Here is a 71,416-nt window from a genome sequence, read left to right as displayed (position 1 = left end):
ACACACACACACACACACGGCATTAGCTCCTTCCTGTTTCAGCCAACCCCTTTCTGTTATGTCAGTAACAGTGGTTCATACCTTCTGTTTTTTTTTTTTTAACAGGGGCTTGATTAATTACTAAGTGCTAAGTACCTCTCAGCTTAGCAATACAAAAGGAATTTAAAATTTAAATTTCATTACTATTACATGTGGTCAAGAAATAGAATGCTGCATCTTTTCTCTGATCTTTGTGGACTTTCAAAACCCTACAAAATATGAATTATGAACATCAGGTAAAGTGATTGCTGATGTCTGCATGCCAAGCAACCAAAAAATCTAATGAAGTAAGGTGAATTAATAGCAGGAAGCCTAATGACTAATACCTAACAGGCTTCCTCAGCACCTCTCTCCCTGCTGGACCAATTTTCTTGCACTTGCTGAAGTCTCTGGCACCACATCCTTCACCTGTCCTCATGCCACCATTCCCAGGAACAAAAAATAGAACTCAGCTCTAGCCCCCAAAACCTAGATTGAGAGCAGGTAGAGGTATAGGAAAAGCAGAATTGTGCTCTGCTGGGGGAACCAGGATAGAGAGCTTCACCAGCTCTCAGTCAGAGATCAAAGGAACAGAGGTAATTGGAGCAGCATACCAGTGTTTTTATGTGTGGATGGGGGTGGAAGGGAGAATGGGGCAGGGCTAGGCCTGGACAGCAAAGGATAAGTATTCTCAAACTAAGGAAACTGAATCAACATCCTATGAAGCAGAGGACTCTGTGGGTTTCCAAGAAAGCATGGAGCCCAAGCAAAATTGTCCTGTGTGGTTTAAAAGAGTAAGAGAAAAATCAATGACCTACAGAGCAGAGATAATTGGCAGGATAGAAAAATCCACAATGATGAGTTTTTTCTAAGAAATCAAAGTGAGAACAACAGATTGGGAATAGAAATACATGAAAATGAATGACAATGTAGAAGAAGAGAATAAAAGTAATGATATTCAAAAGGCATATGATCGCTACACAAGCAAAACTTACTGGTCTCAAAGATTGTTTAGAGACAATCTAAAGGTCATAGGTTGCTTAGAAGACAAGTAAAAAACTTGAACACAGAATGCTGGAAGAAATCTGTTCAGAAGAGCTGAACACAGAAAACAAAGTGCTAATCAAAAGTATCCACAGTTTACCTCCAGAAGAAAAAAATCTCAAGCGAAAAACTCCAAGGCAACATAAGAGTCAATAGTCTCCCTTAAGAAGCCTGTAACTTATAGAATGTACTAATGGAATAATACTGACAATAACATGTTTTGAAGGTTAATACAACTGCTCCCCTCAAATAATATTTTATCTACCATCACCTTGTTTTTCTTCCTGATGACAACCAGTCCCCACAAATATTTTGCTCTGACCTCTGATACCAAATTCTGCCATGTCCAGAGAGACCATTTACAATGATGGCATAAAAACCTCCTTCTGAGAAGAGCACTTTGGGCATACTCTCCCCTCCAGCAGGGATGCCCCTTCTCCCCGAAGCACTCCCTTTTCACTGAATGGGTCAACATCTTTGTGTTCGCAACACAGCACTGTCCTTATGTGAGTTATACTTTATTGTAGTGCGTATATCTGAGTTGTGTTTTGGTTCCCCTCTTCTCACTTCCCTTTCCAGTTTCCCCATTGCTTGCAATAAAGTTTTGCATTGAACTGACTCTCATTGTTATTCAGCACTTAAACTAATTAAGAGAGTATTTTCCCCAACTTCTCTGGTGGTGTGGGCCTTTCATTACCCATAAAATTGGTACTTGGACAAGGATTTAACCTATTGAAAGTTTCATCTACAGTAAGGTAGGATGGCACTGTGGTCCCAGTTGTAGATAGTGAGGTTCAATAGGGGAACCCCATATTCTCCCAGGAGGGATTTCCTTATGCCAGAGGACTATCTCAAAGCAGAGGAATAAACTAACCCTCTTTAACCCTCGGGTACTACTGCACCAGAATATATACAATAAATATAGCACTTTGAAAAAGACTTCAACATACCTTATAGTATAGTAAGCATCAAGACCATCATGCCTTATCTTATGACAATAGTTTCCATGCATAGATTTTAAAAGGAATGTCCTCCCTCAGGAGGAAACTGTCATAGTGTTCTCAAGACCACCAGACCCAATCTTGTAATACCCTACCTTGTTCTCCATCTTCCACCATGGCCAAGGCCCCTAGTCCTAGAGCTCAATGCACAGAAGTCAGCCTCTCATCATAAGGAACCTACTTTGCCAGCCTAGACGCTATTGGTATTAAAAAAATGATTTTGTATACCCAAAAGGAAATCACATAAGGGAAAGGAATTATGTATTGCAAGGAGCCAAGAAGCTCAAGATGCAATCCAAGGTGATATACTCTGAAAACCCAATCATAATCATTGAGGAAAAAAGATGGATATTCAAGAAAAGAGAAAAGTCATTTTCTAGAAACTATGCTTAGCTCTGGGAGCCATGATGGCAGAGTAAGTAGCGAATCACTGTCACTCTCCCATAGTGACCTCTAAAAAACAAACAAACAAAATAGCCCTATGAAAAATACAGTAACAATGGAGCCTGTAGAAAGACAGGGTATAGCAATCTTTTATCCCAGGAAAACTGGAGACTCTTGGGTAAAAGGGGAGTATATTCCAGGATAGGAAGTGTCCCACTAAGCCAACAGCAAGCCACATGTCTTTGAACCAGTGGGAGACATCACATGAAGTAGTGCAAAGACCTTTTTTTTAATTAAAAAATTATTCATTTTTAGTTTTTCAATATTCATTTCCACAAGATTTTGAGCTACAAAATTTTCTCCCTGTCTCTCCCCTACCCCCACCCCAAAATAGTGAACCTACTGAATACCCTTTACCCCAAAGTTCTCTCTTGTATTCTCCCCATCCTCCCTAAATTTCTAGTAGGGCAAGATGGATTTCTATATCCCAGTGCCTGTATATCTTATTTCCCAGTTGCATATAACATGCATTAATATTTGCTTTATGAAACTTTGAGTTCCAATGTCTTTCCCTTCTTCCCTCCTCACCCACTCCCACTAGGAAGACAAGCAATTCAACATAGGTTGTACATGTGTAGTTATGCAACACATTTCCATAGTTGTTATATTGTGAAAGACTAACTATATTTCCCTCCATCCTATCCCATCCCCCATTTATTCTATTTTCTACTTTGACCCCGTCTCTTTTCAAAAGTGTTTGCTTCTAACTACCTCTCCCCCAATCTGCCCTCCCTTCTGTCACCCTGCCCCCTTATCCCTTTCCCCCCTGCTTTCCTGTAGGGTAAGATACCCAATTGAATGTGTATATTATTCCCTCCTTAAGCCAAATTCAATGACAATAAGGTTGACCCATTCCCTTTCACCTTTCTGCTCTTTCCCTCAATTGTAACAGTGTTCTCTTGCCTCTATTATATTAGATAATTCACTCTAATCTATTTCTCCCTTTCTCTTTCTCCTAATATATTCCTCTCTCACCTCTTAATTTTATTTTCAAGATATCATCCCTTCATATTCAATCCATCCTGTGCCCTCTGTCTATGTATACATGTACATACATATGCATACATTCACATTTATATTTATAAACACATACACCCTCCTATACATACACATATATGTATGTATGCATGTATACATATATATATATATATATGTATTCCCTTCAACTATCCTCATATTGAGAAAAGTCTCATGAGTTACAATTTTTCCTTTTCCATGTAGGAATGTAAATAGTTCAACTTTAATAAGTTCCTTATGATTTCTTTTTCCTGTTTACCTTCTCATGCTTTTCTTGCTTCTTGTATCTGAAAGTCAAATTTTCTGTTCAGCTCTGGTTTTTTCATCAAGAATGCCTGAAAGTCCTCTATTCCATTGAATGCCATCTTTTCCCCTGAAGCATTATACAGAGTTTTGCTGGGTAGGTGATTCTTGGTTTTAATTCTAGTTCCTTTGACTTCCAGAATATTATATTTCAAGCCCTTTGATCCCTTAATGTAGAAGCTGCTAGATCTTGTGTTATCCTGATTGTTTACACAACAGTAAAATTGTTCCTTCCTGGCTGCTTGTAATATTTTCTCCTTGACCTGGGAATTCTGGAATTTGACTACGATATTCCAGGGAGTTTTCTTTTTGGGATCTTTTTCAAGAGGTGATCAGTGAATTCTTTCAATTTCTATTTTGCCCTCTGGTTCTAGAATATCAGGGCAATTTTCCTGGAGAATTTCTTTGAGGATGGTTTCATGATTCTTTTTTTTTTTTTGCTTTTTGGAGGGCACTTGGGGTTAAGTAACTTGCCCAAGGTCACATAGCTAGGGTTTTTTTTTTTTTTTTGTGTGTGTGTTAACTGTCTGAGGCTGGATCTGAACTCAGGTCCTCCTGGCTCTGGGGCTGGCACTCTACTCACTGCACCACCTCGCCGCCCCTCATGATTCTTTTTTTTTTTTGATCATGGCTTTCAGGTAGTCTAATAATTTTTCAATTATCTCACCTGGATCTATTTTCCAGGTCAGTAGTTTTTCCAATGTGATATTTCACATTGCCTTCTATTTTTTTCATTTGTTTGGATTTGTTTTATAGTATCTTGATTTTTCATAAAGTCATTAACTTCCAATTGCTCCAATCGAATTCTGAAGGAATTATTCTCTTAAGTGAGTTTTTGAAATTCCTTTTCCATTTGGCAAATTTGGCTTTTTAAAGCATTCTTCTCCTTATTGGCATTTTGGGCCTCTTTTGCCATTTGAGTTAGTCTACTTTTTAAGGTGTTAATTTTCTTCAGAAAAATTTTGGGTCTCCTTTAGCAGGCTGTTGACTTGCTTTTCATGATTTTCTTGCATCATTCTCATTTCTCTTCCCAATTTTTCCTCCACTTTTCTTACTTGATTTTCAAAATCCTTCTTGAGTTCATCCATGGCCTGTGACTAGTTCACATTTTTCTTGGGACCTTTGGATGCAGGAGTTCTGACTTTATTGTCCTCCTCCAGTTCCATGCTTTGATCCTTTTTTCCCCAAAAAAGGATCTTATGGTCTGATTGTGATATGGTCCTCATCTTGCTAATTACTTGACTTTTGAGCTCTTTGCCATGATAGAACTCTGTTTACAGGATGGAGAGAGCTTTGTCCCAAATTGCTGGATTTTTTGCACTGCCAGAGCTATTAGTTGGGTACCCTCTCTACAGCCCCCCCCAACCTCTGGCTCACTGTCCACACACCCTAGGACCATCACCCAAGCCTGCAATTCGGATCCAGGCAGGTCAAAGCAAGAGCAATTACCCTCTGAATGATCTCTTGGTACCCCTATGATCTGCAGGCCAGGAGCTCTGAAAGCAGCCATGCAGCACCACTCTGCTTCCTGCCACTGCTTGCTCCAGGGGCAAGGGCTGGACCCTGCTGTTCCTTCACCCTTACAACAGAGTTCCTTACTGATCTTTCATTTTCTCTTTGGTGTTTATGTGTTAAGAAGTCTAGAAGCCACCACAGCTGTTGGTGATTCACTCTCCTGAAGTGTGCTATGGCTGGTCTGGGCAGTGTTCAGGGCTGCCCTGGGGCCAGAACCATGACTCACTGGGGACTGCACTTGGCTCCCAGCACACTGCAATAGACCTTTCTTTGTTGGCCTGCCAGGCTGCCTTCAGTGGGAGATTTTTTCTTTCTGTATTTTTGTGGGTTCTGTGGCTTTAAAATTTGTTTAGAGTCATTTCTTTTACAGGTTTTGGAGATAGTTGAAGCTGGAGCTCACACCAAGTTTGTGATATTACTCTACCATCTTGGCTCTGCCACAAAGACCTATTATAAGAGAGGGAAAGCAGGTAGAGAGTTAAGCATTGTTTGAACCTTATTCTCCCCAGATTTGGCTCAATGAGGGAATAACATACACACTCAATTGGGTATAGAAATCTATCTTACCCTATAGTAAGTAGGAAAGGAGAAGGAAAAGGAAGAAGGGTGCATAGAAGGGAGGGCATAAGAGAGGGAAGAAGTAGTAGAAGAAAGGGGAAAAAAAGGGGATGGTAGAAGGGAGGGCAGATTGAAGGAGGTGCTATTCAGAAGCAAGCTGCTGGTGAGGAGGGATAGGGAGAAAGGGGAGAGAAAAGCATAAAAAGGGGAAAAATAGGATGGAGAGAAAGACACAGTTAGCAATCATAATTGTGAATGTGAATTGAATGAACTCTCCTATTAAATGGAAGCAGATAGAAGAGTGGATTAAAACCATAATCCTACAATCTGTTGTTTACAAGAAACATATTTGAAGCAGAGAGTAAAGTACACAGTGTAAAGGTAAAAGGCTGGAGCAAAATATATTATACTTCAGCTAAAATAAAAAGAGCAAGGAGTAGCAATCCTGATCTCAGGCAAAGCAAAAGCAAAAATGGATATAATTAAATGAGATAAGGAAGGAAACTACATCCTGGTAAAAGGTATCATAGATAATGAAATAATATCATTACTTAACTTATATGTACCAAGGGGTATAACATCCATTATCCTTAGAGGAGAAATTAAGGGAGTTACAGGAAGAAAGAGACAGCAAACTGTACTAGTGGGGAACCTCAACCTCCCCCTTTCAGAACTAGATAAACCTAATGACAAAATAAACAATAAAGAAGCTAAGGAGGTGAATAGAATTTTAGAAAAGTTAGATATGGTTGACCTCTGGAGAAAATTGAATGGGAATAGAAAGGAATATACCTTTTTCTCAGTGGTACATGGTACCTACAAAAATTGACTATATACCAAGGCATAAAAATCTCACAATCCAATGCAAAAAGACATATATATCAAATGCATCCTTTTCAGATTATGATGTAATAAAATTAGATGTAATGAAGGGCCATGGAAAGATAGACTAAAAATTAATTGGAAACCATATAATCTAATTCAAAAGAATGAGTGAGCCAAATGACAAATCATAGAAACAATCAGTAACATTATCCAAGAGAATGAAAATAATGAGATGACATACCAAAACTTATGAAATGCTACCAAAGTGGTTTTTAGGGGAAATTTTATATCTTCAAATACTTGCATAAATATAATAGAGAAAAAGGATATCAATGAATTGGACATATAATTAAAAAAAAACTAGAAAAAGAACAAATTAAAAATCTCAATTAAATACCACATTAGAAGTTCTAAAAATCAATTGAGAGATCAATAAAATTAAAATTAAGAAAAGTATTGGACTAATAAATAAAACAAAGAGCTGGTTTAATTAAAAAAACCTCAATAAAATAGATAAACTTTTGGCTTATTTGATTAAAAGAAAGAAAACCAAATTACCAGTATCAAAAACAAAATGAGTGAATTCACCAACAATGAAGAGGAAATTAAAACAATAATTAGGAGCTATTTTGCCCAAATGTATGCCAATAAATTTGACAATCTAAGTGAAATGGATGAATATTTACAAAAACATAAATTTCCCAGATTAACAGGAAAGGAAATAAAATACTTAATTGACCCCATAAAAAAAAAAAGAAATTAAACAAGCCATCAAATGAACTCCCTAAGAAAAAATCTGGGCCAGGTAGATTTACAGGTGAATTCTATTAAACATTAAAAGAACAGTTAATGCCAATACTATATAAACCATTTGGGAAAGAGAGCAAAGAAGGAGTCCTACCAATTCTTTTTTCGATACATATATGGTGCTGATACATAAACTGGGAAGAGCCGAAACAGAAATAAAATTATAAACCAATTTCCCTAATGAATATCGATGCAAAAATTTTAAATTAAATGTTAGCCAAGATATTAAAGTAACTTTTCATGAAGATAATAGAAAGCAGGGCTGGTTCAATATTAGGAAAACTACCAGTATAATTGACTATATCAATGACATAATTAACAGAAATCATGATTATCTCAATAGATGCAGAAAAAGTTTTTGACAAAATACAACACCAATTCCTGTTAAAATACTAGAAAACATAGAAAATCATTCCAGTTTTCCTTAAAATGATAAATAGCATCTACCTAAAACCATCAGGAAGCATTATATGTAATGTAGATAAGCTAGAAGCATTTCCAATAAAATCAGCAGTGAAACAAGGATGTCCATTAACATCACTGTTATTTAATATTGTACTGGAAATATCAGGTTTAGCAATAAGAGAAGAAAAAGAAATTGAAGGAATTATAATAGGAATTGAAGAAACAAAGCTATCCCTCTTTGCAGATGATATGATGATATACTTAGAGAATCCTAGAGAATCAACTAAAAAACTACTTGACATAATTGATGACATTTGCAAAGTTGCAGGATTCAAAATGAACTACCACAAATCACCAGCATTTCTATATACTACCAACAAAGTCCAGCAGTAAGAGACAGAAAGATAAATTCCATTTAAAATAACTGCAGATGCTAAAAAATATTTTGGAGTCTATCTGCCAAGACAAACCCAGGAGCTATAAGAACACAATTACAAAACACTTTTCACACAAATATATTCTTATCTAAACAATTAGAAAAATATCAGTTGCTCCTGGAGGCCAAGCTAGCATAGTAAAAATGAGAGTTCTACCTAAATTATTTACTTATTCAGTGCCATACCAATCAAACTACCAAAAATTATTTTATAGAGCTAGAAAATACAATAACAAAATTCATCTGCAAGGACAAAAGATCCAGAATATCAAGGGAGTTAGTGAAAAGAAATGTAAGAGAAGGTGGCCTAGCCATATCTGATCTAAAACTGTATTATAAAGTAGCAATTATCAAAATTACTCAGTACTGCCTAAGAAAATAGAATGGTGGATCAGTGGAATAGGTGAGGCACACAAGACACAGTAGTCAATCTATATAGTAATCTACTCTTTGATAAACCAAAGGACTCCAGCTTCTGCCATAGGAACTGATTATTTGATGAAAACTGCTGGGAAAACTGGAAAATAGTATGGCAGAAACTAGGCATAGACCAACATTTTACACTATGTACCAAGGCAAAGTCAAAATGGGGACAAAATTTAGACATGAAAGGTGCTACTATAAGCAAATCAGGAGAGCAAGGATTAGTTTACCTGTCAGATCTATAGAGAATGGAGGAATGTATGACCAAACAAGAGACAGAGAACATTATGAAATGCAAAATGGATGATTTTGATTACAATAAATTGAAAAGTTTTTGTACAAACATAGCCAACACAACCAAGATTAGAAGGGAAGCAGAAAGCTAGGAAACATTTTTTACAGCCAATGTCTGATAAAGGCCTCATCTCTAAAATATATAGAGAACTGAGCCAAATTCATAAGAATACAGGTCATTCCCCAGTTGATAAATGGTTGAAAGATAAGAACAGGCAGTTTTCAGAGAAAGATATTAAACCTATATATGGTCATATAAAAATGCTCTAAATCACTTTTGATTAGAGAAATGCAAATCAAAACAACTCTGAGGTACCACTTCATACCTGTTAGATTGGCTAACATGACAAAATAGGAAAATGATAAATTTTGGAGAAGATATGGGAAAATTGGAATGCTAATTCATTGTTGGTGGAGTTGTGAACTAATTCAACCCGTTTTGGAGAGTAATTTTGAACTATGCCCAAAGGGCTATAAAACAGTGCATACTCTTTGATTCAACATTACCACTACTAGGTCAGTATCCCAAAGAGATCATAGAAAAGGGAAAAGAACCCACATATACAAAAATATTTATAGCAGCTCTTTTTGTGGTGGCAAAGAATTGGAAATTGAGATGTCTATTGACCGAGGAATGGCTAAACAAGCTGTGATATATGAATGTAATGGAATACTATTGTTATGTAAGAAATGATGAGCAGGCAGATTCCACAAAAACCTGGAAAGACTCTCATGAACTAATGCTGAGTGGAACTAGCAGAACCAGGAGAACATTGTACATGGTAACAGCAATATTGTGTGATTAACGACTTTGATAGAATTAGCTCTTTTCAGCAACACAATGATCTAAGATAACTCCAAAAGACTGATGGTGGAAGATGCTATCCACATCCAGAGAAAGAATTATGGAGTCTGAATGTGGATCAAAACATACTATTTTCTGTCTTTTTTATGTTTTTAGTTCTTTCTTTCTCATGGGTTTTCCCTTTTGTTCTGATTCTTCTTTAACAATATGACTAATGTGGAAATATGTTTAATATGATTGCAAATGTATAACCTAAATCTGATTGCATGCTGTCTTGAGGAGGGGAGAGGGGGAAAACTAAAAAATTTAGAACTCAAAATCTTATAAAAGTAAATTCTGAAAACGAAAGATTAATTATTTTAAAAAGAAATTACAGTTACGTTTGATATAATGCTTGTTTTGAAAATGCAAATTTATTTAAACATGACTGACAGATTGGGGGGTGATTTTATCATAAACTAAAATGTGCATTTGCATATGTGCTATTTTTTTTCTGAGAAAAATAGCAAGACAATACAAAATCTTTACCACTTTACAGTAACTTCCAGGCTGCAGTCCTGTTGATGACCACTTCTACAAGCTAACCTTTGGTCTTTTTCAAGACAAAATACCATATTTATTGGATGTCTTTTGGTGTAGTAGTAGCTGTGGGCAGAAGAGGGCTGGTCTGCACCCACCTCCTCACTCACATTCCAGATTGGTCAAAGCCTGGATCATAGAGTTGAAGCCCATCAAGTTTACACTTTGGTCACACTATTTTGCCAGCCCTGGTCCTGAAGAAATCTGGGGCCGAGGATAAGCAATAGCCTGAATTTGAGGATGCTGTTACTACTTAATGTGATATTTAAGCATTTCTTAATAATTTAACAAGTATAAAAATGTGCTACCATTTTTACTGAGTTCTTTTCCTTTTTATGTGTCAGTGATAAAGTTTTTGAATGTTGTGGCCCTAATTCCATTCTCTCATTAGTCTTGTGGGTTTTATTGCTCACTTTTGCAAACTGACATGATTTTTTCTTTTAAAACAATCGGGGTTAAGTAACTTGCTCAAAGTTACACGGCCAGTTATTTCTGGGTGTTGTGCTAAGTATCTGAGCTTGGATTTGATCCCCAGGTCATCCTGATGCTGGGGCTGGTGCTCTTACTTGCTGAGCCATATGGCTGCCCCTAAGCAATTGGGGTTAAGTAACTTGCTCAAGGTTACACGGCCAGTTATTTCTGGGTGTGGTGCTAAGTGTCTGAGCCCAGATTTGATCCCCAGGTCATCCCGACACTGGAGTCAGTGCTCTTACTTGCTGTGCTACCTGGTCGCCCCAAACTGACATGATTTTTAAGAATTAATTTGTTATGTTTAAACAATATTGACTATTTGCTTCACAAACATCACAAATGACAAAAGTCCAAGAAGGGTAAATAAAGAAAACTTCCAAGGAATGCAAAGGTAACAAATTATTTCAGAAAATAAGGGAAAACTAGAAATAAAAAGGGACTAATGTATTTAAAAGCAAGAATGTTAACAAAAGAACAAGAGGAAGAATATTAATAAATTTCATTCTAAAAGAAGATAAGGATGAAAATAAAATTTAAGTAGAAGATGATTGGAAGAATAGGCCTGAAACACTATGAATTAAACCTAATAATACTTTCTACTTGGGAATCAGTGGTTTTGTTTTTACATTTTTATTTTCAGTTCTAAATTCTCTCCTTCCCTTTCCCACTGAGATGTCAAGAAATATGAAACTCATTATATATTTAAAGTCATGCAAAACAAATGTTCACTTCCACCATGTAGCAAATAAAAAAAGAAGAAAAATATTCTTCAATATGAAATATTCTATTACACTATATATAGAAGTCCATCACTTTTTTTTTCAGGTTATAAAGATGGATTGTATCAGCTGGAATGAAAAATGGTAAAGAGGACATAAAACCAAATAAGAGAAGGAAAAAGATCAGGTATTTTGCTTCCACCTGGATATAAACTCAGTTCTTTATAGTTCTTTCTCTGGATGCACATATTTCTCTCCATCATGAGTCTTTTGGGACTGACTTATATCACTGCATTGCTGAGAGAAGTCCATTCTATCAAAGTTGTCATCACACATATGTTGTGTCTGTAATCGTGTACAAATTTCTCCTTGTTCTACTCTTCTCACTCAGCATCAGTTTGTATAAGCCTCTCCAGGTAAATATGAAGACCGTCTGCTCCTCGTTTCTTATAGCACAATAGTATTCCATAACATGCATATACCATAACTTGTTCAGCCATTCCCCAATTGATGGGCACCCCCTTAATTTCCAATTCTTTGCTACCACAAAAAGAGCTGATATAAACATTTTTGTACATATGGGTCTTTCTCCCACTTCTATGATCTCTTTGGGATATAACCCTAGGAGTGGTATTGCTGCATCAAAGGGTATGAAAGCATTTATAGCCCTTTGGGCATAATTCCAGATTGCTCTCTAGAAAGGCTGGATCAGTTCACAATTCCACCAGCAATGCATTAGTGTTCCAATTTGCCCACATCCTCTCCAGCATTTATCGTTTTCCTGTTTTGTCATCTTAGCCAATCTGACTGGTGAGATGTGGTACCTCAGAGTTGTTTTGATTTGCATTTCTCTAATCAATAGTGAATTAGAGCATTTCTTCATGTGCTTATAGATAGCTTTAATTTCTTTCTCTGAAAACTGCCTGTTCATATCCTTTGACCATTTATCAATTGGGGAATGACTTGTAATCTTATAAATTTGACTCAATTCTCTGTATATTTTAGAAATGAGTCCTTTGTCAGAGACATAGGTTGTAAAGATTCTTTCCCAATTTCCCACCTCCCTCTTAATCTTGGTTACATTGGCTTTGTTTGTACAGAAGCTTTTCAATTTCATGTAGTCAAAATTATCCATTTTACATTTTATAATGTTCTCTAATTCTTGCTTAGTCATAAAGTCTTTCCCTCTCCACACGTCTGATAGGTAAACTATTCCTTGTTTTAGGAGACTGCTTACAGTATCAACCTTTATACCTAGATCATGCACCAATTTAGACGTGATTTTGGTATATGGTGTTAGATAATGGTCTATGCCTAGTTTCTGCCATACCATATTCCAGTTTTCCCAGCAGTTTTTGTCAAATAGTGAGTTCTTATCCCCAAAACCAGGATCTGGGAGTTTATCAAATAATATATTACTATAGTCGTTGACTTCTGAATCTCGTGTGCCTAATCTATTCCATTGATACACTCCTTTATTCCTCAGCCTGTACCAAGTAGTTTTGATGACTGCTGCTTTATAATACAGATTGAAATCTGGTATAGCTAAGTCCACCTTCCCTAGCATTTCTTTTCATTAATTCCCTTGATATTCTGGACCGTTTATTCTTCCAAATGGATTTTGTTACTATTTTTTCTAGCTCTATAAAGTAGTTTTTTGGTAAATTAATTGGTATGGCACTAAATATATAATTTAATTTAGGTAAAATTGTCATTTTTATTATATTAGCTCGACCCAGCCATGAGCAATTGATATTTTTCCAATTAGTTAGATTTGACTTTATTTGTGTGAAAAGTGTTTTGTAGTTGTGTTCATATAGGTCCTGGGTTTGTTTTGGCAGGTAGATTCCCAAATATTTTATAATGTCTACAGTAACTTTAAATGGGATTTCTCTTTCTATCTCTTGCTGTTGAATTTCATTGGAAATATATAGGAATGCCAAGGATTTATTTTATATCCTGCAACTTTGCCAAATTTATTTATTGTCTCGAGTAGCTTTTTACTTGATTCTCTAGGATTCTCTAAGTATATCATCATATCATCTGCAAAGAGTGATAGCTTGGTCTCTTCTTTGCCTAATTTGATTCTTTTGATTTCTTTTTCTTCTCTAATTGCTACTGCTAACATTTCTAGTACCAGATTAAATAAGAGGGGTGATAGTGGACACCCTTGTTTCACCCCTGATCTAATTGGAAATGCTTCTAGCTTCTCCCCATTACATATAATACTTGCTGATGGCTTTAAATAGATGCTACCTATTATTTTAAGGAAGGCTCCATTTATTCCTATACTTTCTAATGTTTTTAATAGGAATGGATGTTGTATTTTGTCAAAAGCCTTTTCTGCATCTATTGAGATGATCATGTGATTTCTGCTAGTTTTATTGTTGATATGATCAATCATACTGATGGTTTTCCTAATATTAAACCATCCTTGCATTCCTGGAATAAGTCCTACCTGATCAAAGTGTATTATTCTTGAGATAAGTTGCTGTAGTCTTTTTGCTAGTATTTTATTTATAATTTTTGCATCTATATTCATGAGGGAGATTGGTCTATAATTTTCTTTCTCTGTTTTATCTCTTCCTGATTTAGGTATCAGTACCATATTTGTGTCATAAAAAGAATTTGGTAGGACTCCTTCACTAATTTTCCCAAATGGTTTGTAGAATATTGGAATCAATTATTCTTTAAATGTTTGATAGAATCCACTAGCAAATCCGTCTGGCCCTGGAGATTTTTTCCTAGGGAGTTGACTGATGGCTTGTTTAATTTCTTTTTCTGAGATGGGATTATTTAAGTAATTTACTTCCTCTTCAGTTAATCTGGGCAACTTGGTATATTTGTAAATATTCATCCATTTCCCTAAGATTGTCAAATTTATATGCATACAATTGGGAAAAATAATTCCTAATTATTGTTTTGATTTCCTCTTCATTGGAGGTAGATTCACCCTTTTCATTTTTGATACTCATAATCTGGTTTTCTTCTTTCTTTTTTTTTTTATCATATTGACTAAGGATCTATCAATTTTGTTGTTTTTTTCATAAAACCAGCTCTCAGTTTTATTTATTAATTCAATAGTTTTCTTAATTTCAATTTTATTAATCTCTCCTTTGGTTTTCAGTATTTCTAATTTAGTATTTAATTGGGGATCACCAACAGGGAATGGGTCCCAAGCACAGAAGGCTCTCCTAGATGAGATCAAAAGGAACTTTGAAAACAAAATGAGAGAGATAGAAGACAAAATGAATAATTTTCTCAAAACCAAAATAGCAGAATTAGAAAAACATTGTAATGAGGAAAATATCTCTCTAAAAAGAAAAGTGTATGATATGGAAAAGGAGCTCCAAAAATTAACCAAGGAAAATGATTTGCTAAAAGCTATAATCAACCAAATGGAAAAAAAAATAACTCTATGAGGAACCAAGAATTAGTCAAGCAAACAACAAGAATGAAAAATTAGAAAAAGAGGCAAAATACCTCAAAGAAAAAATAACTGACCTGGAAAACAGATTCAGGAGAGATAATCTGAGAATCATAGGCCTACCAGAAAATCATGATGAAAAAATGAGCCTGGACAACATTCTCCAAGAGCTCATTAAGGAAAACTGCCCTGAGATACTAGAACCTGAGGGTAAAATAGAAATTGAGAGAATCCACCAGACACCTGCTGAAAGAGATCCCAAACTGAAAAGTCCTCAAAATGTTGTGGCCAAACTCCAGAACTACCAGATAAAAGATAAAATACTTCAAGCGGCCAGAAAGAAACAATTCAAATATCGAGGGTCCACAGTGAGGATTGTACAGGATTTGGCAGCCTCTACACTGAAAGATCAGAGGCAGTGGAATACAATTTTCTGGAAGGCAAAAGAGCTCAGGTTACAACCAAGGATCACATACCCAGAAAGACTGAGCATATTCTTCTAGGCAAAGAGATGGTCATTCAATGATATAACAGAGTTCCAGACCTTCTTGATAAAAAAAGCCAGAACTCAATGGAAAATTCAACCTCCAATTATGAGATGCAACAGTGACTTAGAAAAATAAACAAGGAAAACACACACACACACCCTGTTATTTGATAAGAGCAAACTGATTATAGACAAGTAGAGGGTATGAATATAAAATACACAAAATAATGATTAAAAACATCTTATTAAGGGCTACAAAGTAATTGCAATGGAAGAAAGGGAATGAATGAAGTGGAAAAGGGTAAATTATGCCACACATAGAGGCATAAAAACTGTATAGAAGAGGAAAAGAAGGGAGGGAGATGGGAATCATATGAGCTTTCCCCTCACTGGTTCTGGTACAAGGAGGGAATAACAACCAGTTAAGCATAGGACTCTATGGAGAAGAAACGCAAAAAGTATTATTTTAGAGGGAAAGAGGGGAGGGAGAGGAGCTTCGCATGAGATTTGTACCTGTCACTCTTGGTGCGAAGAAGAAATAACATACTTCATTAAGTATAAAAATATACTTCAGGCAGTAGAAAGGGGAAAGGGCTATGAAAGGGGGGTGGGAGTGGTTTGTAGGGAGGGAAGAAGGGGAAAGGGGAGGAAAAGGGAGGGGCCCTGATAAGGGAATACTGAGGGAGGTGGTAGTCAAAAGGAAAACTATTAAGAGGGGGAAGGGAGAAGGGGGGGAAATATGAACATTAACAGGGGTGGGCATAGGATGGAGGGAAAGAAACAGATAACAATCATAACTGTATATGTGAATGGAATGAACTCTCCCATAAAACGGAGACATATAGCAGAAAATGATTAGAAATCATAATCCTACAATATGCTGTTTACAAGAAACACATCTGAAACAGAGGAATACACACAGGGTAAAGGTAAAAGGCTGGAGTAAAATATATCATGCCTCAGCTAAAGTAAAAAAAGCAGGGGTAGCAATCCTTATCTCATACAAAGCAAAAGCAAAAATTGACCTAATTAAAAGAAATAATGAAGGCAACTCTATCCTGTTAAAAGGCACCATCAAGAATGAAGCAATATCATTACTTAACATATATGCACCAAGTGGTGTAGCATCCAAATTCCTAGAGGAAAAGGTAAAGGAATTAGAGGAAGAAATAGATAGCAAAACTATATTAGTGGGAGACCTTAATCTCCCCCTCTCTGAACTTGATAAATCCAACCTCAAAATAAACAAGAAAGAAGTTAAGGAGGTGAACAGGATTTTAGAGAGGATAGGTATGATAGATCTCTGGAGAAAACTGAATGGGGATAAAAAGGAATATACTTTCTTTTCAGCGGTTCATGGCACATACTCAAAAACTGACCATTTTCTAGGGCATAAAAACCTCACAATTCTATGCAGTAAGGCAGAAATTTTAAATGCATCCTTCTCAGATCATGATGCAATAAAAATTATATGCAATAAAGGGCCAGGGAAAGACAGACTAAAAATTAATTAGAAATTAAACAATTTAATCCTAAAGAATGAGTGGGTCAAACAAGAAATTATAGAAACAATCAGTAATTTCATTCAAGAGAATGATAATGAGACAACATACCAAAATTTGTGGGATACATTAAAAGCAGTTCTTAGGGGAAGTTTTATATCCCTCAGTGCATACATGATTAAATTAGAGAAAAGTGAGCTCAACGAATTGGGCATGCAATTAAAAAACCTAGAAAAAGAACAAATTCAAAATCCCCAGTCCATCACTATTTTAACAGGAAGTGGATACCATTTTTCATCATTTTGCAATTGTTGTGGATCATTGTATTGTTCAATTGATTTCACATTGATTATGATTACAATATTGCCATTGTCACATACATGGCTGTCCTGGTTCTGCTTACTTTCTTTTTCATCAGTTCATGTAAGACTTTTAAGGTATTTCTGAAACCATAGTGCTTGTCATTTCTTATAGCACAATAGTGTTCTATTCCAATTATATGCCACAATTGGTTCAGCCATTTTCCAGTTGATGGATATCCCCTCACTTGCCAATTCTTTGCCTTCAGAAAAAAGAGCTGCTATAAATATTTTTGTACATATGGGTCCTTTGTCTTTTCCTTTGATCTCTTTGGGATATAGACCTAGTACTGTAGTAGTATTGTTGGGTCAAAGGGTATACATGGTTTTATAACCCTTTGGGCATAGTTTTAAATTGTTGTCCAGAATGGTTGGACTAATTCATAACTCTACCCAGAGGGCAATAGTGTACCTATATTCCTAAAATTCCTATGGCACTTGTCATTTTCCTTTTTTGTAATCTTAACCAATTTGATGGGCATGTAATTGTATCATAGTGCTGTTTTAATGTGTATTTCCCTAATTATTAGAGCATTTTTACTTGACCATATGATAGCTATGATTTTTTTCTTCTGAAAGCTGCTAGTTCATATTCTTTGACCATTTGTCAATTGAGAAACAACTTATTTTTGTATATTTGTATATTGTTCATAATTTTAAAAATTGAGACTTTATTAGAGAATTTTGTTGTAAACTTTCCCACAAGTTTCTTACTTTCTAATTTTGACTATATTAGTTTTGTTTCTGCAAATACTTTTTAATTTCATATAACCAAAACTATCCATGTTACCTTCTATGAACTTCTCTATCTTTTATTTTGTCATGAACTCTTCTATCCATATGCTTGAAATGTAATTTTTTTCCATACTCCACTAATTTGCTGTTGATATAACCCTGTAAGTCTAAATCGTATACTCATTTTGAGTTTGTCTTGGCACATTGTATGAACTGTTGATATATACCTAGTTTTAGCCCAACTGTTTTCCAGTTCTTCCTGCAGTTTTTTTTTTCAAATAGTGACTTCTTGGTTCAACAGCTGAGATCTTTGGGTTTCATCAAACATTAAGGTGCTGTGCCATTTGCATCTGTTCATAGAATACCTAATCTATTCTGTTTGATTGCATGAAATTGAGAAGCTTCTATACCAACAAAAGGAATGAATCTAGGTTAAGATGAGAAGTGGTTGAATGGGGTAAATCATTTCATTGAATTTCTCTGTTAAGTGTTTTGTATCTAAGACACATAGACAAATAACAGCTATAGATATCTAGAGTACCCATTGTCTCCCCAAGCAGCTCATTCCACTTTTGGGTGGTTAGCATGATTAGAAAGTTTTTCCTCAAATCTGGCCAAAATATACCTCCCTGCATCACCCATTGTTCCAAATTCAATCTTCTGTGCACAAGTAAGTGCAACTTGTCTAATTCTTCTCTCACATCACATCCCTTCAACTACTCTCATGTTCTCCTACATCTCCTTTTCAGGCTAAATGTGGCAATTCTTTTAAGTGATCCTTGTGTGTTATGGTTTTGTGTCTCTTCACCATCTTGGCAGCCGTCTTCTTGATATACTCCAGCCTGTTACTGTTAGGTAGCACTCAGAAGTGAACACTCTAATCCAGATGATATTTGACCAGAGCATGGCAGAACATGAGTATCATCTCTCTTATTCTTGAAATTGTGACTTATAGAAAAGAACCTAAAAATGTGTCATTTTGTAAAGATATGTCATGGTGTTTCCTCTTGTTGAAATGGAAAGCCCCTAGGATCACTGAATCTTTTTCACATGAACTATTATACAAAATTTCTCATCATCTTGTGAAGATGACTTTTTCAGTCCAAGTATATTCCCTTATTATGGCCCATCATTCTAAGCTGCTTAGATTGTTTAGGATACTAAACTTTTCTTCATGTTAACTAACCTCCCAAGTTTCATGTCATTTACAAATGTGATAAGCTATTTTTGTAGTCCAGTTATTCTGCGAATATTGAAAATTATCATGGAACCCATTTTGAGCAAAATAATAATTTATGAGACTTTGACAAATATATAGCTGAAATTTAATTTCCCTATGCTTATACCATTTGACTGATTTACCTCCCATTCTAACAACTCTGAACCCCCCCCCCCCCAGTAAAATGTGTCCTAGAGCAGTATTTATGATTAAGAGAGAAAGGAGACATTTCTTGGGATTAAAATTGTTAGGATTGGGGGGCAGCTAGGTGGCACAGTGAATAGAGCATTGGCCCTGGAGTCAGGAGGACCTAAGTACAAATCTGGCCTGAGACACTTAACACAAAAACTAGCCATGTGACCTTGGGCAAGTCCCAACTCTTTATAATGCCAGGAAAGTCATTTAGGTTTTCTCTGACTTTATAATGGGGATCATAATATGTAATTTGTTGACCTGATAGGACTGAAGTGAAAGTGTTAGAATTTAAGAGCCCTTTCTAATCTAATCTAATCTAAATAACCCCAATTGCCCTCCAAAACAAAACAAAATTGTTAGAATTTCACACTTCAAAAGTCACATCATCTTTCCTTATCTTAGTAACTATTAACACTTCCTTGGCCTCTCAAATTACCTTATAGTTATTTCATATATATTAATATGCCTATACATGTTGTTTCCTTAATGGAATGGATGCACTTTGAGGACAAGGACTGTATTGGTTTTGTTTAATAGCAATTTTGTTGTTGCTTGTCCTTCATTCCTGAAGAGGACCATTAGGATGGTGATACCGTGACTTGCAAGTGAATTGGATTTAAGTGAGAGAGGGCTGTGCAAAGTCACCAGCCTCTATTTCTCTTCCAGGACTATCTGTGTCCAGTGGCAAGATATAGATCAGAAAGACTGGAGATGGTTCTGGATGCAGTGGAGGACCTTGGTCTTTTTAAGCTAAGGTCTTTAACAGGCCTCACTTTGACTGAGGCAAAGCCCTTTCAGTGATTAAGGTTAGATAAGAAATGAGTCAAGGAATGGTTCTTTGACCTAATTAAAAAAAAAGATTAAACTGGGAAGGGAAGATCCTAAGGGTTCCTCTCTGGGACACAAATGAACCATCAGGACCCAAACAATGACCATTAAATGGAATTGGGCCTACTGACCAATCAATGAGAACCAGAGAGAATTTGGTTTAAGTGGTGGTCTTTAAGAAAGAAATCTAGCTTGAAAACCTTAAGACATCCTGCTAGGTTTCAGTCATCAAAATTTACATTCTTTAGGGCATAGGACCTGCAGATAAGAATATGATACCTTATGTGGACAGAGGGAGAGGAATAACAGAAAGGCCTCAAGGGAAGGGAAAAGGAGAGGGGAGGGGTAACCGATAGTATAGTGGTTGGCATATAGTAGGCACTTAATGTTTATTGGTTGTTTTGTCACAGAAAAATTATCAATAGATAAAGTAACTGATAAGTAGTCAAAGAATTATGTTTGCAAGAAAAAATATGATTTCTTAGGGAAACATAAGTGAAGTTGTTACTGAGTGACCTGCAAATAAATGATGTATTACTTTTAAAGCAGTTAAACGTACATTATTCAATGTCCTAGAGAACTTCATTTTGACCAGCAAAACTCAACCCAAATACTAGACTGCCAACTTTTCTTTAACCAACAACATCAGTCCAAACAACCTCAGTTAACTAAAGGTCTCAGGTGGGTCTCCCCAAAAAAGATAATTATAAGGGTTCCAAGAAAAAAGACAGTTTTATTTTTAGGTGATGTATTTGTTAGGGTGGTGGGGCCAAGCCTAGGAGACCTGAACTTTAGCTCTAGTTCTTTCACTCTTTATAATGCCAGGAAAGTCATTTAGGTTTTCTCTGCCTCTATAATGGGGATCATAATACGTAATTTGTTGACCTGATAAGACTGAAGTGAAAGTGTTAGAAGTTAAGAGCCCTTTCTAATTGAGATAAGAGAACCTTGTTTAAGGTGTAATGAATAAGACAACTGGCATTCAAATGCAGATTTTCTGACTTTTGCTTTGTTGGGTGTTGGTGTGCTTTTTACCACATCCTGGAGACAGAACTAAAGAGAAGGCTTCAATGCACACGAAAGACTATAAAATGTGCCAGTAAAAAGAAGGGGGTCAGTTGGGGTGGGATTGGATTAAAGTCACTGATTTTCTCTTTGTTGCTCAAAGAATCTTTGAACTACTCCCTGTTCTGATAGCCATATCCTTCTGAACAGTAAATGCATCAATTATTAGAACTCATGGAGGATGCATAAACTAAAAAATTAGGTCTAATTGATTATTTTTATGGATTTTGATGAGTGGTTATTCCAAACTAAGAAATGCATAGGGCTTCCAAAAATAATAATATGCTGTTTCACCTGTCTGTTATACCCCATTGCCATACTGTAAGACTTTCTGGAACACTGAGCAAAAAGATAACATTTTTCAATGCCACATTGATCTCAGGAAATATTTATAGAGAGAGATGTTAGAAAAGGATCACACACATTCTAACCAGTTTCATTGAGTGAGTGATTGAAGGTAAAGACCTGTAAAAGTGTGAAGATGAAGTTCCTTTTCCTCACCATAGCACTAAGCCTCTTCTCTATCCTCTAAGCTCAGAATTTGTCATCTTCTGAAGAACAAATTGGGGTGAGACTTCATTGGAAGATCTTGTAGATTAGAAGGAGTGATGTATGCTAGCAAAAGGCTGTCATTTCAAAATTAGGGCCCCACTGGGCTCTTTTTAATCTGGGTCTATAGCCCTGTAACCTTGTTATTCTGTAATGTTCAGCAATTTTAGTGCTATAGATTCCATTAGAAATCTTGGATTTTGAGTCTATGGGGGAAAGTCAGTGCAGGAAGTAGATTCCAAGTCAAGCATTTCACCATTCTCTTACTTTAATTTACTCTGTCCAGAATGAACTGGAAATGTGAGATATATTTCAGCTAATTTTATCCTTGCTAATGACCATTCAGAGCAAGTAATGTTACTGAGTGGAGTTGGGTCTCCAAGAATTCAAAGTCACTTTCTTCAGGGATTCAGTACAGGGTTCAGTGCCAAATGTCTGCTTCCATTTGGGCCATTTCAAAATTGGGCCACCTTGATAGGTTTGGGTTCTCAAGGCTAGTTAACTTCAACCTAATAACTTCTTCCTACAAAACTAAACTTTTTGTATGCTGCCACCAGGCCAATGGTGGTCCCTGGCTAACTAATTCGTACAAAATTTTGCCTCAGAGCTGAGATTCTGCTCTGAGGGTGGGATGAAGAACCAGATGATTCAGAGATGTTTGTGAAGTGTTGGGTCCCAGTACTCCCTTATTTTTCTTCTTTCAATTTCTAAATACATATAAAAATTCCCTTTAGGGTACATACTTTATAAAAGCCATTGTGAAAGCCAATGGATTTCATGGGAAGAAGCCTAAGTAGGTGTCACCTTTGACAATCACCCACCTTTGTGATGGTGATTTGGAGACCAAATTTACTATCAAGTAAGTAGACTGCCAATAATTGTGCTATCAGCTTGCTTCCTCTTTACCACTCCTATTCTAGGAACACAACTAGAGGGGATCACTTGATATCCTCTGCATATTTAAGGAGGAGAGTGTCAGAAGGTTTAGGTAAAAGTTAAAGTATGTACTTATACGCACATATCTGTATATATGTACACATACACATATACACATATGTATATATACATACATACATACACACATATATATGTATATATATATATATAAAGCTTAGGCTGCATTTTTCTGCAATGAGTGAAATACTTACAGATTACTCATTGACTATTTTTTTCTCATTCACTAACTGCTAGTCCCCACATGCCCTCAGTCCTCTTCTAAACTTTCTTTATCCCTTTTGTTCCTTGTAGTTCTTGACACAAGTTATCTTAGGTTATATACTGCAGCTTACTCATACCATGCATCTCTGTTCATTTCCTTTGGGGTAACTTGGGTTTGGATTTCTTAGAGATCATGGTGTGCCAAGATTACCAGCTCTATGGATGGACACAAAGAATTTTCAGTATTCAAAAGATAGATGCTAAGTTACACGGTTCTTTTCTGTGAGTAAAAATAATCAGATCGTAGGTTTAATGCTAATCTGCTTCTGGACATTCTCCTGTGCTTGCTGCATTATCAGGAGTGAAGGAATCAAATCACCTTTCCTGATTTTAATGACATATTAAGTTCTTTTTCTCTTGTCTCCAGAAAAACCATCCTTCTGCATTCTGTTTTTCAGCTTAAATGGTGCATGCAAAGAGATTAAAATGAAATTAAAGAAAAAAAACAAGCATGGGCTATTTTCTGTGGGTAAGTGAACCAAACATTTGGTTATTAAAAGAATCTCAGCCCGAGACCTGCCCTCCTTAGAGGTGGTCTCTCAGGTCCAAACAAAGATTGGGAACTGAGACTTTCCTTTAATCTTGGAGTCCAAAAGATGGGTTTTCTTGACAATATCTAGTTTATTTGCACGCTTTTTACATGACATGTACTGAATTGGTGAGTGGTTTTATCTGTCTACAGACATGACTCACCATATTTCTGCATGTGAGGGATTGTGGAAGTAAAGGCAGGTTAGGTAACTGCTCTTATAATTTGCTTTGGGAGATCATAAAAGCACTAATTTAACTTCTCTCTCACCATTAGATACTGGGCAAAAGTATTTTCTTAAATGCTATTCTTGGGATTCATAAGTCATCTAGAAAAACATGTGGCACAATAGGGTTCATTAACACATTAATAGGATAACTCTCCAGATGCTTTTTTTGAATGAAAGGGAAGACATGAAAAGATGGGGCATTGCAGCAGTTACTTGCTTGGGTTCTTGGGCTTAGAGTTCTGTAGAGAAGGGACATAAGCAAAAAATAAACCATGTGCATCATTATTTTTTAAAATGGATTTTTTCATTTATATATTGGGGAGAACTGAGCTTGAATCACTTCCCAGAGCCATGACATTGACATCATGGTGGTGCTGACCTCATTCCACACAGTTATTAAACAACTATTTAGAACATTGTGCCTTTTATTGAGGGAGGGACAAAATTAAAGTTCAATATGGTTCTTGGCTAATGCACAAACACAGACACCCATTTATTCTTGTTTCTTTGTCACGTTGGACCTGACTTATGCTTTCACTGATATCAGGAACTTCCAGTAAGGAAACTCCTTCTATCAGCACCTGTTCTGCAAGTTGTACTCTTTGAGAATTGCTTGAGAGTATTGAGAATTTCAGTGACTGGCTCATGGTAACCTTGCCAGTATATGTCAGAGGTGAGACTTGTAGTCACTGACCAACAGATGACCAATACACTTGAAGCTTGTTTCCTTGTTCATTACAGCATACTATCCCTCTAAAGTGGGACAAACTAATTATTTTCTAGGCCTCAGTTTCCTTGTCTGTAAAATTAGGGAATAAACAGTTTTTTAAAGGTACCTTGAAACTCTTAAACATGCAGTCCCAGGCCTCTTTAATTTGCAATATTACATGATAAGTGCATTAGAAAGGTGCCATATCAGATCCAAGGGGACGTTATCCTGCACATGGGGTTATCCAATTCTTTTTCTTGATTTTTGGATGCTGCTGCCTACTAGGACTGGGGTTCTCCCCAACAGAGTGAGATCCTAAAGCCTGCTGTAATCTCCTCCCAAAAGATTTTCCAAGAGGATTAGGGATGCTAAAAGTATATCTCCTCATAATCTCCACAGATGAGGGCAAATACCAGGTACTCATATAAAAGACATCTGTGAGGGATCATTGGATTTTGATCTGTGAAGAGGAAGTACATGGCATGCAAATAAGAGTCACCAAACTTGTGTGTAAGTAACATGGGATTCTGTGAATCCCTCCAAGAGAAGAGTGTTAAGATGTCGAACTGGTAGAAACTGCTCACTTGATTTCCTCCTGCTCTTCAGGCATTCTCAGATTTGGCATCTCCAGAAGTAGCAGGAAGGGATCCATTTTGATATAACCCAAAGCCCAATAAAGTGACCAATGGATTCCATGAATTCCCTCAAAATTTTTGCTCTCTGGACTTTTGAAGGCAACACAGGTATTGCTTAGCAATCACATTCCCAGGCAGCCGAAACTGACTGGAATATTCATTAATGAGTCTGTAAAAGGCAAAATTCTGCTTTGAACAAAGCATTAGGGGTTAGGGATGGAGCCGGGGTGGGTAGGGGGAAGAAGACTGTGTCTTCATACTTTCCCTCTTTCTTCCATCCCATTTCTGGAGATTTGGGGGCATTATGGATATTTTGTTGTAGTGCATGATTGGGAGATATACATGAGATTTTTTGTAGAGAGGTAGGTTTGAGAAGTGCTTAATGAGGGTAAGAAGGGCATTTGTTGGCAGAAGATTAGGGTGCTAAATCGCTCACCACACTTAGGTCTCTCATTTATTTATCTTTGTGCTGGTAATTTAACTGACCAAGTGGCAAAATCCAAGGACTTTCACTATAGGAGGTGACTACTATAGAAACAGGGATCATAGAAGGATTAAGTTAGAATGAACAGTTATTCATTCTTTCTTCTCTCTGCAGGTCCATACATAGAAGAGAACCCACAAGGCTTTGAGGAGTATAAGAAGTTTGTCAATCTTCAAGGATTCAGTGAAAAGAAAATCATGATCCCCAGACAATGTGGTAATAAAAATGGAATTGACTACACTTTTTTGTGCCCTTTTCTTCTACCACTGAACCCCAACCTTTTCTTTTTGCCTCTTCTCTTGTTACTCTTTTCTGTTAGAAGCTGTTCTATACTAATTTCTTAGGAGACCTTGTAAGATTGTTTGAACTGTATGGTAGGAAGTGATTTTGGCAAAATCACTGATGTATGTCTTTGTTTCTGCAGAATGTTGCATCCCAGAACATGATTAAGGTATGTACTCTTTAAAGACTTCCAGAGAATCTTCCAGAATAATTTATACTTCTATACTTCACCTGGGATTTAAGCATCTACTTGGTCCAGTTCAACTACAAGAAGGTGAACCCCAAATCGTGATGGAGGTATCACCTTGTTTTACTTATCTCAAATAGATTTCAGGCTCCTTTGGATGTCTGTCTGCATATTAAAAATGTTTTGGTGCATCTCCATCTATTGCCAGACTTTTCATTTTGAGACTACGGTCTCTTGTTTGGTTCTTAGTGGAAGAAGAGAACAACTGACTGAAATGCATTCCCTTGGGAGAAGAAGGGTGAAGAGTGTTAATTGTGGAGTCAGTAGTTTCAACTACCTGTGTGACCTTGAGAAAGTCCCTTCACCTCTCTTTATGCATAGGGTCCTCAGGTTCCTCTTATACAAAACAAGTGAGATTGGATTAGGTCATTCCTATTATCTCTTCAAGCTTAAATCTAGGATCTTATAATGATAATAATGATCATGATTTAATGTATTTGATGGTGGTGATGAAACTGTCCTTTATTCTTCCTCTCCAAGTTTCTCCAAGGGATCTCATATTTCCTCAGTCTCTGAAACACATGATTCAATTGGACAAAAAGTTTATTCACATACAGGGTTTCGGGACTATTGAAATCACTCTGTCCATGACTTTGCACATGGTAGGTTCTTACCTAGCAGTGACCTCTCACTTTCTGAGGTCATAGGGTTCTAGATTTAGAAGTTTTCTTCTAGTTTAGCTCACTTATTTTTCAGTTGTTGTAAATGAAGCCTAGAGAGATCATAGAAATGACCTCTTCAGAATCAGGGAAGCCCAAATGGGAATACATTCCCTCTGACTCCAAATTCCCTGCTCTTTCTACCTACTATGTTGCCTTTTTCTGAACCTCTTGCCTTTTGGGAATAGGTTCTATTAGTTCATGGGAAACTGTCACTTTTACTCCCTTGTGCCATCCAAGGGAGTCTTCACTAACTTTGTCTTTGATGTTTTCTAGGAGAAGAGGATTCCCTTCAACCTCTGAATCAATGCTGTTCCAGAAATCCCAGTCCTATCCTTAAATACCAAGCTGTTCCTTGTGCCTAATTGCTGCACAAACTTCTCCCTTTTGGCCTTAACCTCTTTCCCCAACTTTTAGTATTTTCCTCCAATGCAAAATAAATGTATAAGACAATCATTCTTAGCTCAGCCTCCCCTTGTTTTTGAAATTTTAAGGGGAGCAAAGAATAAGAAGTGGGTTACAATTATATCAGGTACACTTGTCTGGAAGTCCATGGACCTTGGATTTCCAAAGTTTGAGAGGAAGTCATGTCTTTTATATTGTGTAGTCAAACATTCCATATGTATAATATTTAAATTATTAGCTGAAAAATGAAAGGTTAATCCATCTTCTCTTCATAATGTTTAAGCATAGCAGTAATTATAGCAACTAATTTAATTTTTCATGGCTCCAAAGTTGAGCACTTGAAACCCTTAGCAGTGGAGGATCAGTTGAGTTTCATTATAATTTTGTAAATAAAATTTTCCTGAATAATAAGCTTATCCAAAAAATAAGTTGGGAGGATGTATTTCCTCCTTACCTCCATGCTTCTCTGTCTCTGTCATCCCCCCTAGGAGAGCTCCTAATAGCTCCCTAAAGTTTCTGACTGACTGCTCCATGGATCATCTACTCATTCTCAACTGATTTTTATTTTGAATTTCTTTCTGTTTTATTCTGGTGTAAGGGTTATGGGATTTAAAGATCTCCCATGCCCCATGGACGTGCTGACATAGCAGAGCAAGAGAAAGTGAAAAGCCGAGCTAACGGTCCTGCGGTTGGCAGTTGGTGGCAGTTGCCCTTTTTTTTTTTTTTTTTTGAGTTAGGACTCCTGCTGAGGACTGCCAGAGGCCAGAGCTGCTGGGAGCGCTCTTCCAGGACGCTGGGTGGTTGCTGTGAGTGGGGCGAGGAGGACCTTTGCCTGAGGTAGCCTGTTCTGTTTTAAAGGCTTGAGAATGTGGGTGCTTTCTACTTCATCTACCTGTGCCAATATCATAACTACTCTGATGGCTTTCACTTTCTGGTTTTGGGACTCAGTCTTTTGGTATCTTAATAAATTTTCTAGTTTATTTCCCCAAATGGCAAACCTGATGTATTTTGTGATGGATAATTATATCAGCATATTTGTAATCTCTATAGGCATTGTGAATATGGCATTGCTGATACATCTGGGAATTTGTTGTATTGTTCATTCTGAATGCAAAAATTGTTCTTCCTTCTCTCTTCTATCAAAAGAGTGTCCTGTGTTTTCTGAATCAGCCCTATTTTGTAATAAATGGAGGAGTTCTCTTACAGCCTTCTGTTTCTTATGGTGTTTTTCCTATCATTCTTCTTGAGTTCTCTGTAACCTTTGATACCATTGATCACTATTTTCTCCTGCTTCTTCTCCTTAGAGCTATTCAACTATTCTTTTTCAGTCTTCTTTTCTGGATCTTCATCCTTGTCACACCACTTAACTTGAGTAACCCTAAAGGTTCTCTCCCAGTCTATTTTGCTTTTTACCTCTACATTGCTTCTATTGGTGATAACATTAGGTCCCATTGCTTGGATGAGCTCTATCCAGGGTTTTGAGCCTGGACGACTAGGAGAATTGTAGTGTCCTTGATATAAATTTGGGAAGTTTTGAAGTTGGGAAGGAGGAGAGTAATGTCTTGAAAACCCAGAGAGAAAATTGTATCAAGGGGAAAAATTATCTTTAAAGAGAGAAATTTTTTTTTAAAGCAATTGGGGTTAAGTAACTTGCTCAAGGTTACACGGCCCGTTATTTTTGTGTGGGTGCTGAGTATCTGAGGCTGGAACTGATCCTGGGTCTCCCGACGCCAGGGCCAACACTCTTACCCACTGTGCCACCTGGTCTCCCAGAGAGAGAAATTTGAATTGAATATGAGGTTAGAAGCCAGAATTTAGAGAATTAAGAGAAGACAGAGAGGAAAGAAAGTGGAGGTACCTATTGTAGATATATTTTCAAGGGATTTATTTGAATCATAAAAGGAAGAAGAAATATGGAATGATAGCTATGGTGATGGATTGATAGTTTTTTGTGGATGAGGAAAATGGACGTATTTGTAGGCAGCAGAGAAGCAGACAATAGAAGATAGAGAGAATGATGTGAGAGATTGTGGATGCAGCAAGGGTCAATCTGCTGAAGGAGATGGGATGAAATGGCATCCTTTATGCATGTAGAGGTATTTTCCCTTGCCAAGAAGAAAGGTCACCTATTCATGTGAAAGAGGAATGAAGGAAATCATGGTAGAAGGCATATGTGTGCTGAGGAGGGAGAAGAGACAGTGTTTGGTGAACCGCCTCAAATTTTTTTTTTCAGTAAAATGTAGGGTAAGATTTTCAGCTGAGAATGTGGGGTAAGATGGAACCAAGGAAGGTCAGAAGAGAGATGGAAATGTTTGAAGAAGCAAGAATCATTGTGTGGAGTGGATTAGTGAGTTACTTAGGGAGGTGTAAAATGTTCCATTGCTGAAGCAAGGACCCAATTGAGGATATGTAACATATATTTGTGATGGAGTCAGCACAGATTCATGCTTTTCTCATTCATACATAACTAGGAATGAAGGCAACAGATAATGGGAGTTGCTAAAAACTCAGTCCTGCCAGGAGAAGATAGGTAATATCATAAAAGGGGCAAGGGCCTGAAGAGATGATGACAGTGTAGAATTGGAATGGTTCACCAAGGAATCAAAATGAGGAAGGGAGGAGAATGTAGATGATGCAATGGTGATGATCTAGGAAAGAACCAAGGGGTACAGGGAGTGGCGGTCTTAATAAAGATGGAGAACAGTGTTAGGGTTTTTAAGGCAGAGATGGAATAAGAACAGAATATGCTCAGATAAAGGAATTTAATAATTCATGAATGTGGAAACAGCATTATAAGTGATGTCAAGATTAAAGGTATGGCCATCTTTGTATGTGACTGGTGGGATAGAGGAGTTGGTTATGTGAAATGAATAAAATTGAGGGACACTGAATTTATGTTGTTTTAGGGAATATCAATATGTATATTGAAGTCCCATAGTTCAAAGGCAGGAGTTGAGGAGGAGAGAAAGGTTGTGGGCCAGTCCCTGGACTTATTAAAGAGAGTATTTTGAGGAGAGTGTCTTGGATAATAACTAACAAAAGAATGAATAGTAAATATGGATTGAGTAAACCTCAAAGCAGTAGAGGCTACGGAATGATAGAGGTAGAGGGAGAATCTTGAAATAGCAATGGGGGGCAAGGATTATTCCAACTCCACAACCTATCAGTATCAGTGAGTCAGGGGGTAGGAGCAAAAGTGCAAATGGTGTTTCCTTTGAATCATTGTCTTTACAATGTTGTTCTTACTGTATAAATTGCTCACCTGAATCTGCCCATATCCCTGCATCATCTCATACTATCCTTCCCAGGTCCCCTAAAACCTTTGTAATACATAATTTTTCTTCTTGACAACAACCCCTCTCCCCCAAATATTTTGCTCTGACCCCTGATGCCCAATTCTGCCAGATCTGGGGAGACCATTCAAAATGATAGTATAAGAACCTCCCTTTCAGAAGAACACTTTGGGGCATAGTCTTCTCCAGCAGGGACACCCCTTCTCCCTGGAGCACCTCTTTTTACTGAATGGACCCATGTCTTTGTGCTCCCAACACAGCACTTATGAGGTATATGCTTTGTTAGTATGTATGTCTGAGTTGTATTTTGGCTCCCCATTTTCTCTATTGCTCACAATAAAATTTTGCATCGAACTGACTCCCATTGTTATTCAGCAATTGAACTCATTAAGAGATTATTTTCCCTACTTCTCTGGCTTGTTCATGGGTCTTTCCTTACATATTAAATGGGTACTTAGATATGGTCTTAACTTTTAGATAGTTTCATCTACACTGGGGTAATAGGGCATTGTGATCCCACTTGTAGAAAGCAATGGTTAATAGGGAAATCCTATGTACTCGCAGGAGGGATTCCCTTATACCAGAGCACTATCTTAAAACAGAGGGATGGACCAACCCTCTTTAAACCTCAGGTCCTACTGCACCAAATATAATAAATATAGCACCTTGGAGAAGATTTGAACTTAGCTTATAGAAGTGAGCATCAAGACCATCAGGCCTAATCTTCTAACAATAGTTTCCATGCATAGATTTTATATACTCCCTCAAGGAGGAAACTGTCATAGTGGTCTCAAGACCACCAGACCCAATCTTATAATACCCTACCTCATCCTCCATTTTCCACCATGGCCAAGCCCTCTGGTCCTAGAGCTCAATGCACAGAAGTCAACCTCTCATCACAAGAACCCTTCTTTGCCAACCCGGATCTGTGGTAATTAAAAAAAAAAAGCCCAAATGATTCTGCACCCAAAAGGAAATCACATAAAGGAATGGCATAATTATTACAAGGAATCAAGAAGTTCAAGATGCAATCCAAGGTGACATACTCTGCAAACCTAGTCATAATCATCAATGAAAAAAGATGAACATTTATTTAATGAAAGAGAAGGCCTTTGAAGTATTCTACAATAAAAAAAAAACCATCCTTAAGTAATTACAGTTAGGTATGATAAAATGCTTGTTTTGAAAACACAAGTTTATTTTAACTTGATTTATAGATTGGGGAATAATTTTTATCATAACTAGAATTTTGCATTTGTATAGTTGCTATTTTTTTCTGAGCAAAAAGCAAGACAATACAGAAACTGTACCACTTCACAATAGCTCCCAAGGAACACCCCTTCAGATGCCCACCACTACAAGATAACTTTGGGTCTTTTTTTTACAGATCAAAAATTATATTGTATTTGGTATTTTATTTTCCCTCAGTTACATGTAAAAACAATTTTTAATATTATTTTGTTAAAATTTGTGTTCCAAATTCTCTCCTTCCCTGCCCACGACCTCTCATTGAGAAGGCAAACAATTTGATTTAGATTATACATGTCATGCAAAACATATACATAATAGTCATTGTGAAAGAAAACATAGACTAAAATAAAAACATCAAGAAAATTATGCTTCAATCTATTTTCAGACATCATAAGTTCTTTGTCTGTGGATGGATAGCATTTTTCATAAGTCCTTCAGAGTTGTCTTGGATCATTGTGTTGCTGAGAATAGCTAAGTCATTCAAAACTGCTCATCTTACAATATTGCTATTACTTTGTACACAGTACATTTCACTTTGCTTCCACCCATGCTAGTCTTTTCAACTTTTTCTTCAAGCGTATTGCTCATCAATTTTTATAGTACAACAGTATTCCATCATAATCACATATCACAAATTGTCCAGCCACTTCTCAATCGATAGGTATCCCCTCAATTTCCAATTCTTTGCCCCAAGAAAAGAGCTGCTATAAATATTTTTGTACATATAGGTCCTTTTCCTTTTTTCAAAATTTCCTTTGGTATATAGACTTAATAGTGATATTACTAGGTCAAAGTCTTTATAGCCCTTTGGGCATAGTTCTAATTTGCTGTACAGAATAGTTGGAGGAGTTCACAACTCCACCAATATGTATTAATGTCTCATTTTTCCCACTTCCCCTCTAACATTGTCATTTACCTTTTCTGTTCCATTAGCCAATATAATAGGCATGAGGTAGTACCTCAGAGTTGTTTTAATTTGCATTTCTTTAATCAATAGTGAGTTAGATAAATTTTTCATTTGGATATAGATGGCTTTGCACACTTCATCTGAAAACTGATCATATCTTTTGATCATTTATCAATTGTGGAATGGTTCTTATTTTTACAAATTTGACTCAGTTCTCTCTATATTTGAGAAATGGAGCCTTTATCAGAGAAGTTGCTTCAAAAATTTGTTCACACATATTTGATAACTATATTTACCTCCAGCCTATCCCTCCATTTATGTCATTCTCCCTCTTCTTTCACCCAGTCACTCCTCAAAAGTGTTTGCTTCTGATTACCCACTCCCCCAATCTGCCTTCCCTTCTATCACCGCGCCCCCCCCCCCCCCCCATCCCTTTCCCTTCCTACTTTCCTGTATGGTAAGATAGATTTCTATACCCAAATGAATGTATATGATGTTATTCCCTCTCTGAGCCAGTTCTGATGAGAGTAAGGTTCCCTCATTCCCCCTCAACTTCCCCTCTTCCCCTACACTGCAAAACCTTTTCTTGCTTATTTTATGTGAGATAATTTACTCAATTCTATCCTTTCCTTTCTTTTTCTTCCTGTATATTTCTCTCACCCCTTAATTTTATTTTTTTAGCTATCATCCCTTCATATTCAACTCACACCTATGCCCTCTGTCTATATATACTCCTTCTAACTACCCTAATAATGAGAAAGGTTTTACAAGTTACAAATATCTTTTTATGTAGGAATGCAAAAAATTTAACCTTATTCATTCTCTTATGATTTCACTTTCCTGTTTACTTTTATATTCTTCTCTTGAGTCTTGTATTGGAAAGTCAAATTTTCTATTCAGCTCTGGTCTTTTCTTCAAGAATGCTTAAAAGACCTCTATCTCATTGAATGTCCATCCCCTTTCCTCCCCACAGAATTACATTTAGTTTTGCTGGGTAGGTGATTCTTGGTTGCAATCCTAGCTCCTTTGCCATCTGGAATATCACATTGTAAGCCCTCTGATCCTTTAATGTAGAAGTTGCTAAGTCTTGTGTTATCCTCACTGTGGCTCCATGATAATTGAATTGATTTTTTCTGGCTACTTGTAATATTTTTTCTTTTGCCGGGAACTCTGGAATTTGGCTATAATATTCCTGGGAGTTTTCTTCTGGGGATCTCTTTTAGGAAGTGATCAGTGGATCCTTTCAATTTCTATTTTACCTTCTGGTTTGAGAATATCAGGACAGTTTTCCTTGATAATTTCTTGACAGATGATGTCTAGACTCTTTTTTTTTATAATAGCTTTCAGGTAGTCCAACAATTTTTAAATTATATTGCCTGAATCTATTTTCCAGTTGTTTTTCTAATGAGATATTTCACATTTTCTCCTATTCTTTCATTCTTTTGGTTTTGTTTCATTATTCCTTGATTTCTTATTAAGCCACTAACTTCCATTTGCTCCAGTCTAATTTTTAAGGAATTCTTTTTTTTAGTGATCTTTTGAACCTCTTTTTCCATTTAGCTAGTTATGCTTTTTAAAGCATTCTTCTCCTCATTGGCTTTTTAGACCTCTTTTGACATTTGGATTCATCTTTTTTTTTTTTTTTTGCTTCTTTTGGAGGGGGGGAATACAGGGCAACTGGGGTCAAGTGACCTCCCCAAGGTCACACAGCTAGTATGTGTTAAGTATCTGAGGCTTGTTTTGAACTCAGGTCTTCCTGACTCCAGGGCCAGTGCACTTTCACTGCACCATGTAGTGCCCCGATTAGTCTGTTTTTAAAGATGTCATTTTCTTCATTATTTTTTTTTTGTGTCTCCTTTAGCAAGCCACTGACTCATTTTTTATGATTTTCTTGCATCATTCTCATTTCTCTTCCCAATTTTTCCTCTATCTCTGTTACTTGATTTTCAAAATCCCTTTTGAGTTCTTCCATGACCTGAGATCCATTCATATTTTCCTTTGAGATTTTGGATGTAGGAGCTTTGGCTTTGTTTTCTTCTTCTGAATGTGTGTTTTGATCTTCCTTGTCATCATGGTAACTTTCTATAGTCATGTTTTTTTTCTGTTGTTTGCTCATTTTCCCAGCGTGTTACTTTACATTTAATTTTTTTTTAAAGTAGAGCTCTGCTTCCAGTGTGGAGGGTACACTATCCCAAGCTTTGGGGATTTATGCAGCTGTTTTCACAGATCTAGGGATCTATAAGTTTTCTGTGCTTCAAGGTGGTATGATCTAAGGAGAGGTGTTTACTCCTCTCTTGGCTTGTGCTCTGGGTCTGTGAGCACAAGCACTCTTTCCTGTCCTGTAAGTGTGAGGAGGCTTCTACCTCCACTGTGGCTGCTAGCTCTGCTCAGCTAGTGCTCCTCCTTACCCTGGGACTTCCTCCCAGGACTGGGACCTGGATCCAAGTATGGGCAAAACAACAGAGTCCTACCCTCAGGGCTAGCACAGAGATAGACCTCTGTAATCTCCTTCTGACCAGTTGTTTGACCCCCTTATTGTCTGTGGACTGGGAGCTCCAGAAGCAGCCACTGCAGCTGCCTGCTGTTACTGATTCAGTCACTCCCAAGGCCTCCTTCTGGTTTGCTGTAGCTGGGGCTCTGCTGGTGGAGTGCTCTCCGCTGTCACTCAGAAGAGACCTTCTGAGGTTGTCTGATCTTCTAAGTTGTGTTTGACATCTGTGGGCTGAGAGGTCTGGAAACTACAACTGCTGCTAGTGATGCAGTTGCCTCTCTGGTGGAGTCTGGGTCTGCACTGGCGTGGCCCGTGTTGGACTTTGCTCCTCTCTCATCCTAGTTCAAAAGACCTTTCCTGCTAAACTCCCAGGGCTGGAAATTTCTTTCACTCCATCTTTTTTGTGAGTTCTGCTGCTCTAGAATTTGTTTAGACTCATTTTAAAAGGTATTTGGAAAGGTTTGGGGGAGAACTCAATGAAGTTCCTACCTTTCCTCTGCCATATTGGCTCTGTCTATTCTTTGGGTCTTTTTCAGGGTAAAGTACATTATTTATTTTTATGTCTTCTGGTGCAGTAGGAGTTGTGGTGACAGGAGGGCTGGTTTTCTAGTACTCCCTCACCACACATTCCACATTAGTCAAAGCCTGGGCCCTGGAGTTGGGGCCTATCAAGGTTACCTCCTGGCCTCACTATATTGCTAGCCCTGGCCCTGTAGAAACCTGGGGCCAAGAATGTGCAATAGCCTAAGACCGAGGATACTGTTACTACTTAATGTAGTATTTATATATTTCTCAATAATTTAATAAGTATAAAAATGTGCTACCATTTTTATTAGGTTTTTATCTTTTTCATGTGTCAGTGATGAAGTTTTTGAGTGTTGTGTCCCTAACTCCATTTTCTCATCAGGCCTATCTATAGTTTTTATTGCTCAGTTTTGCCTATTGAGGTGATTTTTAGGAGTAGAGTTGTTATGTTTAAACATAATTGACTATTTGCTTTGCAAATATTGCAGACAACAGAAGTTAAAGAAAAGTAAATAAATACACTTTCTAAGGAAACTGAGGGTAACAAATTATTCCAGAAAATAAGGAAAAAACAGGAAATAAAAAGAGACTGATGTATTTAAAAGCAACAATGATAGCAAAAGAACAATAGGAAGAAAATTCATAATTTTCATTCTAAAAGAAGATAAGGATGAAAGTAGAACTTAAATAGAAGAAAAGATGGTAGAAGAACAGGCTTGCAACCTGATAGATTAAACCTAATAACACTTTCTATTTGTGAATCAGATTTTTATTCTTTTTTTCTTAATTTTTATTTTCAACTCTAAATTCCCTCCCCCCCTCCTGCATTGAGATTTAAAGAAATATGAAAACTATTATACATATGAAGTCATGCAAAACAAATGTAATTCACCATGTTGCAACTAAAAAAAAGAAGCAAGAAAAATGAAGTAGAAAAAATATTCTTTAATAGACAATGTTCCATTGTACTATATGCACAAGTCTGTCACTTCTCTATCAGGGAGTGAAGAGCATTTTTCATCATTTTGGGATTATTGTGAATCATTGTATTGATCAGAATAATTAAGTCCTTCACAGCTGATTATCATTACAATATTGCCTTCACCATATATATTGTTCTCCTTGTTCTGCTCACTTCAATTTGCATCCATTCATATGAGCCTTTTTAGATTTTTCTGAAACCATAGTGTTTGTCATTTCTTATAGCCCAATAGTATTACACCACAATCATGTGCCACAACTTGTTCAGTCATTTTCCAGTTGATGTGTATCGCCTCACTTTCCAATTCTTTGCCTTCAGAAAAAAAAGCTGCTCTAAATATTTTTTTGTACATATGGGTCCTTTTCCTTTCCTTTTGATCACTTTGGGGTATAGACCTAGCATTGTAGTAGTATTGTTGGGTCAAAGGTTTTATAGCCCATTGGGCACAGTTTCAAATTGTTCTCCAGAATGGTTGGACTAATTCATAGCTCCACCACTAGGGCATTAGTGTACCTATTTTCCCACAACTCCTATGGCATTTGTCATTTTCCCTTTCTGTTATCTTAACCGATATGACGAGCATGTGTTGATACCTAACAGCTGTTTTAATTTGTATTTCCCTAATTAGTAGAGCATTTTTACATGACTATTGTGAGCTATGATATTTTTCTTCTGAAAACTGCTTATTCATATCCTCTGACCATTTATCAATTGGGAAATGAGTCAATTGTAAATTTGACTCAGTTCCCTGTAAATTTGGGAAAGGAGACTTTTATTAGAGAATGTTGCTATAAACTTTCCCACCAGTTTCTTACTTTTTTTTTCTTCTAATTTTGACTGCATCGGTTTTGTTTATGAAATACTTTTTACCTTCTATGATCCTGTTTCTCTCTTCTTTGGTCATGAACTCTTCTCCATCTATAGATCTGAAAGGTAATTTTTTCCTTGCTACACTAATTTGCTTATGATATAACCCTTTAAGCCTAAATCATATACTCATTTTGAGTTTGTCTTGGTATATAGTGTGAGATGTTGATCTATGCCTACTTTTTGCCAAATATTTTGCAGTTCTTCCTGTAGTTTTTGTCAAATAATTAAGTTTTTCTTCAATAGGTGAACTCTTTGGGTTTATGAAATACTAGGTTGCTGTGCTCAAGTGCTCCTGTATATGGTGTACCTAATCTATTCTATGAAATTGAAAAGCTTCTACACCAATAAAATGAATGAATCTAGATTAAAATGAGAAGTGGTTGAATGGGATAAACCTTTGCGTTGAATTTCTCTGGTAATTGAGAAGACACATCTAAGACACAAAGACAAATAATAGCTATATGTATCTGGAGCATCCAATGTCTCCTCAGGCAGCTCATTCCACTTTTGGTTGGTTAGCATTGTTAGAAAGTTTTTCCTCAAATCCAGTCAAAATCTACTTCCTTGCCACACCCATTGTTCCAAATTCAATTCTCTCCCATCACAGATCCCTTCAAATCCAAGTAGACTATTCTTAGGGTCTCATAAGTCTCATCTTCAGGTAAACAGGGCAGTTTGGTTTTGTGTTTCTTCACCATCTTGGCAGTCTTATTCTGGATGTGCTCTAGCCTGTCACTGTTAGGTAGCACTCAGAACTGAACATGCTAATCCAGATAACATTTGACTAGGGCATGGCAGAACATGAATATCATCTCTCTTATTCTTGAAATTGTGACTTTTAGAAAAGAACCTAGAATCGTGTCAGTTTGTTAAGGCAGGTCACGATGTTGCCTCACTTTGAACTGGAAAGCCCCTAGAATCAATAATTCTTTTTCACGTGAACTGTTACACAGAATTTCTAATCTTGTCTTGAGAAGCTTTTTGAATCCAAGTTTATTCCCTTAGTATGGTCCATCATTCTAAACTGTTTGGATCATTTAGGATCCTAATCTGTTCTTCATGTCAGCTAACTTCCCAAGCTTCATATCATTTGCAAATGTGATAAACTGCTTTTGAGGTCCAGTTATTCTGTGAATATTGAAAATGATCATAGAACCCGTTTTGACCAGGAGAACCTATGAGACTTTGACACATGTGTAGCTGAAATATATGTTCCCTCTGTTTACACCATTTGGCTGACTTACCCCCCCCCCCCATTCTTGCAACAATGACAAAAATGTGTACTGGTGCGGTTTTTATGACCATAGAGAGAAAGAGAGCAGCTGGCAGGGGGTAATTTACTGAAATGTTTAGGGATTTCACACTTCAAAAGTCACTTCAAACATGAGGCCTTTTAGAAATCTTACTAGCACTGAATGCTTCCTTGACCTCTCAAATTACCTTGTAGTTATTTCATATATATTTATATACCCACACATGTCATTTATTTAATTGAATGGAAGTTCTTTGACAAAAGGGACTGTATTGATTTTGTTTAATGGCTACCACAGTGTCTGGCACAGAGTAGGCACTTGATTAATGTTTACTGATTGGTATGTCACAGTAAAATTGTCCATAGATAAGGTAACTGATCAGTAGTCAAAGAGTTATGTTTGCAAGAAAAAAAAAAAACAGGTTTCTTAGGAAAACATCAGTGAAGTTGTTGCTGAGTGACCTGCAAATAAATTATGTATTACTTTTTAAGAAGTTAAACATAGATGATTCAATGTCCTAGAGAACTTCTTGACAAGCAAAATTCAGTCCAAATGCTGGCCTGCCAGTTTTCATGTGATCAATATCATACGTCCAAACAATCTGGTCTAACTCAAAATCTCAGGTGGGTCTCCCCAGTTCAGATGATTCTAAGGGCTCTGAGAAAGAAGACAATTTTGTTTTTAGGTGACATATTTGTGAGGGTGGTGGGGCCAAGTCCAGGAAACCTGGACTTTGGCTGTAGTTCTTTCACTCTTTATGATGCCAGGGAATTCATTTAGGTTTTCTCTGCCTCCATAATGGCAATCATGAAATGTAATTTGTTGACATGACAAAACTGTTATGAAAGTGTTAGAAGTTAAGAGCCCTTTCTAATTGAGATAAGGAGAACCTTGTTTAACATGGAATGAGTAAGAGAACTGGCAACCCAACTCAGATTTTCTGACTGTTGCTTTGTCTAGTGGAGGTCTTCAATATACATGAAAAACTTTATAAAATGTGCCAGCAAAAATGAAGGGGTAGAATGGGGTGGGGTTGGGTTGAAGCCACTGATTTTCTCTTTGTTGCTCAAAGAATCTTTGAACTACTTCCTATTCTGATAAACATCTTGATAAACATCTCCTTCCCAACAGTAAATGCATCAATTATTAGAACTCATGGAGGATGCAGAAATTCAAAAATTAGGTCTAATTGATTATTTGGATGGATTTTAACAAGTAGTCATTCAAAATGGAGAAAAGTATAGGACCTCCAAAATTAATAATATGTTATTTTACCTTTCTGTTGGCACCCCCCTCCATTGCTCTGTTGTAAGACTTAACTGGAACATTGTGCAAAAAGATAACATTTTTCAATGCCACATTGATCTCAGGATATATTTATAGAGAGAGATGTTAGGAGAGTACATTCATTCTAACCTGCTTCATTGAGTGAGTGACTCAAGGTAAAGACCTGTGAAAGTCTGTGAAGATGAAGGTCCTTTTCCTAACCATAGCACTAAGCCTATTCTCTATGCTCCAAGCTCAGGAAGCATCCCCTTCTGAAGAACGATTTGAGGTGAGACTTCATTGGGGGATCTTGTAGATTGGAAAGAGGGATGTATGCAAGCAAAAGGCTGTCATTTGAAAATTAGGGCTCCTCTGGGCTCTTTTTAACCAGGGTCAGTAGTCCTGTAATTATCTTGTTCTGCAGTATACAGCAATTTTAGTGCTATGGATTCTATTAGAAATCTTGGATTAAGTATATGGGGGAAAGTCAATGCAGGAAGTAGATTCCAAGTCAAACATTTCACTGTTTTCATGCTTTAATTTACTCTGTCCAGAATGAACTGGAAATGGAGAATATATTTAAATTAATTTTATCCTTGCTAATGACCATTCACAGCAAGTAATGTTCTTGCATAGAGTTAAGTCTCCAAAGATTCAGCCATTTTTTTCAGTGATTCAGTTTGGGGCTTCATTGCCACATGTTTGCTTCCATTTGGGCCACGTTAAAATTGGGTCACCTTGATAGGTTTGGCTTCTCATGGCTAGTTCACTTCAATCTAATGACTTCCCACAAAACTGTACTTTGTGTACATTGCCTCGAGGTCCACGGTGGTCCCTGGGCAATTGACTTATGCAAGATTTTTGCCTCAGAACTGGAATTCTGTTCAGAGATGGGGATGAAGATCCAAATGATTTGGAGATATTTGTGAAGGGTTGGGTCCCATTTCTCCCTCATTTCTACTCCTTCAATTTCTAGCTACCTATCACAATTCCCTCTAGGGTACATACATTGTAAAGGCCATTGTGGCAGACAATGAATTTCACGGGAAGAAGAAGCCTAAGGGCATGTCACCCTTGAAAATCACCCACCTTAGTGATGGAGCTCTGGAGGCCGAATTTACTATCAAGTAAGTAGACTGCCCACAACTGTCCCATCATCCTGCTCCATCTTTACCTTTCCTATTCTAGAGCTAGAGTCGATCACTTGATATCCTCAGCATATTTAATCTGGCCATACATAGTATATATATTGTATTAGAGTTAGAGGCTCAGAATGTTTAGGTTATAGTTAGAATATATACACACACATACATGTCTGTATAAATGTACACACACAAACATAGATGTATATAAAACTTGGGTTAGCTGTCACAGCAGTGGGTGAAATACAGTATACTCATTGACTAATTTTTTTCTTATTCTCTGTCTAACTCAACATAGCCTCAAGACTCCTCTCAACTTTCCTTATTCCCCTGTGGATGCCTTTGTTCCATGTAGTTCATGACATAAGTAATCTTAGGTTATATACTGTAGCCTACTCATACTGTGCATCTCTCTTCATTTCCTTTGGTGTCACTTGGGTTTGGATTTCTTAGAGATCATGGTGTTCTGTGATCTCAGCTCTATAGCTTGACCCAGAGAATGTTCAGTATTCAAAAGATGGATCCTCAGTTCCATGGTTCTTTTCTGTGAGTGAGAATAATCAGACCACAGGCTGCAAAGCTAATCTGCTTCTGGACATTCTCCTCTGCTTGTCACTTTGAGAACCGGGTCAGGAGTGAAGTAATCAAGGCACCTTTCTAAGTCTGATGATCTATAAACTTCTCTTCCTCTTGTCTCCTGCAAAACCATTTACGTGTGTTCTGTTTTCCAGCAAGCATGGCAGGTGTGAAGAGATAAAATTCAAATTAGAGAAAACAAACCAGCCTGGGCTATTTTCTGTGGGTAAGTGAATCAAACATTCTGTATCAAAGGAATAGCAGTCCAAGATCTGGCCTCCATCAAGGTGGTCTGTCAGGCTCAAACAAAGGTTGGGAATGAAAACTTTCCTTTAGTCTTGGAGTCCAAAGGCTGGGCTTTCTTAACAATATCTAGTGAACTTACATTCATTTTCTTTTTTTTTTTTTTGCTTTTTGGAGGGGGGCAATTGGAGTTAAGTGACTTGCCCAAGGTCACACGGCTAGTTTTTTATTTTGTGTGTGTTGTGTCTGAGGCTGGATTTGAACTCAGGTCCTCCTGACTCCAGGGCCTTTGTTCTATTCACTGCACCACCTAGCCACCCCCCATGCATGGATTTAGTTGATGAGTAGGTTTGTCTGTCTGCAGATGTGACTGACTAAATCCTTGGGTGTGAAGAGCTGGGGTAGCAAAGGCAGGTTAGATAGCTTTTCTTATGATTTGCTTTGGGAAATCACAAGAGTACTTCTTTAACTTCTCTCTTACCGTTAGATAATGGGCAAATGTATTTTCTTAAATACTATTCTTGGGATTCATAAGTCATGTAGAAAAACATGTGGCACAATAAGGTTCATTAACAAATTAAAATGATGACTCTCCAGATTGTTTCTTGGGGGAAAGGGGAAGACATGCAAAGATGCGGCACTGCAGCAGTTTTTTACTTGAGTCCGTGGGCTTAAAGTTTTGTAGAGAAGGGACATATGCAAAAAATAAACCATGTGCATCACTATTTTTTAAATGGATTTTTTCCATTTATATATTGGGGATAATTGAATCTGAATCATTTCTCAGAACCAAGGTCACTGACCTCATGCTGGTGCTTCCCTCATTCAACAAATGTTTATTAACCAACTCCAGTGTTTAGAGCATTGTGCTAGTCATTGAGGAAGGGACAAAATTAAAGTTCAACGTGGTTCTTGTCAAAGGCACAAACACAGACATTCATTTATTCTTGCTTTCTTTGTCACTTTGGACCTGACTTATGATTTCATTGATCTCAAGACTTCCAGAAAGGAATCTCCCTCTATTAAGACAGATTAGCACCTTTTCTGCAAGTTATATTCTTTGAGAATTACTTGAGTGTATTGAGAATTTAAGTGACTTGTTCATGGTAGCCTTGCCAGTGTATGTCAGAGGTCACACTTGAACTCAGGACCAACACACTTGAAGCTTGTTTCCTTGTTCATTACAGCGTACTATCCCTCTAAAGTAGCACAAACTAATTAACTTTCTAGAATTCAATTTCCTTGTCTGTAAAATTAGGCAATAAACTGGGTTTTTTTGGGTACCTTGAGACTCTTAAATATTCAGTCCCAGGCTTCTTTAATTTACAATATTACATGATAAGTGCAATAGAAAGGTGCCATATCAGATCCAAGGGGATGTTGTCCTGGGCACGGTGTTACCCAACTCTTTTTCTTGATTCTTGGATGCTGCTGCTCACTAGGACTGGGGTTCTCCCCAACAGAGTGAGATCCTAAAGCCTGCTGTAGTCTCCTCCCAAAAGATTTTCCAAGAGGATTAGAGATGCTAAAGGTTTATCTCCTCATAATCTCCACAGATGAGGGCAAACGCCAGGTACTCATAGAAAAGACATCTGTGAGGGATCATTGGATTTTGATCTGTAAAGGCGAGATACACGGCATGCACATAAGAGTCGCCAAACTTGTGGGTAAGTAACATGGGATTCTGTGAATCCCTCCAAGAGAAGAGTGTTAAAATGTGGAACAGCTGTTAGAAGCTTGTCACCTGGGTTCCCCCTGCTCTTCAGGCATTCTCAGATTTGGCATCTCCAGAAGTAGCAGGAGGGGATCCATTTTGATACAAACCAAATCCCAGTAAAGAGGCCAGTGGATTCCCTGATGTTTTTTACTCTTTGGAGATTTGATGGCAACACAGGCATTGCTTTGCCAATCACAACCCCAGGCAGCCAATCCTGACTGAAATACTCTTTAATGAGTCTGTAAAAGGCAAACTGATGCTTTGAACAAAACATCAGGAAGAAGTGTGTCTTCATACTTTCCCTCTTTCTTCCATTCCACTTCTGGAGATTTGGGGGCATTAGGGACATTTTGTTTTAGTACATGATTGGGAGATGTAGATGGGTTTTTCAGTAGGTTCGGGAATTGCTTAATTTGGGGAAGGAGGACAATTGTTGGCAGAAGATAACAGTGCTGAACTGCTCACCCACACTTGGTCCTCTCAGTTACCTTTGTGCTTGTAATTTAACTGACCAAGGGGTAAAACTCAAGGATTTTGGTTTTGGGAGGTGACTATAATAGGAATCAGGACCTGAGAGGGATTGAGTCAGAATGAACAGTTATTCATTCTGCCCTCTCTCTGTAGGTCCAGATGCAGAAGAGAACCCACAAGCCTTTGAGGACTATAAGAAGTTTGTTAATCTTACAGGATTTAAAGAAGAAAAAATTGATTTCCCCAGTCAAGTTGGTAATGAGAATGGAGTTGACTCCACTTTGCTGTGCCCTATTCCTCTATCCCCTGTACCTTAAACCCTTCCTTTCCCCTCTTTTCTTGTTCTTCCTTTCCCTTAGAAGCTGTTATACATTAATTTCTTGGGAGACCTTGTATAATTGTTTGAACTCTATGGTAGGAAGTGACTTTTAAAAATCCACTGACATATATCTTTATTTCTGCAGAAAATTGCACTCCAGAACATGAATAAGGTATGTACTCTTTAAAGACTTGTAGAGAATCTTCCAGACTAATCTAAACTACACTTCACCTGGGATTTAAGCATCTTCTTGGTCCAGTTCAACTACAGGAGGATGAACTCCCAAATCATGTCAGAAGGATCCCCATGTTTTACCTATTTCAAATAGGTTTCAGGCTTCTTTGGATGTGTGTCTTAATCTTTTGTCTTCCTGAATATTAGAAATGTTTTGATGCATCTCCACTTATTGTCAGGCATTTCATTCTGAGACTACTGACTCTTGTTTGGTTCTTAGTGGAAGGAGAGAACAGCTGGCTGAAGTGTATTCCATTGGGAGAAGCAGGGTGAAGAGTGATAATTGTGGAGTCAGTAGTTTCAACTACCTTTGTGACCTTGAGAAAGTCCCATCACTTCTCTGGCCTCAGGTTCTTCTTATGCAAAATGAGTGAGGTTGGATTAGATCACTCCTATTATCTCTTCAAGTTTAAATCTAGGATCTTATAATGTTAGCAATCATCATGATTTAATGTATTTGACGGCGGTGATGAAACTGTCCTTTATTCTTCTCCTCCAAGTTTCTCTAAGGGATCTCTTACTTTCTCAAATACATAATTCAGTTGGACAAAAAGTTTATTTGTACACAGGGTGTCAGGAACATTAGTTCAGTAAAATATAAAGTAAGGTTTTCATCTGAGAATGTGGGGTAAAGTGGTACCAAGGAAGTTCTGAAGAAAGATGGAAAGTTTTAGAAGAAACAAGAAGCATTGTGGGGAATGGATTAGTGAGTTAATTAAATAGGCATAAAAGGTATAAAAAGGTACAAAAGGATTACTTGCTGTGGCAAGGGCCCCAATGAGGAGAAATCACCCTGTCCATGGCTTTGTACATGGTAGGTCCTTACTTAGCAGTGGTCTTTCACTTTCTGAGGTCATAAGATTCTAGATTTATAACTTTTCATCTTATTCAGCCCACTCACTTTTTGGTTGTGGTAAACAAAGCCTAGAGAGATCACACAAATTGACCTCTTCAGAAGCAGTGAAGCCCAAATGGGAAACCATTCCCTCTGACTCCAAATCCTTTTCTCTATCTCACTTTTAATGATGCCTTTTTTTGAACCTCTGCCATTTTGTGGCCAGGTTCTGCTAGTCTCTTTTGTACCTTTGTGCAATCCAAAGGACCCATCACTGACTTTCTCTTTGATGTTTTCTAGGACAAGAGGATTCCCTTCAACCTCAGAATCAATGCTATCCAGGAACTCTCAACCATATCTTTAAATGACCAGCTCTTCCTAGTGCCTAGCTACCACATAAACTCCTTAACCTCTTTCTCCCTCTTTTAGTATTTTCTTCAAAGCAAAATAAATATATAAATCATTCTTGGCTCAGTCTCCCTCTGTTTTTGAAATTTCCTAGAGGGCAATGAATAAGAAATGGGTGGCAACTAAATCAGGTACACTTGATCGTACATCTATGGGTCTCCAATTTCCAAACGTTGAGAGAAACTTATATTTTTTATATTATGTAGTCAAACATTCCATCTATTCAATACTCTAAATAGCTGGATGAAAAATGAAATGTAATCTATCTTTATAATGTTAAGTATAGCAACTAATTTAATATTTCACAGCTCCAAACTTGAGCACTTGAAACCCTTAGCAAAGGAGGATTAGCTGAATTTCACTACAAGTTTTTAAGTATAATTTTTCCAAATAGTAAGCTACCCAAATAATAAATCAGCGTTTCCTCCTTACCTTCCTGCTTTTCTGTCTCCTTCATCCCTTCCTAGCTCTCCTTGGAGCATCTTCTCATTGTCAGCTGAATCTTATTGTGCATTTCATGCTGTTTTCTCCTAGGAATTTGTTGTACTGATCATTCTGAGTGCAAAAATTGCTAGTTTTCTTTTTGCAAGAACTTCTTCCTCCCCTCCTCCTATCCAAAAAGTGTCTTGCTTTTCTCTGAGTCAGTTCAATTTTGTAATCAGATCAATTCACTTAAGCCTCCACTTTCTTATGGTCTTTTCTAATCTTCATTCTTATTGAACTCTTTGTGGCCTTTGACACTGTTGATAACCATCTTCTCCAGTTCCCTTCCTACCTATTCAACTGTTTCTTTTCATTATTCTTTGCTGGATCTTTATCGATGTCATGGCAGTTAACTTGAGTATACCTAAAGGCTCTATCCTAGTCTATTTTTTTTTTACCTCTACATTGCTTTTATTGGTGATATTAACTCCTTTGGGTTGGATGATTTCTATCCAGGATCAAGAGCCTGGGTGACTAGGAGAATTGTAGTGCCCTTGACAGAAATTTGGAAGTTTTGAAGGTGGGGAGGGAGAGATGTGTATCACAAAAACCTGGAGAGGAAAGACCTATCAAGGATAAGATTAATATCTTCAGAGAGAACAATTTTAATTGAATAATGACGTTGGAAGCCAGACTTTAGAGGATTAGGAGATGCAGAGGAAAGAAAGTGGAGGCACCTGCTAGAGATATATTTTTCAAAGATTTGAGTCATAAGATGAAGAAGAGATATGTGATGGTACCTACAGGGATGCATGGTTAAGTAATATTTTTTTTTGTAGATGAGGGAAATAGACATATTTGTAGGCAGCAGGGGAGTGGATAGTAGTAGACAGAATGATGTAATTATGGATGATAGACAGGGGAAATCTGCCAAAGGAGATGGGATGGAATGGGATCCTTCACACATGTAGAGGGATTTTCCTTGGCAAGAAGAAAGGTCATCTATTCATGTGAAACAGGAATGAAGGAGGAAATCATGGAAGAAGGAATAAGTGTGATGAGGAGGGAGAAGAGGTAGTGTTTGGTGAATAGACTGAAGTTTTTCAGTAAAATATAAAGTAAGGTTTTCATCTGAGAATGTGGGGTAAAGTGGCACCAAGGAAGATCTGAAGAAAGATAGAAAGTTTTGGAAGAAACAAGAAGCATTGTGGGGAATGGATTAGTGAGTTAATTAAATAGGTATAAAAGGTATAAGGATTACTTGCTGTGGCAAGGGCCCCAATGAGGATATGTATATATATATTTGTAATGGACCCAGTCAGCACAATTTCATGCTTTTCTCCAACTTTTTTCAGTAACACACATATAGGAATGAATGCAATAGATGGTTGGTGTTATTAAAAACTGAATGTTGTCAGGGCAAGATAGACAACATCCTAAAGGAGCAAAATACTTCAGATATGAGGACCATGTAGAATTGGAATGCTTTGCCAAGGAATTGAAATGAGGAAGGGAGAAGAATATAGGTCATGCAAAGGTGATGGCCTGGGAAAGAACCAAAGGGTAGAGGGATTGGAAGTCTTGGTAAAGATGAACAATGTTAGATTTTTTAAGGCAGAGATGCAATAACAACAGATTATGCTCAGATAAGGGGATTTAAGAATTCATAAATGTGGAAATAGTGCATTTGTGGGTGATGGTACAAGTAAGGGTATGGCCTTCTTTGTGTGTGGCTGTGTTGTGATAGAGCAGTAGGTTATGTGAAATGCATTAATTTGAGGGACTGTGAGATTAGATTGTTTCAGGGAATATGAGTATGTATATTGAAGTCCAATAGAACAAATATAGGGGTTAAGGAGGAGAGAAAGATTGTGGGCCTGAACTGAACTCACTGAGGAGAGGATCTTGGATATTAGTAGAGAAGTACTAACAAAGGAGTGATTGAGAGGCAAACATGGATTGAGTGAACCTCAAAGGAAGAGAGGTTACTGCATAATAGAGGTAGAGGAAGAAGCTCCAATCAGCAGCGAGGAGTAATGAGTATTTCAATTTCCCCACCTGAAGCAGTACATCAGGGGGTATGAGCAAAAGTGCAAATGGTGCTTTCAGTGTAATATTGTCTTTACTGTATAGATTGTTCTCCTGAATCTGCCCACATCCCTGAATCATCTCATAGGAGCCTTCCCAGTTTCCCTAAAACCTTCCCCCTCATCTGGTGCTCAGTTTTTCCTCTTCTAGCAGTGGGCAGGAGACCACCTGATGGAATGGTGTTCTCTCTCTTTACTGAAAAAGTGGGAAACTAGTGAGTGACAGGACACTGGAAACCACGAAAGAGATGTGGTGTGATAGAATGAATCCCTCTCCCCTTACCAAATAGGCAGGAAAATGGCACTATAGAAAGTCATTCTTCCTTTTTTTGCAAAAGGCTATCAACCAGACAAGAAACCTGGTATGATGAAATGTCATTTCTCTTCTTCTCCATGGAGGCTGAAGATAGTACAATGGATTGGAATCATTTCCTCTCACCAGAAACTAAAGAAAGTAGTGTGGTGGAATCTTCTCCCCTTTCCTCATAGGAAAGGAAGGAGACTTATTTATGATGGAATATCCTTCTTCTTCTTGCAGGAGGCTGGAGACCAGCCATGAGACCCGAAGTGATGCAATAGCACCTTCTCCCTTCACCAAAAAGGCAGGAGACCAGCTCCATGGAATGCTGTTTCTCTTTTAAAGGACATACAATTATTCTAACATAACCTTTGGCCATATCATATCTGGACCTCATGGGTTTCTTACCCTTTGTTGAACAGATACTTTGACTATGCTCCTAATTCTTAATCCTCTCATTTTCTAACTTTCTTTGCTTCCCTTTAATCTACCAAACTCTGAAATTGATCTTACCACCTCTATTAATACCCTCCTTTTTTCTGTATTCTCTGTTTCTGGTCATTGGCTCTACTAACAAATGTATCTGCCTATGTTCTTTTTGTCCCATTGAAATCCTTGAATAAAGACCTCTTGTACTGCCCTCATTTATTGGTGCCTTAGTCTTGGTGTTTTAGGGGAGATGGGCGATAGCTCTTCAAGATCAGCAAAAGTAAAGATTAAATTGGAGGTGGTATGTTTGAGAGACATTCCTGTGATCATTCTGAATACATGGGACAGATCATATTGGAAGCAGTGGATGTCCAAGTAGAGGTCTCATATAAGATCCAAGGAAATGGTAGCCTTGCTAAATGGTTCACACAGCTGTGGTTCATGATTCTTGGATGCTGGTTACTTACCAAGAAAGTACAATTCCTGCCAGAGTGAGATTCTCATCTGCCCCAGTCTTTCCAATAGGTATTTAAAAAGGTGATTAAGTATGCTGAAAGTATATCTTCTCACTGCTCCTATATAGACTGGGGTACAGAGAAGAGAAATTTGTGAAGGATCATTGAATTATTTTCTATTAAAGCAGTCTCTACAACAAGAAAAGGAAAATGTTCAAACTTGTAGGTAAGTAGTATGCAAAGTTGTGAATCCCAGTAAGAGAACAGAGGATGTTTTTGTGGGGGTTTCTGTTAGACTCTGTTCACTTGGAGAACCTCTGCCTTAAGGGCATTCCTAGATCTAGCATCTCTGGAAGCAGTGGGAGGGGATCAGTTTTGCATTTGACATAAATCAAAGCTTTGTACAATAGATAATGGATTCCATAAATTACCTCAAAGCTTTTGTTAGCTAGAAGCCTGCTGGTAACATGGATATTGCTAAGCAATCACATTCCCAGGTTGCAGACACTGACTGAAGTCCTCCTTAGTGAATCATCAGCAAGAAGCAGAGCCTTGTTGAGAACAAAGCAGGAGAAATGGAAGACAGGAGTGCACATATGTCCTTATGCATAATCTATTCCCTTTCTCCACCATCATTCTGAAGATTTGGGGGCACTAGGGTTATTTTATTTTAGTGTTTAGTTGGGAAATCTATGTAGGCTTTTTTTGGTTGTTGTTTCTGTAGAGGTGAAGGTTTGAGGAGTGTTTGCAGTGAGGGGAGGAAGAAGAGGCAGAAGATAAGGTGGCTGAACTGTTCGATTATCTCTAAGCCCTCCGCTGGGATCCCTTAAACTCCCAATTTAACTTACCAAGGAACAAAACCCAGGGTCTTTCACAGGAGGAGATGACAGAGACAGGGATCAGAGAAGTATTATGTCCAACCTAACAATAATTAATGCTGGCATTTCTCTGTGGATCCAGATACAGATGAGAACCCAGAACCCATGCAGGATTATAAGGAATTTGTATAGGAGATAGGACTTGATAAAATTAGTATCATCATTCCAACAAAAACAGGTAGCAAGAATGGGGTTTGACTCTACAGTACCCTGTCCCTCCATCCTCTCCATTCCAAACCCTTCTCTCTTCCCTCTCTTTTCTCATTCTTTCCTTTCCTTTAAAGCAGTTTTTTTTATTAACTTCTTAGAAGACCATATTTAATTACTTAAACTGTCCAACTAGTGAGCTCCATTGTAGGAAATGCTTTGACAAATACACTCACATGTGTCTTTGCTTTTGTAGAGACCTGTACCCCCAAATATGCTGAAGACAGGTACTCTCTAGAGAATTTCAGAGCAGAGATATCAAACTCAGGGAAAGGCTTCTTGTAGAAGGTTAGATCTTATTTAGCACTCTAAGGACACTAAAGAGGTCAAGAGATATAGATGAGGAGGGAGAGCATTCTAGGTATGGGGGAGCAGATGATGCAAATGTATGGAATATCTTGTTGAAGGAACAGCAAGAAGGCCAGCGTCACTGGGTGCAAAGTATATGAGTGATTAGAGAAGGAGAGTAAAGTGTAAGACTGGAAAAGAATAGAAGGGGGAAAGGTCATGAATCCTAAGCAGAGGATTTTATATTTGATCCTGAAGGTGATAAGGATCTACTGGAGTTTGTTGAATAGATGAGTGACATTATCAGATATCTAATTTAGGAATAACAGTTTGACAGCAGAGTAGAAAATGGATTGGAGTGAGAAGATGTGAATCAGGGAAACCAATGGGAAGGCTATTGTAGTAATCTAGCATGAGGTGATGAAGACTAGCACCAGGATGGTGAAAGTGTCAGAAAAAAGGGGACATATATGAGAGATGTTATAAAGTGAGAATTGACAAGACTTGGCAACATATTGGATGTGAGGGTGGTGAGAGTGAAGAGTCAAGGATAAGTCTTTGGTTCAAGCCTCAGAGACTTGGAGAATGGTGTTAACCTTGACAGTGATATTGAAGTGTTAGGAAGAGGAGAGTTTTTTTTTTTAGAAATAGAGTCAGTTTAATTTTGGACACGATGAGTTTATGATGTCTAAAGGATATCCAGTTTGAGATGTCCAATCATTGATAACTTTGGAAAGAGCAGTTTTCGTTGAATTATTACAATGGAAGGAAATCTGGTTGTAGAAAGTTAAAAAGAATGAGAGGAAAGGAAATGGAGGCACCAGTTGTAAATGGACTTCTTAAGGGTTTTAGCCACAAAAGGGAAGAAAGATACAGGAAAATAGTGAGCAGAGATTCATGGAACAAGTGAGAGTATTTTTGAGGATAGTGAAGATTTGACTGTGTTTTAGGCAGTAGGGAAGCATCCAGTAAAGGAAAGATTGAAGATTAGTGAAGGAATAGGGTTGATATAAGGAGAAATGTGCTAGAAAAGATGGGATGGGAAAAGAGAGGATGGAATGAGACCACTTGTGCATAGAGAAAGGTTTTACCTTGGCAAGGAAAAGGGTCATCTATTCATGTGAGATGGTGACAGAAGGCATGTGGGTCATGGGAGATGATAAAAGCAGGGATATGAGAGAGTTCTTGGCCCAGTTTTTTTTCAGTGAAATATGAGACAAAATTCTCAGCTGAGAGGGTAAAGGGAAGGGACAACTATGTAATGTTTGAGGAGGGAAGAAAGTGTCTGGACAAGGTATTTAGAAAGTGAAATAATGAATCAATCAGGAAGACATGAAAGGATTGCTTTATTGCAAGTTAGGGCCATGTCATGATTGTGTAACATAAATTTGTGGTGGACAGAGTCAATACAGTTTCATGATTTTCTCAAGCTTTGTTCAATGGTATGTGAGTTGCAGTGAAGACATCAGATGGCATTGGTAATCCAAAGCTGAAACTTGGCAGGGCAAGAATGTTGACAAGGGAACAGTGTAGAGTTAAACTGGTTTAACAAGTCATCAGGATGGGGAAAGGAGAAGAGTATAATCAGTGCAGGTGTGATGGTCTAGGGAAGAACTGAGGAGTGAAAGGTTTGGAGGTCCTGGTGAGGATGAAGGATTTCATCAAATTGTGATGAGGAAACTTCAGAGTTTATAAACATAGAAGTAGAACACCTGTGGGCAATGGTCAACTCAAGGTTATGACTACCTCTGTCTGTAGCTGAGGTGAGATGGAGGGGTAGATCATGTGAAATGAGCACTTTTAAGAACTATGAGGTTAGAATGTTTTAGGAAATATGTATTTTGAAGTCCCCTGGGACAGACATTTGGGAAGCAAGAAATATTGTGAGTTAGGCACTGATTCCATAGTAAATCCAAATTATGTGAAGCTCAAAGCAGTTTACTGAATAACTAAGGTAGAGTGAGAGCCTTGAATTAGCAATGGGGACAAGGTGTATTCCAACTGCCACCCCTGAATCAGTGAATAAGAAGGTGATTGTGCTTACATTGCAACATTGTTTTTTACAGTGTTGTTACTACACAAAATTTTCTTTTGAATTTGCCTGCAACAATTCATACAAGTCTTCTGAGGTTTTTCCAAAACCACTACCATCACCATTTCTTACAGCATTTTAGTATTCTATTACATGTATATAAGGCATGTGGCCTTCTAGGTCCTTGGGTGCAGCCTTTTGACTGAGTACAAGTTTTACAGAAGAAATCCTTCCATTAAGGGGATTTGTTCTGTGAAGTTTAAATTCAGTCAAAGGGCTTTGAGGTCACAGGTTCTCCACCATTGTCCCTAACTGATGGGCACCTCCACTCAGGTTCCAGTTCTTCGATGTCACAAAAGAGCTGCTATTTTCAAATATTTTCCTCTTTATTTGATCTCTTATAATATAGATCTAGTAATGATATCACTGGTGCTCAGTTTAGTAACTTTTTGGGGCATAGTTCCATACTTCTTTCCATAATGGCTAGACCCATTGATGGTTCTACCTATAGTCCATTAATGTATCTTGATTTTGCCATAGTCCCTTCAGTATTTGTTATTTTCTTTCTTTTTTTGTTGTTAGCTTTGCCCATCTGATGATAGTGGAGTAGAACCTCAAAGTTGCTTTAATTTATTTGATAACTTGGATTTCTTCCTTTGAAAATAGTTCCATTTCCCAAACCTATTTATTAACTGTACAATGGTATGTAGTCTTATTAATTTTAGTCAGCTTTCTATATATCTTGGAAATGAGACCTTTATTAGAGAATTTTGTTACAAAGGTTCTGCCCTCCCCACCCTTCACTTACCTGCATGCCTTTAAATTTTAACTGCATTGCTTTTGTTCCTGAAAAAAAAACTTTTAAATTTTATATAAAGTTTATTGCCCATTTTATTTTTGTGATCATCTTTGAGTTTTGTTTAGTCATGAACTAAACATAACATCTAAACCATAGATTTGGAAGATATTTTTTCTTCTTGCTCCTCTAATGTGTTTGTGATGCCACCCTTTATATCTAAGTCATGTACCCATTTAGAGCTTATTTTGGTATATGATATTTTGGTATATATCTACTTTCTGTCAAGTTTGTTTCTAGGCCCCTCAGCAGTTTTTGTTAAATAGTTAATTTTTTATTACAATAGCTTATTACAATTTTAAGTTTGTCAAAAATTAGATTATTGGGTTCATTCTTCTGTATATTATTTATCAAATTTATCAAATCAGTTGCACCAATTTACCTCTTTAATTCTTAACCAATACCAAATTGATTTTTTTTTTGTGATGACTATATTATAATACAATTTGAAATATGGTATGCTAAGGTCTCTTCCTTCTGTGTTTTTCAGTAATTTCCTTAAGCTTCTTGATGTTATGTTCCTTTAGATTAATTTTATAGGCTTCTCTTTGTTCTGAGCTCCTTTCCTTGGTTAATACACTGCAAGCTTCAGACTGGGCTTCAGGTTATATCTGAGTTCCTTCTTCAGTCTCAGGGTCAGAGGCATACAACTACTACTTTCTTGTTTCTAATCGTTGGCTCATTACCTAGTTTGAGTTTGAAACTACTCCTTTTCCTGGTCAACCACCCTAAGCACTTCCTTCTCAGTCTGCACTGGGTCTATAACCCAGATCTGAGGTGAGAATGACAAAGTTGCCAGTTGACACCTGCTCTTGTTTTCTGAATGGTGTCAGACCTCTTGGTGCTGGATCTGGGACTTCTCCCTTCCTCCAGCCCACAGTCACAGACCTTTATTCAGTATCTCGGCTGGAAGAGTCCACTCCTTACACTAGACTTTATCCCTTGAAATCTGCAGACCTCTCTATCTCCCTATGCTAAACCGGCCTGGAAAAATGACTCACTGTTTTTTTTTTCTTAGATTTCCACATCAGAACTCAGTATGATGTGGTCATTGTGGTGTAGTTAGAGGCATTTTCTAAGTCTTTGTGGTGTATTTAGTGGGATTCTACCACCGTGACTAGTCTGCAAACTGTTCTTCTGTTCTCTAGATGAATTAATGACAAACACTTTTTATTACAGTGGCCCTTAATAAGGAACTGAGCAAATGTGTTACCCCCTTTTACTGACAATCTACTCCTTTAAGCCAGAGAGTATTCAAGTTCCTTAGATATGTCAACAGCAAAAGATTCTTCATTATTTAAATAGCTCCAAGACTCTTCTTACAGTGAAGCACAGCTCAAAGGAAAAGAGGCAAAAAGTTTATTTTTCACCCTGTTTCTCTTCCCTCAATCAGAGAGGATAGTAGATGGCAACAAATGGATTTCTGAGAGATTCCCCCTTTCTCAGACTGCAGGGAACCTTATTGTTGTCATTCAGTCATGTCTGACTCTACCTGACCCCGTGGATAAAGTTCATGGGGTTTTCTTAGATACTGGAATGGTTTGCCATTTCCTTCTCTAATGTGTCCCCATTTTACAATTGATGAACTCAGGCAAACAGGGTTAAATGACTTGTCCATGGTCACACAACTAATAAGTGTCTAAGGCTGGATTTGAACTCAGATACTCCAGGTCCAGATTTCTATGTATTGCACTACCTAGCTGCCCTTGCAGTGACACTAGGGAGCAATAAGCAGTAGGATCTCTTCACTGAGAACAGAATTCGGTTTGATACCAGTAAGTTTCTAGTAGTTGCTCCCCATTGTTGTTCTGTACATCAGCAAAGCAATTGAGTTACTGATTTTAGCTGGAAGTTTCTTCTGTTTTCTGTCCCCATCTTCCCAAGCTCAGTTTATTTGCTTTTTTTTCTTAAAGCTTTTTCTCAACAACCTCTAATTTCACAAATTATAACCTCCTTGTAGTCATCAGCTCACCTTTACTTTATGAGGTAAAACTCAAAAAAAAAAAGACATGCGATCTTCCCACAGTTCCTTGCTATTTGATTGATGATTTTAGAAGTTATAATAGCTAGTATTTATATAGTCCTATAAAATCTGCAAAGAGTTTTGCAGCATTATCTCATTTTTGTACTTAAAATAACCCTGGGAGGTAAATTCCAATATTATCCCTACTTTTTCAGTTGAGGAAACTGAAGTAGACAGAGGATGTGACTTGCCCAGGGTCACACAACTTGAGATTGATGCTTGAGACTGGATTTGAACTCAGAATTTCCTGACTCCAGCTCTGGAACTCTATCTCCTGCCATCTAACTGCCTCTAATATTAAAAACTTTAAGAACCATAACATGCCTATGAACTGATGGACCACAGTATAGTATAGCCATAGTTGCTTCAGTCATTGATCAGCCTGTAAATATGATCTCTCACTACATTCATCAGAAAGGCAGTTCTCTAAATGTTCTTCAGAGCAGTTCTGTGTCTTTCCTTTACATTTTATCTGAGAGACAGTCTTATAATGGGGGCACTTTGTCAGCTTTCCTTATAAAATGTTCCTTCTCTACTCCTTGCTGCCAGCAAACTATTCACATATGAAAGGGGACTTAACTTACATAAGAAAAAATTGGTCAAGTTTGCAATTGATAGTGATCCTCAAATAAACGTTTTGTTTTTTAGTTTTAAAGAAGGTAATCAAGTATCTTTGGAGGTTCCCTTGAACCCTACGCTCAGCAGTAAAATTCAACCCAAATACTGAATTGCTATCTCTCCCCTCAGTGCTCACACACTAGAAGTCAATTCAAAATAAGTCCATGACCCTTGGGTACAGTCCAGGAGTTTTATCTTTTTGGTAAATCAGCAAAAAACGTGTTCTCCTGGATGTTGGAGTTAGGGGAGGTCTTTGAATAAAACTCACCTTAAGCAAGAAGCAAATGCTACTTCTCTCCTACTGGAAGATGTGTCTGATCAAAAAAGGCTCCAAGTCTTTGGACATATATCTACACTACTGACTCAGAATGGTTAGATCTGCCCCCTTTCCTAGAGGAATAAAGGGGATAGTAAGGTAGAGATAGTAAGAAAGGTTGAGTAATCCATGAGTCCATTTCTGATATGAAATGAATTCTACCAGTCCCTACCAATTACACCTTATATAGCCTAGTCTTTTTTTTTTTTGGAGGGGGGAAGGCAGGGCAATTGGGGTTAAATGACTTGCCCAAGGTCACACAAGTGTTAAGTGTCTGAGGTCGGTGTTAAGTGTCTGAGGTAGGATTTGACTCAGGTCCTCCTGACTCCAGGGCTGGTGCTCTGCTCACCGTACCACCTAGCCGCCCCATATCTAGCCTAGTCTTGACTGATGAATTCAAAGGTACCTTGGCCTGCAGAGCCTGGAATGGTGTATTGGTAAAAGGCTCCAACTCTTTTTTGCTTACCTCCTTACAAAACCTAATAGGTCACTGAGGGCCACATAGTCTAAATGGAGATGATTGCCTGGGTCATAGCTAGGTATATTGCTTTATTTCTTAGAATCAGACCAAGACTATGACCCAAGAGTTGCAGTGAGGCAGAAATACACGACTTTTTGCGTACTTTTTTGCGTGAATTTTCCACTGGTGGCCTGTGTGCTATTAATAAACATACAATTGAATAAGAGGTAATTATGATATTTTCTATTTCTTGACATCCAGAACAGGAAGAATACACATATCAGGAGGTTACTCAGGCCCTTCCTTGCTACCTTACTGCTCAATCATCCCCTTCATGGACTGGGCAGGGCTTATCATTTCCTGTCATCTTTTTGATGAGTATGAAATCAACGATTTCAATATCACAATCTGTGCTCCTGTGGACGTGGCAAAGATAGGTCAGCCTCTCCTCACAAAGATGCAATTGTTATGATCAACAACATCAGTCCAAACAACCTTAGTTCACTCTGAGTCTCAGGCAAAAAGTACATATACAACTTGGACAATTACAAGGGTTCCAAGAAAGAAGATAACTTCAGTTAAACATTTAGGAGGGTGATGATGCCAAGTCCAAGAGACTTTCTGAGAGAAACTAGGCAAGTTATTTGAACACTGTGTGCCTTCATTTCTTTTCTGGCAAATGGAGATAATTTTATAAGATCTGTTGATATCACAATGCTGTTACGAGAGAGTAGGTAGGAAAATGATTGGAAAAGTTAAAAGTCTTATGCAAATGAATGATGAAAGGCTTTTTTCAACTTTGAGTGAATAAAAGAAATGAGACTTAAATTCAGATTTTTTGAATTTTCCTTGCCCAGAGTTTTTGTTGTTATATGTATACGAGACTAGAGGGAGGTCTTCAATGGCACCTGAAAAGTCTTGCAAAATGTGCCCGCAAATGTGAGTAGGTGGAGCTGGGGAGGCTGTGAGATTGGACTGAAGTTGTTGGTTACTCAAAATAAAGAAGTATTGAAAACTTCCTATTCTGATTATAATCTCCTTCCCGGCAATAAACATATCAATTATTAGAATCCACGGAGGATACAGACATTAAAAATAGCTTTTGTTCTTAGATGATTTTTTTCTATATTGTCATCCAAAATTCAGAAAGATGCAGTGTTTCCAAAAATAATAATTCATTATTTCCCCCTTCTCTTTCCTCCCAATGTCCTATCATCATATGACAGCCTGATCATTATGCTTAAGGCTGATAAGTCTTCAGTGTCACAATCAGCCCAGGAAATATAAAGAGGCAGTTGGTAGGAGAGAGGCCCAGACATTCTAACCAGCTTCATTGGGTGAGTCACTAAGGAGAAGAAGCTCCTATAAACATTTGTCAAGATGAAGGTCCTGTTCCTCACCATCGCACTAAGCCTGTTCTCCATCCTCCATGCTGATGATTTTACATTTTCTGAATTTAAACCACTGGAGGTAAGGCTGGTTTGAGGAATACTATAGAATGGGTGGGAGTGGGGTGGGGTGGGGGAGACATATGCTACCAAAAGGATGTCATTTAAAACCAAGGTTCTCCTGGGGCCTTTTCAACCATGTCTGGAACCGCAACTTTCTCATTCTATAAGGGACAGTAACTTCAGGGCAATAGACAACCAGAAAATGTTGGGTTTAATCTGTTGGTGGTGATAGGGATGGTAGTTCAAAAGGCAGGAACCAGGTTAAGGATTTCACTCTTCTCTTGCCTTTACTTTTATTTATTCTGTCCACAATAAGCTAGACATAGGGGCTATCATCCAAGTAATGTAATCCCTGCTAATGGCCATTTCAAGCAAGTTATACTCCTATGTGGAATTGAACCGCTAATGATGCAGGGCCACTGTTTGTGAGGATTAATTTATAGCGTCAGTGCCAAATACCTGCTCTATTTGGGGCCATGGAATATTTGCTGCCACTTTATAGGTTTGGGTTCTTAAGGTTAGTTTACCTGAACCTACCAGTTTCTTCCAAAATTTTTTTCAGTGTGTGTGCTACCACCAGGTCCGTGATAGTCCCTGGGGTAACTGACTCATGGATGAATTTTGCATTAGAGCTGGGGTTAGTTCAGAGAATATCCAGGGGAGCAGGAGGAGATACTTGTGAACCAGAGAGATCTGCTACTCCTTTGTCTTTCCTCAACACCTGCCTACATATCACAATTCTCTCTAGGGCACATACTATGTACAGGTCATTGCAGTACCCAAGGAATTTCCTGAGGAGGAAATACCTAGAAACATGTCACCTTTGACCATCACCCATCTTAATGATGACAAAATGGAGGCCAGATTTACCTTGAGGTATGTTGACTGCCCAGAATTATCCTGTCAGACTATTGCATATTTTACCTTTCCTGTTCTAGGACCATAACTAGAACTTATCACTCTTTAGCCTCTGAATATTGCTTTACAGCCTGTGCTATTTGAATCTAAGCACATGCAGTAGACAAGAGTTTTCATATATGAGTAAGAAGTTTCTATTTTAGCATCAATGGGGAAATGCTTCCTTCTCATCTACTGACTGACTTTCTGAGTTACTATCCAACTTAGTCCCTCTAGGGTTCAAGACTCTTCTAATTTTCCAGTTCCCCTGTGGATGCCTCTGTCCTATATAGTTCATGACACGTCATCATAGATTATGCATCACTATCTAGTCACACCATATACCTTTCTCCATTTCCTTTGGGATCACTTGTGATTTTGATTGCTTAGAGAATACTGTGTTCTATGATTCCCAGTTTATAGATTTGCCCAGGCAATCTTTGATATTCAAAAATGGATAGGAACCCACAGAAACTTTTTTTTAATAAGTAAGACTACTAAGGCACAAACTGTGATACTGGCCTGCTCTCAGGTGTTCTCTTGTGGTTGGCCAATTTGAGATCTGATTTGGGAATCTGGAACTAAAATGACCTGTTGTGATTTTGATGACTTATTTATTTCTAACAGTCTTGTTACCTTGGGTAAACTATTCATGTGCGTTCTGCTTTCCAGGAAGGATGACAAATGTGAAGAGATTAACATAATGTTGGAAAAAACAGATGAACCCAGGAGAATTACCATGAGTAAGTTTCTCCAACATATCACATTAACAGGACCTCCAAGGTCAAAGAATCCCAGTCTGAGGCCTAGTTTCCATAAATAACTTGTCAAATTCAAGGAAAGACTGGGATCTGGGATTTCTCTAGGGTTCTGGAGTCCAAAGGCTGTTTTTTCTTGACAATGTACAGAGAGTTTGGCAGGCTTTTCTAAGGCATGGACTGAACTGACAGGAGACTTGCCCTCCTGCAGGTATAATTAACCAAATCACTGAGATCGAGTGGATAGAGGTGGCAAAGGTAGATTAGGCAGTTATTCCCATGATATACTTTGGGAAAACACAAGAACACTTTCTTAACCCCTTTAGACCTGTTCAATCCCAGGATTTGAAATTCTCACCTTTAGATATTTACTTGGGTAAAGGTACTGTCTCATAAACACTATTTTAAGGAGTCACATGTGTAATTCAGGAAATAAGGGAGACAAAAGTGTGCATTAATACATCGATACCAAAAATGAGGGGAGTACTACTCAGGGTGATGTGTACACGTAGGGTACCATAGCACAGGTGTATGCCTGGGACCTTGGAATTGGAGGCACATGGAAGTGGGAGAGATTTTCGAAAGAAACTTAAATTGCCTCACAATTCTGGTGAGGGTGGATTTCTCATCAAAGGAGGGCAAATTTCAAATGAATGAATGAATGAAAAAAGCATTTATTAAGTGCTCATTTTGTGTAAAGCACTGTGCTAAACTCTGGGCAGACAAATAGAAAAACAAGACAGTCACTGCCCTCAAAGAACTCAGTCTTCTCTCAACACATATTGATAGGACATGATCCCTACTTATGGTACAAATGCCCGATACTTAATGGTTTTTATTAATTAGTGTGACTTTGGGCAGGACCAATGATTTCATTGGTATCAGGAACTCTTAGTAAGTATAATTCTTTTTTTTTTTTTTGCCTTTTGGAGGGCAATTGGGGTTAAGTAACTTGCCCAAGGTTACATGCCTAGCTGTTTTTTTTGTGTGTGTTAAGTGTCTGAGGCTGGAACCTAACTCGGGTCCTCCTGACTCCAGGCTGGAGCTTTACTCACTGTGCCACCTAGCCACCTCCAGTAAGCATAATTCTACCAATGTAAATGTGCACCAGCTTGCAAGAGGACATTGAGAAGTTAAGTGATTTGTCAGAGTGAGACGCGAATCAAGATCTTCCTTCCAAAATATGGTAAACTGAGGCACAAAGTTCTGAGTATTATAAGTGGCCTCAGACACTTGGCACAATTACTAGCCATGTGACTTTGGGCAAGTCACTTAACCCCAATTGCCTTCCAAGAAAAAAAAAGCAAAAAAAAAAAAGAATTATACTTACTAAGAGTTCCTGATACCAATGAAATCATAGGTCCTGCCCAAAGTCACATTAATTAAATTTTTGTTTTGTTTTGTTTTTTGATTTTTGGAGGGGGAAAGGTAGGGCAGTTGGGGTTAAGTGACTTGCCCAAGGTCACATGGCTAGTTTTGTGTTAGGTATCTGAGGCCAGATTTATTTAATTTATTAGTAAGTAACAAATTTACCAATAAATAGGATCTCAGTTTCTTCAGCAAAGCTAATACCCCAAATGAGGAGGACAGTTTTATGGTTTTAGGGAGTACAGAACAAAGAACAGGACTTCATAGATAGAGAACAAGTGGATAGAATGCCAGGCCTGAAATCAAGAAGACTCATTTTCCTGAGTTCAAATCTGGCCTCAGACACTTACTAGCTGTGTGACCCTGTTTGCCTCAGTTTCCTCATCTATAAAGTGAACTGGAGAAGGAAATTATAAACTACTCCAGTATTTTTGCCAAGAAAGCCCCAAATAGGGACACAACTGAAAAATTATGAACAAAATCTGCAAGAACAAAATCTGTTCATCATCATGAACAGTAAATTCAATATGATTACTTACAGAGATGGGACATGGGGGGCAATATAATGGGTGGGAAGTTGGGAATGAGGAGCTAGCAACATTATTTGTGTCTACCTGCAAAGTCAGAGACAGTAGATCAGACTTCTTTGGATACCAAACCAGACACCCTTGAAGGACAGCTTGGTGGTGTATAGATACTGAACCAGATTTCCTGGTGTCCACCTGTATCTCTCAAGGAGAAAAGATTTCCAAGAGGCAAGAATAGAATAGTAGTTAGAAGGAGAATTGAATTTCTAAACTTAACTCATTATAGGCCAGCTGAATTTCTGAACTAAGCTCAAAAACAAACAATCATGACAGGCAAGTTACAGAACAAAATTAATTAATGGTAAACAGGATCAATTAAAAGATGATAAAGAATCAATTTGGTTATTTCATTGACTCAAGACTGGGTTTCTTTTTGACTTTGGTCAAATTAATGAAATTCTCTGGACCTCAGTTTTCTCATCTATAAAATGAGAGTTAGAACTAGATTTTCTTTAAGCTCCCTCCAAATCCAAACCTCGAGTTCCTATAAACACAATTGTTCATGATAATTCCACAAAAGAAGTACAAAATGATGTGCTACATGAGGTTCAAGGGGAAAATCATTTTACTTTGGAGTCATGAAACTATCCTTAGAGATTCTTGGATTATGGTTGCTTTCTGGTACATATCTCACCAGAAGTGGGGTTCTCAAGTATGCCTCGGTCTCTTCTATATACATTTCCTAAAAAGATTTAGGATGCTAATGGGGGTATCTTTTCACTATTCTTGTATAGACAGACGCCAACGTTACACCTGTACCACAGTAAGAACATCTGAGGAGAAATACTGGATTCTAATCTGTCCAAGAGAGTTTCAAGGCAAGCAAATCAGAATGGCCAAACTTGTGGGTAAGTGACATGTGATACTGTGAATCAAGAGAACAGCCTCAGTGTGTGAGACAGTTGCTAGAATCTGGTCATGCAAACTGTCCTTTACGTTCTGAAATATGAAATCCCTGAAAGTAGTAGGAGTGGATTGATTTTCCATTTGATACTTATCAAAGCCCAGTGACATGGACAGTGGACTCTGCAAGTCACCTCAGATTCCCTTTGCTAGGGATTTTATAGTAACACTACTAAACCATTGCATTCTCATACTACAGGCACCGATGTAGCTTTTTCTTAGCAAGCCTTCAACAGGCAGGGACAATTAGGTGGTGCAATGGATAGAGCACTGAGCTTGGAATCAGAAGGACTCATCATCCTGAGTTCAAATCCAATCTTAGACACTTACTAGCTATGTGATCCTGGGCAAGTCACATAACCCTGTCTGCCTCAGTTTTCTCATTTATAAAATGAACTTGAGAAGGAAATGGCAAACCACTCCAGTATCTTGGACAAGGAAAACTCCAAATGGGGTCATGAAGAGTCAGACACAACTTAAACCACTGAACACACACACACACACACATTCTCTCTCTCTCTCTCTCTCTCTCTCTCTCTCTCTCTCTCTCTCTCTCTCTCTCTCTCTCTCTCTCTCTCTCTCTCTCTCTCTCTCTCTCTCTCCCTCCCTCCCTCTCTTCTCACGGCAGAGCCTGATTTGAGCAAGGCAAGAGATGGAGGCAAACACGCACATGTGTCTTCCACTGCACTTCTGGAGATCTGGGGCATTGTTTTGGTTCATGTTTGATAGATTTAGATGTTTTCTTTTTCTTATACAGATGAAGGTTTGGGATGCATTTGAGATGGAGGGCAAGGGGACTTGTTGGTAAGGACAAGTGCTCATCTGCTCAACCATTGCTGAGTTCTACTCTGATCATCTTTCTTGCTAACAATTAAATTTACTAAGCAGCAAAAATGAGGGACTCTTACTATAGGAAGTATCCATTATGGCGGTAAGGCTTAGAGAGCTATTGTGTCAGATCTCACAATTATTCATCCTGATTCTCTCTGCAGGTCCAAATATAGATGAGAACCCAAGAGCCCTGGAGGACTTTTACAGGTTTATCTTCAGAGAAAGAGTTGATGAAAGAAGAATCATCATCCCCAAACAAACTGGTAATAAGAATGGAGTTTTAGCTCTTCCCTGTTCTGTCAGTCTTCTCCCTGTGTTCCAATCTCTTTTCCTCTGTTCCTTTTTCATCTTTAGAAGCTGTTTTATACTAACTTCTTAGCAGATCATAGCTAACCTCATGAACTATTCTTCAATTGGTGAGCTTTATGGTAGGAAATGCTTTTGGCAAATGCATTCACATGTGTCTTTGTTTTTGCAGAGGCCTGCACCCCAGAATTGCTTAAGGTAGGTGTCCTTTAAAGACTTCTAGAGCATCTTCTGGAAAAATCTAGAAACCTTCAGTTTATTTGGGACTTAAAATGTCACTTAGTTCAGCTCAACTATAGGAAGATGAGCTAAGCCTTTCCAGAGTTCTGATTTTACTTTCAATATCTTCAATAGGTCACAAACTCCTTGGAATTTCTGTCCTGATCTTTAGTATCCCTTTGTCTTAATAAATGCTTGTGAACATTTCATTCCATTCCCAGGTATTAGAGTTTAAGGCAATTGCCCCTTGGTGGGTTCTTTGTGGAAGCCAAGAACAACTGGCCAGACTCCAACCCCTTGAGTGTGATGTGGAGAGAGTGCTGAACTTGGAGCCAGAGGATCTAGTTTCAAGTTCTGGCTTCAAATACCAGTGTGGCCTTGGGAAAGTTACTTCAACTCTCTGGATCTTGGTTTTCTATTTTATAGCATGAGGGCTGGGTGACTGGATGATCCCAAGGTCTCTTTCTGCTCTAAGTCTAGAGTGTTATAAGCCCAATTATCCATTATTGTATTTGAAAGCAATGATGAAATTTACAAACTTTTGGTATACTGGGGCCAGGTCTTGCTAGCTCATGTGAAGCTTCTGCTCCCTCCTGCAATTCTAAGAATTCGTCACTGAGTTTTCCTTTGATGTTTTCTAGGAGAAATGATTCCTTTCAAAATCAGAATCAATACTGTCCAGGAAATCTGAACCATCTCTTCAGATGATGAGCATTCTCTGTTCCTGGGTCCAGCATAACCTCCTCCCTCATCACTGCAGTGCCATCCTCCAATTTCTAACATGTTCTATGCTACATAAGTGCTACATAAACGTATGAAGTAATCATCTTGGCTCAGTCTCTTTTTTAGCTTTTATTGAGGTAGTGAATGGTAAATAGGTTATTACCAAATCAGGTACACATCACTGGGAATCATGTACCTTGGACTTCCAAAGATCAGAGGGAATTTATGGATTCTATAGGCTGTGGTTAAAGGTTGCATAAATAAGGTATTCAAAAAGTTGTCTTTGGTAAGTTTCATGCTAGGCCTTAAAGTAAGATTCAAGTCTGGAGAGATAAATCAATGATGAAAACAAATCATTTGTAGGAAGATGGCAGCATGCTTGCAGGAGGCTGGATCCTTCACAAATGCTGCAGTAAAAATGCACCTAAAACTCTTTAGAGTCAGATAGAAAATCCTTTACCCATTCCAGAACTATATAAAAAAGGCTATGAAAGTCTGGAATGCAGGTAGCCTAGGGTAGGTAAAAAGACCTGTGCAAAGCAATTCCATGGCAATAAGAGAAGGGACTGTAGGGTACAGCCAGAGTGTATCCTGGGATCCCTAAGGCAGTAGGAGAAAAGACTATGAGCAGAACTCATCAAGGAGACAGTCCCAGAACTATACAATAAGAAAAAGTGTTAAAAATGCCCTAGACTGAGCCCAGGGGAGAGGGTGGCCTGTCAGTCAGAGAAATGTCTCAGGCACACTATCAAGAAAAAAGTGCTTTATGACGATCCTAGTGTTGGGATGACTTTTAGGTCTATGTTAACTGGAGGTAATAATTTCAGCAGCCGGGTAGCCTCAGAGCTTTGGCCACAGAAAAATAAAAGATCCTGAGCATCATCCAGGTAATTTTCTCCTAACCTAGCATCCAGCTACATTGGGCCTCAGCTATGGTATAGGTAACAAACTCAAATAATTTCTGAAGAAGATGGGGACTAGTCTTTATCATAGTACATAAGATGAAGTAAAGTCTAACCATACAGTCAAGTAGCATAGGAGTAGAGTTTGACCAAGCACAAACCTTGGAGTCAGACGGGTGATATGAGCAAACAAAACAACAAATTTTATGAAGAAATATTTTGGATTGAGAGAGACCCAAGGAACAAACCCTGAAGAATAGAATAATCCCACAAGTCCAGGAAGAGCCTGAGGGAAAAAATATGCTGGGATATATACACAAAAAAATAAGAGGATACTAATACCAGGGAGAAATGAAACAGGAGATACAAAATGGAATAGCTAGGAAGAAAAGAATGGCAAGGAAACTTGAGACTTTAAAAAAGATAGTAAAGAGCCAAGAAATGAATACCTGACTGTTAGAATGAGTCAAACAGAAAACAACTAAGACAAGAAATAGTTCAGCAAATTAAAAGATTGAAAAAAAAAACCAAAGAAAATATAAGAAACACAATATAAGTATATGCAAAATAGGTTAAAGAGAGATCATCTAAGAATTATCAGTCTATATGAAAATCCTGACCTAAAAGAGACCTTAGATGTTATATATCAAGACATCAAAAATGAAATTGTTCAGATCTTAGCACCAGAAAGAAAAATTTAAAAAATGCACTAAGCCCTTTTTGAAAGAAACTACACAATGGAAAATCCCATGTATACCAAATTCCAGAGCTTCTAGGTAAAAAATACTAAAAGCAATCAAAAAGAAAGAATTCAAACACCAAGGAGCCTAGATTGACTAGGTAAGGTAATAGTCATTAACAAAACAAATTCTCCTGAAGAGGAGATAGAGAGATCAAGAAGAAAGGAAGAATAAATACAACCTGGAATAAAGGGAAGAATAGGGTAAAGAAAAGAATGGCAATAGAGGAAAAAGTCCATTTTCATTTATAGAACAAAGTATAAGGAAAACTCCCTCTTTTACCACCTTCTTATTTGCATAGATGAGGATGGGAGCAAAGGCAGAAAAGGTACAAAAGGACAGGATTGAGGGAAATACACAATTAATGATCATAATCACAAATGTGAATATTATGAATTCACCCATCAGCAAATTAAATTAGAAAACTTAATCCAAAAATATGTGGTTTATAAGAAACACACTTAAAACATAAAGAATCACATAGTTAAAAATAAGGAATTAGAGGAAATTCTATTATGCTTCATTTAACTCAAGCAGGGATAGCAGTCATGATTTCAGACAAGGATACAGTGAATACAGGGGAGAATAAGCAGGGAAACTACATTATGCTCAAATGCACCGTAGATAATGAACCAATATAAAAACCATATATGCATCAAATAACATAGCACCTAAATAAAGGAAAAAAAATAATTGAAGTGTGAGGAAAAATAGGCAATAAAACTGTAATAGTGGGAGATCTCAACATACCCTTTTCAGATCTTGACAAATCTAATTAAAAGATAAACAATGAAGAAGATAAAAACTTGGACAGAACTCTTTAAAAATTAGAAATGATTATTCTGTAGTTATTAGATGAGAACAGAAAAAACGATTACATATTTCTCAGTCACACATAACATATTTACAAAGCTTAATCATATTTTGGGACATAAAGATCTGATCAAAAAATTCAAAACTCAGAAATACTAAACAGGTTATTTACTGACCATAATTCAATAAAGATTGTATCTAATACTTGGTTTTTGAAGAAAAAGAGATCTATAGAACAGACTTATAAAAAAGAATCAGAAAAAATTGAATTTAATAATCTAGTGCTAAAGAAACCTGAAAAATATTAATTACTTAGGAAAGAGCTACCTATTTGATAAGAACTGCTGGGGAAAATGGAAATCAGTATGACAGAAATTAGACTTAGACCAACAAGTTATGCTATATTCCAGAAAAATTAAAAATGCATATGCAATCTGAATATGGAATGTAACTAGCTTTCTAGTTACTCAGATTATTTTGTATACTGCTATATATACAGAAGTCATGATTTTGAATTAGGAGAAAGAATGTGGAGCAGTATATGATATTTAATGCCTGCATTTGGGACAGAATTAGTATCAGAGCTTCTTAGGGAGACACATACACACATATATATCTCTCTACCTATATATATATATATATGTATATATACACATATGTGTACACACGCATATACACACACATTTCCATTCTCTTCAGGAGGGAGACAGATAAAAAGACTTTGGAAGCTATGGATATATAAGGGAAGCCAGCTCCTTAACAAACCCCTGATTTCAATAATACTATGATACATTTAGAAAATCCTGAAGAGTCAACCAAAAATTAATTAAAACAATAAATAAAATGAGCAAAATTTTAGAATATAAAAGTCCACATAAATCATCAACATTCCTCTATGTTAACCAAAAAACACGAGACACACACACACAGAAAGAGAGAGAGTTAGAAAGGGAAATTCCATTTTAAAAAACCTATATGATATAAAATATTTTTCAATGTATCTACCAATATACACCTGAGTCAGTTCTGTTCCTCCTCATGCCCTCCTCCAAACCCTGCAAAAGTCTTGGGTGTGTTTGGTATTCAATTTGTATATTGAATATATATATCATACATGAATATATTCATATATACATCTATGTGTGTATACACATATGAACTACTATGAAAAATACACAGGACCATAGGCCATTTGGCAATAGAGAAGTGTTAAAAGGATATTAACAAATGGTTCTCAAAATAAATGTAAACTGCTAATAATAACAGGTGACTCAGTAGATAGAATGTTGGGCCTGGAGTCCAGAGGACCTGAATTCAAATCTGTCCTAAGACACTTACTGTGTTACCCTGGGCAAGTCATTTAATCTCTGTTTGCCTTAATCCACTGTAGAAGGGAATGGCAAAACACTCTAGTATCCTTGCCAAGAAAATCCCAAAGACAATATGGTCCACTGAGTCAAGAAGAGTCAGACATGATTTAATGACTAAGCAAAAATAATTAATAATAATATGGCATAAGGTTCCAAATCACTAATTTAAGTGAAATGCACAACTAAGCAGCCCTGAGGTTTGAACTCACATTTTGAAAATTGGCAAAGATGGCAAAAGATATAAACAGGAGAGTTTGTAGAAAGAAAGCCACACATTTAATGCATTTTTGGTGTGGTTTTGAATTAGTTTAACCATTCTTGAAAGCAATTTGGAATTATGCAAATCAGATAACTAAAATATTCATTTCCTTTGACCCAGAGATTCTATTATTAAGCATATACCCTGAGGAAGTTATTGACAAAAGAGAAAAGAGCCATATATATTCAAATATTTATAGTGGCACTTTTTTGTAGCAGCAAAGAGCTGGAAACAAAGTAAATGTTCATCGATTAGTGAATGGCTACACAAATTTTGGTATATGATTTTTTGTTTTTCAGAAGGATTGGAGCAATTAATTAATTTATTTAATATATATTTAAACATTTGATTTTAAAACTTTGAATTAAAGATCCATTCCCTTCCTCCCTTGTCACCCAGCTTTACTGGGAAGATAAGCAGTTCAGTATATGTTGTACATGTGTAGCTAATGCAAAACAATAACATAGTAGATATATTGTAAGACCCACTATATTTCCCTCCCTCCTATCCCACCTCCCACTTGTTCTATTCTCTACTTTGATCCCATCCCCCCCCCCCCTTTTTTTTTTTTAAAGCAATTGGGGTTAAGTAACTTGCTCAAAGTTACACTGCCAGTTATTTCTGGGTGTGGTGCTAAGTATCTGAGCCCAGATTCAATCCCAGGTCATGGGCTGGTGCTCTTACTTGCTGTGCTACCTGGCCGCCTGATACTGTCCCTTTTCAAAAGTGGATGTTGTAATGGTAATGTAAAATTTTAAGATCTTCCCTGCCCCTAGGCTAAAGTGCACCTGGAGCCTGGGGTGGGAGGCTTGTTTTTCAGTAGATACTTTTTGATTGGCCAGTGGGTCCAGAAGGTTGTTACATTCTCTGAGCCAGGAGGAGGCTATATAAACCCTGATTTGAGGCTTTGTTTTGGGGCTCACTTTGAGAAGTGTTCTGTGATTTGATCAGATGAGACTCTGGGAAGCCATTATTGAGAGCCCCCCAGCTTTGAAAAACCCAGATGTTGATTTGGTATGGATATAATGATTGGACAGTTTGGAAACCTGTCTACTTGATCTGTTTCTCTGTCTTGATAATTCTGTCTGTATACTCTGAAGTTCGGGGTACTGACCTTTTCCCCCTGAACTAGGTAAATGATTCATATTTGACTGATTAAAGTAAGCTTGTTAACCCATTTTGAGTTGCTTTTCTTTAACAAAGCAGATCTAAGAACCTGTGTTGGCAGCCACCCTGGGGATGCTGGGGTGCTTGCTGCTACAGATGTTTCCAACTTCCCTCCCCCTCATCCTGCCCTCCCTTCCATCATCCCCCCTCATCCCTTTCCCCCCTACTCTCCTTCAGGGTGAGATACCCTATTTAGTGTGTATTTCATTCCCTCCTCAAGCCAAATTCAATGAGAATAAGGTTGACCCATTCCCTTTTGCCTTCCTATTATTCCCCTCCATTGTAACCTTGCCTCTTCTATATGAGATAGTTTACCCCATTCTGTCTCTCCCCATCTCCTCTTATTATATTCCTCTCTCCCCTCTTAATTTCACCTTTTAGGTATCATCCCTTCCTGTTAAATTGGTCCTGTGCCCTCTATATATGTATACCTGTAAACATATATACACACATGTACATATGTATTCACATGCCCATATACCCTCATATATAGACATATATATATATATATATATATATATATATATATATATATATATATA

At 37.6% G+C, this 71,416-nt stretch overlaps 2 protein-coding genes and 1 pseudogene across 2 annotated transcripts in view; all 3 read left to right on the top strand.

The window, feature by feature from the left end:
- Positions 1 to 21,962: 21,962 nt before the first annotated feature.
- Positions 21,963 to 26,572, top strand: LOC138177298 (late lactation protein B-like; annotated as a pseudogene).
- A 13,895-nt stretch (positions 26,573 to 40,467) lies between these two features.
- LOC138177297 (late lactation protein B-like) lies at positions 40,468 to 49,361 on the top strand. The gene is made up of 6 exons (XM_069108406.1): positions 40,468 to 40,554; positions 41,265 to 41,392; positions 42,139 to 42,209; positions 43,783 to 43,893; positions 44,568 to 44,669; positions 49,210 to 49,361. Exons 1-6 carry the CDS (start codon positions 40,468 to 40,470, stop codon positions 49,359 to 49,361), a joined length of 651 nt encoding a protein of 216 aa, XP_068964507.1.
- A 9,599-nt stretch (positions 49,362 to 58,960) lies between these two features.
- LOC138177296 (late lactation protein-like) overlaps positions 58,961 to 71,416 on the top strand; it is a 34,896-nt gene continuing 22,440 nt past the window's right edge. Inside the window, exons 1-5 of the mRNA XM_069108405.1 lie at positions 58,961 to 59,050; positions 59,780 to 59,907; positions 60,601 to 60,671; positions 63,376 to 63,489; positions 64,537 to 64,638. Coding sequence (XP_068964506.1) covers positions 58,961 to 59,050; positions 59,780 to 59,907; positions 60,601 to 60,671; positions 63,376 to 63,489; positions 64,537 to 64,638 — 505 coding nt within the window. The remainder of the gene's footprint in view (positions 59,051 to 59,779; positions 59,908 to 60,600; positions 60,672 to 63,375; positions 63,490 to 64,536; positions 64,639 to 71,416) is intronic.

The sequence above is a fragment of the Petaurus breviceps genome, unplaced genomic scaffold (assembly GCF_028583685.1).
Source record: "Petaurus breviceps papuanus isolate PSGF00001 unplaced genomic scaffold, PetGlider_PUasm1.0 90383, whole genome shotgun sequence".
Taxonomy (NCBI): Eukaryota; Metazoa; Chordata; class Mammalia; order Diprotodontia; family Petauridae; genus Petaurus; species Petaurus breviceps.
The sequence above is the reverse complement of the archived record's forward strand: the minus strand, read 5'-3'. Positions and strand labels throughout refer to the sequence as shown.

Excerpts from the sequence above, each read along its gene's own strand:
- LOC138177297 (XM_069108406.1), top strand. The coding sequence starts at position 40,468 with ATGAAGGTCCTTTTCCTAACCATAGCACTAAGCCTATTCTCTATGCTC. Across the intron at positions 42,210-43,782 it reads GCCTGGGCTATTTTCTGTGG|ATGAGGGCAAACGCCAGGTA; the intron begins GTAAGTGAATCA and ends TAATCTCCACAG. Across the intron at positions 43,894-44,567 it reads AAGAGTCGCCAAACTTGTGG|GTCCAGATGCAGAAGAGAAC; the intron begins GTAAGTAACATG and ends CTCTCTCTGTAG.